The sequence below is a fragment of the Colius striatus genome, chromosome 12 (assembly GCF_028858725.1).
Source record: "Colius striatus isolate bColStr4 chromosome 12, bColStr4.1.hap1, whole genome shotgun sequence".
Classification (NCBI taxonomy): domain Eukaryota; kingdom Metazoa; phylum Chordata; class Aves; order Coliiformes; family Coliidae; genus Colius; species Colius striatus.
In genome coordinates this window covers 21,973,970-22,043,552 of record NC_084770.1, presented here as the reverse complement: position 1 = coordinate 22,043,552, position 69,583 = coordinate 21,973,970, and the positions used below count along the sequence as shown (strand labels likewise).

Here is a 69,583-nt window from a genome sequence, read left to right as displayed (position 1 = left end):
CTACCTATGTCTCCTTGAATTCAGTGGGTTTTATTTGAGATCAGGGCTGTTAAATAAAACTCTCTTTCAAACATACATCAAGGGGATAAACAAAGTGTCGTTGTAGTATCATATTTAAAAGGCTGCCACGCTAAAACCAACGTGCTACTGGCAACCACAGTCAGCCAGAACTAAGTGGAAGCACATAAACAGAGCTGGCAATAAATGTTAGTGCATTTTAATCTGCTCTACTACCTACCTGCCAATTAAATGTCACAATACATTTGCAATAACAAAATAAAACAGGGCAATAAAAGTATACAGCAGGGTTTAACCCTTAACTGTCTGGCAGGCAGGGGCGTGGGAAGAGCGTGCCCTGAGGTTTAACAGGGTTGAGTCCATGGCTGTGCAATCAGACAACAGTGCTGAATGAAACATTCCAAGCAAATAATACCATTTGAATTACCAAATTATTCTTACTGGCTGCTAAAAGCCTAAAATGGATGGAGAAAGAAAAAAATCTGCCAATTTTGCTAACTCTAGGGAGCAGCATAATGAGTGGTGCTAATTACCCAGCTCCAACACGAGCTGAGCCAGCAGGCTGGGGAGGCAAAGCTTGAGGTAAATAAAAATGGCAGTGGGATTTAATTAAAACACAAGGAACTGAGTGAAACCCCTGAACTTTATGTAGCTGCTTGTTCCTGCCAACACCATGTGTGACACAGGCTGGGAAGGTGGCAACAGCAAGAGGTTTTATCTGTCTTCTGTCCCCCTTTGCCTTAAAGGTGAGCAGCTGAAGGCTGAGAAGCGATTTCAGGTGGTGCTTGGAAAGCAGAACTGTGGGGTTTGCTCTGCCTTAAGGGGGCTGTAGATGCTCAGTTTGGGGGAGGCTGCTGATGGGAGCCCTGCAGCAGGTGCTCTCACCCAGAGCTGCTGGTACCTGGCCCCTTGGCAGGGCGAGGGGAGCAGATGCTGCTGGAGCTGCCACAGCTTCACCCACCTGCCTTTAACTGGGTTGTGCTGCAGGAAGAGGAAAGCAGCCAGTGTCTCCTCGTTTGAGGGGGGGCAACAGCAATTCAGGTGGTTTCTAGTGAAAACCATGACTGATTTCTGGGTGACTTGGTATTGCAAACTGGGATTGCCACGTGTACCTATCCCCACAGGTGTCCCTCACAGCCCTCCCCTCAACCAGGCCTGCACCACCAGCTCAGCAGTTTTAAAGGTGATTTGATGAAATATGTATGCAGATAACCTCAGGGCAAGGCCTCTGAGCTATCAATCTATGCCAGGTCAGCTTAGTGCAGCCCTTTGATTAAAGAAAAGCAAAATATCCTGCAGCCTTGCTTTGATGATCATTCCCTGGACAACAGTGTGGGGGATGAGTTTCTGTTGCCAGAGGTGCTCATGCAGTCCTAGCTGTGAGTGTACATGGTCCTGGACCCATGGTGTCTGGTCTTAGTGATGGCTCAGCAGCCCACACCTTTCTGCTGCCTTCTGCCATCCTTTCCCCCCCTCCTTTCTGCACATGAAAAGTGAAGGATGGATGGCACAGGAGGCAGAAAGGCTCTGTGGTCTGTGTGGGGGTCCATGTCCTTCAAGGTAGCCTCGAGAAACCCATCTGCTCTTTGGTGAAGAGCAGAAAGCACTGAGATGGCAAGAGGCAGTAACCACCACCCAAACACCACATTGCAGAGACAAGCAGCTCCCTGCAAAGGCCAGGTCAAAGATATGGTCTGAGAGTCCTGTAGGTGACAGACAGACCTTTTCTTTTTGCCTTTCTCTGCAGCCTTGGTGATGGGTGAGAGTGGACATGTGGAGAGGATGACAGCACCAACATTAAGACAAAAACCTACTTAACTGCAGGGATGTACTTGTTTGTGCTTCACTCTCTTAAGGAATTAGCAGAAACCTATTAAAGAAAGTCCTAATCCTGTATTGGAAAGGGGGGATTAAGTGGCCCAAAGACTGGCTGCTGCTGGGACCAGCCCTGCTGTTGCCCAAGGGGGCTGTGGGCACTGCCAGGGGCAGCCCAGGCAGCTCTGTGCCTCAGCTGCAGACACAGTGCCTTGGTTTGTGCCCCAAACCTGCCTCTCCCCACCGCTGTGGCTGCTGCCAGCCCAGGAAAGGACCTGGCTACTCCTTCACACGTAGGTCACTGTGATTTGTTGGGAGTGTTGGGTAACAGGTATTAGGTGCATGATAGATAACACCAGAATATGCAATATCTTAGCAGATCTGGTGCCAGAGAGACAGAAACAAGCCAGCACAGCCAGCACTCCAATGCAGGTGGGGGATTCAAGTTTAAAACACTTCAGCAGGGACAGTTGTCTTTGCAGTTTGGATGTGCCCATCACATACATCCCACCTTTAATCACTTCGGTAACATTAAGGCACATCTTCCCAGTTATGCTGGTTCAAAATTACCTCTCAGGTCACAGTCAGTGGTTTCAGAGATCTTACTGAACACTGAGAAATAACTTCCCAGAGTTTCAGATCCCAGGGCTGGCTCCTGCCTCAGCCAAGGACAGCCCGTCCTAAAGTGCAACTTCACACTTGCAGCTGTAGTAAAAGTCAGTGCAAAAAAACCCCTCCAATAATTTAGCTGTTGGAAAATGTGAAGTAATTTACCATGTAGTCATATGCTGGTGCAGGCAGGCAGAAGTGTGGACTGCACATGTAGAGCAGCCTGGCCTCTCCAAGGGCCATGGTGCCATAGGGAGGATGGGTGCTCACTTGCTTCCCGCTGCTCACCTGCATCCCACTGCTCCAGCTGCACAAAATCAGCTCTTGGTTGGTTATTAGCTAGAAGAGAAGACATGTTTGCAATAAATTAGAGGTGTAGAAAAGCTCCACAAACCCATCTGTGGAAGAGAAGGGTGCAAGTGGCCATCTGCCCCGGGCACAGTGATGCTCAACACTTCAGGTCCCTGACATATTCCTGTTACAAAACCAGGTTTGGTTGCTAAAACCCATAAACAAGGGGACTCTGTGGAAACTGGGGGTTAAATTTGTTCCTGTTTTGTCTGGATCAGAGCTGCAGCAGCTCAGGTATCTCAGGCTGAGGGTGCCTGTGCCCAGGGTCAGGGCAGCAACCAGATGTCCCTCACCCTTGTCCTTTCAGATGCACAGCCCAGGCTCAGCAACAAGCCCACCTTCAGGATAGAAAATAATGTAAGGGATAGTGAAAGCAGTGAGTTCAGACTGTGATTTTACTGGCAGGGGTCTGAAATGTCATTTGACTCTTTAGATAACAGGACAAAAATTTCAGCTCTCCCAGCCTTGATTTGGAGCAGCAGGAGTGAGAGGAGCATTAGCCTCCCAGAGAAGAGCTCATTGCTCTGCTCAGCTTTCAATTAATAAACGTTGTCTGTGGGACAGAGCAGAGCCATCAGACCCAAGGGGAGCAGGGGGCTTGGCTTCTGAAGTGAAGTTTCGGGCACCCAGGGTCCCAGCTGGGCTCCACATGGAAGCAGTGAGGATCCAATGGGCAGTTTAAGTCATTTCCAGACTCCAGGGAAGGTCTGGGGATTGCCACAAACAGCATCCCTGGGCAAAGGGCTGAGGATAGATCCTGATGTGAGCCAGAGGGATGCACCTGGGAAGCAGAGCCTGGCCTGGCCACCATCACCAAGGACATCACAGTTTACCATCACTTTTGATTAAAAGGGATAAATAAGCTCTTTTCTTACAGAGTTCACAGCACAGTTACCTTCCTTGGGTGTTTTTTCTGGTGCTGCCCTCCAGCAGCAGCAAGGCTTGCAGGCTGGGAAACACTGCCAGAAGGGTGAGCTCCACACGGGGTTTGCAGTGCTTTGGCTAGAACCAGTTGGTGGTATCCCTGTGCCAGTAGCTGTTCAGGTGATACTTCCCACCAGGAAGGGTGTGCATTTAGGAGGCAGACATCCTTTTTCATTGAGCACATCAGATGAATCCTAATGGTGATTTTTTTGCTGGAGGAAGGAGTCCAAAAAGGACACAAAAGCCGCGACACGTTAATGATTGAAAAGGTAGGCTGGAGCTGGCAGGACAGAAAGTATGCTGAATAATTCAAATGAGACAGGATTTCCCTTGCAAGGTCGAGGCATGTGAAAGCAAAGGCTTTGGGGAAGAGCAGCAGCACATCCTCCCGGCGCTGCGGAGACGTCTCCATCCACCCCCAGGGTTAAGGCGAGTTCACGCAGCATCTGCTCCTCCGGAGAAGGGGATTCTATTGGAAGCCATTGGCACCGTGGCTCCTTCAAAGGGACGTGGCAGCTGCTGGCAAGAGTTGAGGTGGAAGCTTGGATGCCAAATGAATTGAAAGTCTCGTTTTTCAACTGGACTGGCAAGTCCCAGGGGAATGGGGCAGCGGAAGGAGGGAGCGGAGCTGTAGGCAGCCGGCGGGTGCCCACCACTGCCTGGGATCTCACACCATGGCTTGAAAGAGGAGCCCCAGGTGGAAGATGAATGTGAGTACGCTGTGCATGGGATGCTTTGGGGCTGGGCTCTGCTTTCACACTGGCCTGTCTCCTTGTTTTGCTTCATTTTCTTTAGGCAGCTCTGCAGAAACACAGTTCAGGAGGCAGATCCTTTAATCAGTGCCCACCCTGAATGTCGGAGAGTGCGGCTGCCCCCCTGACTCAGCCCCTCAAAGGCAGCATCACAAACTATAATGCAGCAGGAAAATCAGGACTTGAGCCCTTTGGGATCATGTGGGTACACAGGGAAATTAAAAATGCCCCACTTTGAACGAGCTCAGACACAGCAGGATTTCTACAGGCACTGGGGAGAGAACTGAAAGAGAGTAAAGAACTTCAGTGGTTCCGATTTCAGAGCCCCACCTCAGCCTGGACCCACCTCTTGCAGCTTTTCAGCAGCTTGCAAAGACATTAGGGGATATGCAGCAAAATGTATGAGCTGGTGCCTTGCATCATCAAATGTGTTGCAATTCCCAGTCTGCCCTTCAGCAGCCTGAAACATTAGTGGGGGCATCTCATACTGAACTGCAATAGCAACAGCTACAATAGCAAATCTACTGGATGCCTGAGAGAGATCCTAATCCTGAGTTGATATTTTAAACCTTAACTTGATGCATTGGTTGGATTTTCATGGACTGGTTTTTTTCTTAAGGGGTATATGAAGGGCAGTTGACAGGTTTCTTGGTGTGACTTTAAGCTAGCTTGTGTGTCTGGCAGCCAGGACTGTTTAAAGGAAGTTACTCCAGCATAATTTTTAAGCTGTGGTCATTTCTGTGTGTAAGTGAGACCCTGCAAGCATCTAATTGCCTGACAGGAGCCTTTTGGGACTTGGATATCTCATTGCAACATATTCTGCTGGCACAGGCAAAAATCTACCTGTGATCCCTGAGTGCAAGGGGCTGCAGATATTGCAGTTCATTTTGGTGTTTGGCTGCGTTTGTGACTCAGCATCTTGAACCAAGCAGCTGCCTCAGTGTGCAGAGAGGAGCTGGAGGCAGGAGGTACCCCACAGCTGGGGTCTGTGGGGCTGTCCTAGTGCTGGTGGGGTGTGAAGCTCCTCGTTTCCCCTTCTGGAACAGTCATGTGCACCCTCAGGAAGCAACCTGCACATCACTTCTCTCCATGTGTGATCCCTGGAAAGCTGCACACACACAACCTTGCAGAGACACAGGGACTGCTGGGCAGTGTGTGGGCAAGGGTGAAGGCTGCAAAGCTGAGCTCTGGTCCTCAGTCTCTGCAAACACATTGTGTGCTCTGGGGAAATGGCATTTCTCAGGCTCCTGACAGCACCACTTGTCTCTGCTCCTGCTTTGTCTCTTTTCCAGAGAAAAGGGCACAGAGGAAACATTTTTCAAGCATTTCCTAGAGCAGAAGAGCTGCAGAAAGGGCTGGCTGTTGCTCCTCAGCCATGGCTAGCATCCCTCAGGGGTCTGCTGGAGGTCACCTGGGGCAGAACATCAATGCCTCTACTGAGGATGCCATACCTAGAGAGGGAGAGGATGCAATGCTTCCTCCACCTGAGCTGAGAACCAGCCCCAAGGGAGCAGGTCGCCAATTCTCAGCATGGCTCCAGCCTTCCTAGTGGATCTATAGGCAGCCCTACAGCTCTGCCTCTGACCTCCTTAAACAGCATCCTGAGGAACACAGAGTGTACAACCACACCAATAAGCTCATGCTGTTGCAATGGGGCAGCCTTGTGGCACGTGCTGCCTGGCTCTCCATCCTGCCTCAACCTTCAATGGCTGTTTCCTCCCAACCCCCAAGAGATATTTTCATTTTCTCTAACCTCCAGTATCCAAGAGCAGCACACTCATTAATTCCCATTCAATTAATAGCTCCCCTAATCTCATTCTGAGGATAATCTCTTTCCAATTGTGTTGCAACCTAAGAATTACACACTTTTTGTTTCAAGGAACATGCTAAGGGGAGGAAGCTGCCTGTGGAAGGAGCTGCAGGCAGACATATGCCTGTATGCCCAGGGCATACGTGCTCACCTACCCTCCTGCATTGGTCAAGTTCCTCTCACAAAGCCGTCAAGTGTGGGAAATGTGGGGAAAACATCTTCTGTAAGGAAATGCTTTCTTCAGCCATCCTCCCAGGGCATCCCTGTTGTCAGGGCTGGGCAGCCTGGAGCCATCATTTTCGCTGCAGCAAACGCTGGGATGTCAGAACTGCACTTCCTTGGGTGCCAGCAATATTTCCATCCCCCTCTACCCAAAGAGCTGCAAAATGCCCAAAGCAGAAGAGGGGGGAAATCTCATACAGTGTGTAACAAGCTTGAGCCCTCTTAAAAAGCACTGTGGACAAAACAGACTATTTCTAAGCATTGTGTCCCTTTAGAGACACACACACAATTTTCTCTGGCAACCCAGTGGAAAACACTGGTCTGTGCCTACTGAAGCAATTCCCTATTTAACTTAGCCAGCCTCTTTTATCTTCAGTATGTCCCTCATTACTTCTGGGTGTTCACTGTTAAATGGAAAAGCTATCAGGTGTGCTAAAACTTCTAAATGAGTTATTCAAGAAGCACAATGACAAGAGCACCCAGGGTGTGGGGAGAGTGACTGGGTGACAGCCAGGGTGGGTGCGATGGGTCCCTCTCCTTCCTGGCTGAGCTGGAGGGAGGGAGCAGAGGATGCTCCAGCTCCAGTCCCATCTCATCCTGTGCATGCCTGGGGGAAACTTCTTGCCTTTTGCCAAAAGGGAAACCACTGAAAACTACTGATTTCTGTGTTTCCAAGGAGCAAACAAGGTTTCCCTCTGGGAGCAGTGCAACTTTGACACCCCAGAAATCCCGTTCATACAAAGCAAGGTGCTCTGCAAGGCCCTGTTTGACAGAGTGACTGCAGATTAAATGTCAGCTTGGAAAAGTAGCAAGGCTTAGCTTCCAATGTAAAGGTCCTGTCAAAGCAGAAGCAATGCTTGGGCTGCATTTTCTGTGGAGGGTTTGATCCTAAGGAAGGGAAAGGGATTTGGTTTGAAGGCCGAAAGGAAAACTGAGCTCCAGCAACACCTCTGGCTCTAGGGGCAGAGGGAAGACCTCAGGGCTCCTTCCAGACCCACTGACTCCAAGGAAAAACAGCTTTGGGCTTTCAGGAGCGTGTCCCAAGCCCCTGGTTTACAGGGTGTCTGTGGTGAGCCCCAGCAGGAGCAGAGGCATTGGGGGCCAGTCCCCATCACGCTGGAGCGGCCGGAGGGCTCCATCCTCCAGCAGCCAGTGCTGATTCAGTGCTGCTGGTTTTTTTTTGCTGTGAGTTATTTTGGGCCATCTCCTTTCTGGCAGCCCAAGCAGCCATGCACTAAGCACGCTCAGCTCTCTCTCCCTGCTGTAATTAACAGCCAAGCCTCCACCGAGGCTCAGCCGCCCGCGGTAACTGGGGCGCAGCTCGGGTGCTGCAGCCAGCCCCAGCCCCACTAAGAGGATTAGGCACTTTCTGTTTCACTGACTTCCCCTTCCAATGGGAAAAGCAGTGGCATGAGGCCATTGCACATCAGCAGCAGGCTGCAGAATGAGCCACAGGGCCTTGAACACCCACAGTGCCGATGTGCAATGCTGCCCTGCCCTTTATTCAGGCTGGGTTGGACTTGGGAGTTAACTTCAGGGTTCTTTTTCTTCCATATGATGTAGGAACAGGCTTTATATTGCTGAAAGGTACTTGTGGGCCTTGGCTCTGCTGCCCAGCATCCTTGCAGAGGAATGCAAACGTTGGTCCCACGCTTTCTTGCAGCACAGGCAGAAATACCCAAGCCACCCACTTGGCAGTTGAGGAGTAGCTGAAGATGGAGTTTCTGCCTGGCAAGGGTCCTGTAAGATAAACAGATCAAGAGCTGGCTGAAATCTGCCACTCTGGACACATTTCTGTGTGACCTGATCTAGGTGGGACCTGCTTCTGCAGGGGGCTTGAACTGGATGAGCTCTAAAGGTCCCTTCCAACCCCCACCATTCCATGGTTCCATGATTTCTGAGCTCCTGCACTCAGTGTGTTGCTTATTAAGGCATTTAAATAGACACAGTGGGTTTATTCCAAATACTGCCCTGCAATGGCTGTGGGGAACTGAGTCTGCCATCTGTTTGGGAGCCAGCCTCTTCTATTAGGCACAGCACAACCCTAATGTCAATTGCTGAGCCAAAATAACAGCCCCTGCCTCTCACTTTTCAGTCTACACCTTGAAGTCTTGCTGAGAATAGGACTAGGGGAGATGCCTTCAGCAATACCATCTCTCTCCATCATACTGGGTGCTTTTCTTCTTGACTGCATCACAAAGCTCAGGTTGGGGGATGCTGGGAGCTTATGTCACTGATAATCCTCTTCATGGCTGCAGGCAGGAGATCTGCCCTCCCTCCATGGACTCAGATGAAGTTTAAGGATTATATGGCCTGTCATTGTCCCTCACACAGGAGGCAGCATGCTGCTGAGTGCACATGGCACCTGCTGGCCATGGCCTCTGCACATCTTCTCACAGCCACAGTGTTCCTGTCCCCACAATTGGAGAGGATCTGCTTTCCCATCCCAGCACAGATGAGCTCAGTGCTCACACTCACAGCCTGTGACCTGCCAGAGCTATAGCCTAAAGACCTGGAGATTATCCCTGAGCACCAATAGTCCAGCCCTCTGTCATGTAGCATGTTGCTCCCTCTGTGATAAAGTAGCTCAGTCTCATTCTGTGCTGCTGTGTCACCAGTGAATAAGCAGCCAGGAGCTGGCAATGACATTGCTTTATGCCTCAAGCTTTGCCTAAGTGGGTTACAGCCTGAGAGTAGATGGCAATGCCTCTGTTTAAGTAGTGCATGTATCAGAAATAGACCTTTTCTCTAGAGTACTAGGGTAGGGCAATTTGCTTTCTATTTTTTGCTCTCCTACCCCCACATTCATGTGCTGAGTTCAGCAGCATCCCTCTGACCTGCTGCTCCATCATGAAAGCTTCCAGGAGCACAACTGTTGGGGATTTGGTTTTCCATGGTGGGAGTATGGGGGGGGAAGTAAGTTTTTCTGTCCCTGCAAAAGGTGGGGACCTTTTTCCACAGAAGTGGCTTTGGACTGACAGCTACATGCACAGGGAGAGGTTGGGAAGATGCTCCATCCAGGCAGGGTGGCAGAGCCATGAATGGCTGGGACCTTCCAAACCCCCCTCAGCCTGCCTGTGAGAGCTTACCATTCCTTACCCTTACTCAAACTCCCTTTGGCAAGAGTTTCTGTACCCACTCTCTGCAATGGAAAGTGGTTTTACAGGACTAGAGGGTGGGGGGACTGTTGGTACCCACATCCTCTCTGGTGTCACCTGTGCTGGTCACTTCCCTGCATGCTTTCCTGTACCCTGTGGCTGCTTGTAGGCAGTGCTTTCAGCCTGTAAAATGGGCAAAGGTTTGGTATAGTTGTTCAATTCAGCCTCAGAGCCATCCTTCACTTCACCTGGCTTTTACCAGAGAGCCCTTGGTGGGGATGGAGCAGCCTCAGCCTTCCCTCCCAGCAGTGCCAGCAGTGAAGGACATCATCCCTGAGCCTTCCCCAGGGGAGCAGACAGGCTCCAGGACAGCAGCAGCTGCTCAGTCTGGCATGCACAGATGGGATTCTGGCAAGGAGTAAAACAAGCCAGGCTCTTGCCTACGAGGGTAAGGTCGCTTACTATGGCTGCTCCCGTTAATGATATGCTGCAGTAATTGTTTACTTGCTTCATCACTTCAATTTCCAGTGCTCAGATATTAAATAAGACTCCTTAGAGGACAGGAAAATAAATTCTCTTGGAGAATTATGTTCCAGGAGATCCTATAGAGAAAATCATAAATTCATCAGAGGCATTTTGGAACAGCAATTAAAACCAATTTAACTTGACACCAACAGCTTTAAATGAGATTAAGAAAAGATGAAAGAATGGGCTCACCATTTAATAAGATAACTGCATTTGGTGCCTATCCTCTACACCTTTTCTGGCTGAGATTGCAGAATATTCTTCCCACCACCTTCAGCCTGCTGGTCCCTCCACATTTCCCCAGGTGCTGTAAACTTTAGGACTCTGCTCATCACTCAGGGCTGGGGAGATGCCCTGAAGAAAGATCATGCTGTAGCTCTGGCATGCATGCAGCATAGTCACTGTGATTTGGGGGCCTGGAAAGCCACAAAACAAGGTGGTTTGCTGGAGCAGGGGCCCCAACCCTGCACTCAAAGGCAATCAGCTGAAAAGAGCAGTGAGTGATGGAACCAAAGTAAGACAAAGCACATAGAGTTGCTTTCAGGCTAATATGTAGATTTATGCAGAAAACAAATATAAAGAGCTGCATCTGTTGCAAGCACAGTATCATTCATCATCAGGGAAGAGAGCTTGTTTCCTCACAGCCACATTAGCTGTAGTTACATAGTTTGTTTTTCCTGCTTTTGCCTGTCATGTCAGGAGTTTGGGGCTTTTTTTGAAGTTCAGTTTCTTACTTTGAATGCAGATGAGTACTCAAGTACTCCCAAGTGCTGGGGGACCAGCTTTCTGATGTGGTGCATTAGAAATCTGTGGCCATGGGCTCTTTGGGATCTTTTGCAAAACCAAGTGGGCGAAAAGCTGGCAGCTTTGAATGAGTGCAGAGCTGTGAGGTGTGAGGTCAGACATTGGCCTTTCCACCCTTACAATCTCTTTAGCCCTCTGTAACCCAAGGGATGATGGAGGGAAAGCTTTCTAACCAAACTTTGCCCTCTGTTGTGCATGTATGTATACTTTGGGAAGCAATACTCCTTTGGTGCTTGAAAGCAAGCTGTGACCATGCAGCTGTGGATTCTGACACCCTTTGCTGCCTCTTTGGGCTTCCTGCTGTCATGGGGCTGCCCCAAAGGTGCAGTAATCCCAGCAAGATTTTGGGGATAACTGCAGGGAGATGCCTGGGGAGGCTGCTGGCTCTACCCTGGGCCCCAAGAAAGGGGTCAGTGGTCTTAGCCAAAGCAGAAGGAGGGAGCAAAAGGGAAGCATTCCCATGCCACCCATCATTGTGTGACCTCTAGCCACGTAAATAACAGGCAAAGCAGTGGAGAAGGCAGTGCAGGGAGCTGGGTCTCATCCCTGAAATTGAGAAGGGCAAACAAAAGCCCCAACAAACTAAGAACAGTTCATTCTTAGTCTGTTTATTGAGCTGTTTTATTAATATTGCATAGCTGGGAATGGCTGTGTTAAGCATATCATAAATCATGAGAGGAAAGCAAAGCAGCAGCATGTACTCCTGTAAACCAGAACTGCATCTAAATGGATATGGGCTCGTAAAGATGCAGGGACAAAGAAATAACAAAAGATAATTGCCCTTGGCTGGGAGCTGGGAATCAGCAACAGTTGTAGGCTCAAAATTAAATGGTGATTGAGTAGATTGATGGAACCTGCTCCTACCCTTTGAAGGGCACCTGAGGAATTCCTTCTTTCAGCTATAATTGCATCTTCCCCTCTCTCAGGGCACAGGTTGCTGCTGTGTCCCAGGTTATGGCTGCTTTAGGCTGGGCCTGTTTCTGTGTAAGCTGCACTGGCTCAAGTGAGTGGTGAAAGGATGGGAAAGCTTCTTGGTAAGCACGTTGTTTGGGAAGAGATGGCGTCACTGTGTGAGGAATAGCCTTCACTTTGCTTTTCCAAACCATTTTCTGTGACTCTCATTTAATAGGTTTGGGCAAGAAATGAGTCACCAGAAGATATTTACAGTCCTAGAAATAACAAATTGTCAGCCCTAAATGGGGTAGTGGGCTGGATGGATGGCCTGCTCTGCAACAGAGGCTGAGACATTCCTGAGTGGTGGTTCTTGCTCTAAATGTTACCAGCTTCAGCTCAGCCAGCTGAGACAAAATCTGCTCCCATCCTGATGAAGCTGAGCACTGGCCTCCTTGGCTTTATTAACAGTTCCCTTCAGCCCCCAGCTGTGATAACCAGAGGCCCAGGTATTGCTCTCCTGGTTGAAATGTAATGCTTCCTCCCACTGCTCCCCTCTGCAGGGCAGCTGCAGCAGTAATGCCCAAAGAATGGCAGGCAGGAGGGGTTTCTGCACAGAAATACTGCCTGACCTTCTCTGCACATGCTGAAATTGGGGAGTTAATGTGTTTAGAGTAACCAAGATAAATATTAAGATGCTGAGCCTGTGGCAGACTCGTGCATGTGAAATATTTCAGCTATTTCCCTCCTTGCATTCCTTGCCCACGTGCCTGCAAAACCAGTTTACAAAAGGGCATTTTTTTCCCCAGCCTTGATGATTACCCCGGATTCCAGAGGCCTTTTGACAGATAAGGAGGATCCCTATTGACCTTGCTTTTTGTTTACCCTGAGTGTTTTACTGTGCCTGCCAGAAGGGAACTGGCATAGGGACAGCAGCCCCAGCAGGATGGAGAACAGAAGGAAAGTGGAATTCACAACCTCACCCAGTGTCTACCAGCCCCAGCAATGTGTCCTTGTTGGAGAAACATGGCCCAGCAGACATACTTCTGGCTGGGTTGAGAGGAGGAGGAAGGGGGCTGATGATCAGGTTTCCCAAGCCTGAAGTGCTGAACAGAATCCCACCTCAGTGCTGTGCAGCCTCTTCACCTTCACCTGGGACAAGGTGATGCCAGAAGCCCCAGTTAGGTTGGATCAGGCTGCTAAGTCTGGCTGTATCAACCCAGCTCAGGTCTCAGTCCCCAACATGCCACGTTTCACCCCTGAGGACAGAGGGACAGCTGGGTGGTGTGGTGATGCTCATGGCCAGGATGTGCTGGAGGAGTTCAAGGAGAAAGGATAAGCAGAACTCTTCATCCAGAGAGAACTGTTGTCTGAGCAGTCCTTGGGGAATGCCACACCAGACTGCTAAGAAAGAAATTGCAACCCATATACTCCTTGGGAGGGTGTTTTTGGGTAACTGCCTTTAATGCACCTTTGTTAAAGCAATGAGGCAGTGCTCACTTCCCACTGATTTCAGCATAACTTCAGTTTCAATACCTTCAGGTGGTAATCCCTGCCTTGCCAAAGCACTGATAAACCCTCAGGTGTGTGTATCAGCACATTTCACAGGGGGAGGGAATAGATTTAGTTATCCTGACTGCCTGCTTTGGTCTCCTGAGTGACTGATCTCAAGAGATTTCAGCAGTTTTCTGTTCTACTGTATTAAAATGGTCAAGATATACTTTTAATTTCGGGTTGGTTTTTTTTTTCCTCCTTCATAATCCCCTGAGAAGCAGGAAGGTGTGGTGAGTGCTTCTCAACAGGGAGAGCTGTCTCTTCTTTCCCCACTGTTGTCTTTCAGAGTATTCCCAGGATGTCAGAATGGGAATTTGTCATTGAGTTTGGTCAGAGATGCATATAAAGAAAGTTAAATAGGATATTTAGGAGAGGTTGTTTAAAAAGCTCACCCCTTTTTATCCACTTGTTTCATTCATCCTCCATCCTCCAGCAAATTATTTAGAGGAAAACCAGTTTAGACAAGACCATCTTATTTTATTCTCCAAGTTGTACAAATGACAGGAGACAAACTTTTGAATAGATTAGATTAGATTTGATTAATTTTTGTGCCAGGTCCTGCACTTGAGTCACACCAGCCCCAGGCAATGCTCTAGGCTGGGGTAGAGGGGCTGCAAAGCTGCCCAGAGGAAAGGGATTGGGGGATGTTGATTAACAGGGGCTGATGATGGGTCAGCAGCATGCTCAGGTGTGCAAGAAAGTCAGTGGCATCCTGGCTTGTGTCAGCACTGGTGTGGCAGCAGGAGCAGGGCAGGGATTGTGCCCCTGTGCTGGGCCCTGGAGAGGCTGCAGCTCCAGGGCTGTGTTCAGTGTTGGACCCCTCACTCACTGCCACAGGGACACTGAGGGGCTGCAGCGTGGCCAGAGCCGGGCACAGAGATGGAGAAGGGGCTGGAGCACAAGGGTGCTGGGGAGGTGCTGAGGGAATATGGGTGTTGAGCCTGGAGAAGAGGCTGAGAGGAGACAGCAGCACTCTCTGACACTCCCTGACAGGAGGCTGCAGGAAGCTGGGGGTTGATTTCTTCTCCAAAATAAGGAAGGATAGCAGAAGAGGAAATGGGCTCAAGTTGCCCCAGGAGAGGATGAACTTGGAACTGAGGCAGACCTTTTTCCTTGAGAGGGTTGTCAGCCCCTGTGCCAGGCTGCCCAGGGAGCTGGGGGAGTGCCCAGCCCTGGAGGGATCCCAAAGCCATGGAGCTGAGGTGCTGAGGGCCAGGGGTCAGTGCTGGGCTGGGCAGCGTGAGGGGAGGGCTGGGACTCGATGATCTTAAAGATCTTTTCCAAACAAAGCGATTCTAGGATACCACGACCCCTCTCCACCTCTGTTACCTCCTCTGCCAGCAGAACACCTTTAACCAGAGTATAATCACTCAGCATCCCGCTGCCTCGTGCACTTTCCCTCCTCCCTTATTCCCCCCCAGCCCCCCCGCTCCATTAAGCAACGGATTAATTTGCTAAATTTAAATAGTTAAACCCGCAAATCCGAATGGCAACGAGCAAAAGCAATTCCCGGGGCGGTTTAGTTGTGTTTGTGGCCGCTTAAGCTTGCGCCTCCGGCAGTGCCGCGGGAGCTGCGGCTGCCCGGGCAGGGATGCGCCTGCCCCCGGCAGCCTGCAGCTGAGTGCCTCCCTCCGCTAAATGTTAATGAAATGGGGTTAATTTGTGCCTTTCAGGGCCGGCCTGGGTTTGGTTTATAGCTGGAGTGTCCGTTGCAGGGACACAGGGAGCAACGCAGCATCCTTGTGCTTCTCACTCCCGAAGGCAGAGCGTCAGGGTTGGGGTCTGTGATAGGGATCATCTGAGCAGGCAGGGGCTGCAGCATGTTACTGGGGGTTCTTGCAGAGGAGACAACCTTTTATGTATAAATAAGCAGTAGAAAGTCATTTAAAAATGTTGGAATGCCAGATGCTTTTCACTGCTTGAGCTTGTCAAAGCTTGTGAAGGGGTTGAGAACCACAGGGCTGGAGCTGCTGCAGTGCTCTGCACAGGCATCTGCTCTTCTGGAATATTTATCTCTCTTGAAGGGAATACAGAATTTTTTGTTCTGATCTGTAGACAGTTTTCAAGCACTTTTATCATGAGGCTCTTCATCCAGCTACTCTCAAGCCAAAGCAATCTCATTTTCTTCCTTTTCTGGTTTTATTTACTGGGTAGGAATGTATGTTCCTGGCCCTAGGGGTCATGCAGAACTTAAACAAGGCTAAAACACCCCCTGAAACAGAAGTGCTGAACAGAATCCTATCCCAGTGCTCTGGGAACGGGAGAACACTGCAGCCTCTTCATCTTCACTTAGGACAAGGTGATGCCAGAAGCCCCAGTTAGGTTGGATCGTGGCTGCTCCCAGAACAGCAGAAATCCCACAAGGTGGGCAAATCTCACAGGTGAGACCTTCAGGTCAGTATAGGAAAAGTTAGTGCAGGTAAAAAGTAAATCAGAGGATCAGTACCTGAGTACCTGAGGAGATGACAGAGGCCTGTGGCAGGCAGCACCAGAGGCAGCTGGTGGAAGGAACAGCACCTCTCATGTGGGGATATTTATAAGCACATGACAGTCATCACTTCTGTGTGAGTGCTACATTGCTTTTCTCAGCTGCAGTTGAGGTTAAATTTGACCTTTTTTCATGTTCCTGCTTACTCTGATGTCTGCAGAAAATATTTTAGAGGCACCAATCTGCCAGCTCAGTTGTGTCTGGGACTGTCAGCATCAGCTGGGAAAAACAGCTCAGTAACACCAACTGCAGCTGAACATAACAAGGAGAATATTCCAACATCCCCAAGTTGTGTCCCATCCTGTCCCAGCTGTCCCCAACCCCTCTGGTATCTGCTGGCAGGACCTTGATGCTGTTTGTCCTTGTGCTGCAAGAGGTGTGTGGGAGGGCAGACAGCTCTGGCAGGCAGCAAGCTGGGGCTGCCCTGCACAGCAGGGTGTTAAATCTCTCCAACAAAGCCTAGGAAGCATGAGCAGTTCCTCACAGGGCAAGGTGGGGGCTAGGCTGGCTGTGGGGGATTCATCAAGCCCAGGCTACTAATAGGAACCAGCGACAGACGTCAAGCCCGTGGTGCTGCTGTATATAATTTGGCCTCAAGACACAAATTCATGAGTTCCTGTTTGCTTTCGTAATGTTGGAAGGTGTCTGTCACCATGGTATCCGTGTGCTGCAGGCAGGACAGAGCCAGGCTCTTCTCCACACCAAAACCAGTGTGATTTCTTTGCCTTGGCAATGGGGTAACACCCATCCTGAGCTGTGGGAAGAAGCTGAGGGGTGTGAGGGGATGATGCTGCTGAGGGACACCCTGGATAGAATCAGCTTGTGGGCTCTCCTCCCTCCTCCTCCTCCTCTCCAGATGGTGCTGGAGCAGTAGAGCTGTGGCATGTTGGGGACAGCTGTGGTTCCTGAGTCAGGGAATATTTACCAGGGTGGAGATTTTAAAGATGCCTGAAGATGAAGGCAGTGACACGACTGAAGCCAGGGACCCTTCTGGCTCCTGCAGGCTTAGCAAGAAGAAACCACAGCTATTGCACTTGGCTTACACACTGTGCAAGAGCTGGCAGACATAGTATTTGTAATGAAAGATTAGATTACCTCCACAGTGAGCTCAGGAAACATGTGGCAGAAAACTCTTACAGAAGAAGAAGAATAGGTAAAAATAATCCCCAATCATCCTGAATGATAATGGACAGTTTAGGAGCCAGGGAATGTATCAGCCATTTGATTTTTGGAGGCCCTACATTCACTTGTGTGTGTGTGTTGGGGTCCAACACAGACTCCAGGAAGATGCTGACAGCCTTTCTCCTGCTCATGGGTGACAAAAACCAGGAGGGCTTGTAGCAAGAAAAGGAAATGTGCATTGATCTCAGTGCAGTCCTTTTCCTGTTTAAGGGTGGTGGCAAGCATTAGTTGTTTGTGTTTGGAGGAAACTATGGTTATAAGAAGTGACAGGACAAGAAGAAATGGCCTCAAGTTGTGCCAGGGGAGGTTTAGATTCAAGATTAGGAACAATTTCTTCCCCAAAAGGACTGTCCAACCCCATCCCAGGCTGCCTGGGGCCGTGGTGGAGTCCCCATCCCTGGAGGGATGCCAGGGCTGTGCAGCTGTGGTTCTGAGGGACACGGGTGGCCGTAGCAGTGCTGGGGGAACAGTTGGACTTGATGGTCTTAAAGGTCTTTTCCAGCCTCTGGGATTCTGTGATCATTTCCCTGGAAAACCAGGAACCCACCTGTACTCTGGGACAGATGGTTCAAACGGTCTTCTGCTCATACACGAACACTTGAATCAGAGAGCATGTCCTGTGCAGGGCTGCAGAGGGTTTGGGAGCTCAGGGAGGAGATGAGGCTGCTGAATGGTAGGTGAGAGGAAGCCATAGCTGGTGGAGATGTTCTCCTGCTTATGGATTTGGATGATTTCTGTGAAGGCCAGGAGAAGGAGACAGCTTAACAGTGGCTGTGACTTCCCTGCTTCCCACCCTTCCTCCTTCCCCAACCCAAAAGCTCCTGCAATGTCACATGAGAGAGCGAGCACATGAAACACGTTTTAGAATGGGGTTAGAGCAGTGCCAAAATGGTGAAATGAAATAGATTTCATAGTTTATGGCAATAAGCAAACTGGCTTTTAGAGCAGTTCTGCATCCATTCAGTGTCAGTAATAAGAACCTTATTTTTATTATAGGTTTCTGCTTCCAAATAAACTGAACATGCCTTGTTTGTACTCAAACACGTTCTTTCATCTACAAGGGTTTGTGTTCACACTCTTCACCCTTTAAAATTCATATGAGTTTCAAGTTTTTCAGTGCACTGGAGAAGAAACCTATTTGATGTAGGCTTGTAAAAGAGAGAAATTACAGATGTGTTTGGAATAACAATATCAGTGAAGGGTCGAGTGGAAATACACTCTCCATGTCTAATTAGAAATGTAAAGGGCTTACTACAAGATTAAAAACGATTGCAACTGTCTGCAGTGAAAAAAAAAAGAGTAAAAAACCAAAAAGGAGAAACTTAGGAAGTGATCAGACTCATGTATTCCTCTTAACCTCAGGAGAGAACAACTGAGTCAACTGGGCTGGGTTGAACGATGGTCACAGTGGCTGGAACAGCCTCATTCCACCCAAAACAGCTTCTTCATTTTGCTCAGCAGATATTTGCTTCTTAGGGTGGTGGCAACATTAAAATACACTCAAATCAAGAATTATACCCTGCAAAGCATGTCAAATGCCACCCCTCTTCCTAACCTTACAGGTGTGCTGCTGCTAAAAACTTCTGCCAATACAATCCATGCCCAAGGTAGAGGCTTTAATTCTTGCTCCCTCCTGCCAGTTGCTGGGTTGTCTTTATAAAGCTGCATTTTGCACAGTTGCTGGTTTTACGAGCCCCAGCCACAAGTGCTGACAGCCTGGGAGGCAAGAAGGGACTGAGCAGGGTGCAGGGATGCAGCCTTAAACACTGCTGCTCTTGGTTAACGAGAGAGTAACGTGAGTTAATCAGTGCTGGTAAGCTGGTAGAGACAAGTAACCAGGGAGGTTAATATCTTCTTGGCCAAATAAGCTGAGTTACTATTTGCCATGTGCCATAGTCCTATTTTATCCCTCCCAAAGTGTGGCTGGAAGCCAGGGCCTCCCACCCCATGGGACACACTCACATAGGAGAGAAGTCTGTGCCCTGGCTCCCAGCAAGTTCCCCCAATCCCTTTCCTTGTGGTGTTGGTTTTCTGGCACCAGTCTGAGTTCCTGGGACTGAAATCATGACCCTCTGTGGCACTCAGTCGCTGCTGCCAAAGAGATGAACTCTGCATAAGCCTTGTAAGTCAGCAGAGGAGGCACATCTTCCCCCTGCTCCTCTTAATCTCCTCAGGATGAACAACTGCATAGCAACGAGTTCACAAATCCCGGGAGTTAACCAGCTGCAGATGTTTCCTTCTTCCTTTTACCTCCTTTGCAAGAACTAAGTAGTTGTTGGGTCTCTTTCTGCCAGCCCCCAGGCCTGGGAGAAGTTTGCCACCCCCTGTATTCTACCTGACTGTATCTGCTGGGTTGGTACTGTTGGGATCTGTGGCTCGGAGGCCAGATGGACACTGCCACATCTCCCAAATGCTGCCTTGGAGGTGCTCTTCTGTGTGATTAATGCTCACCATGTCAGCCACACAACCTTAAAAGGTCTTGAACTGAATTTGGGAACAGGAACATCTCCACGTTAAACCTGGCTTCAGTGACTCAGAACATTTAAACTGGATGGGGTTTCGTAGCAGAGTTATTTATAGGCTATTCTTAAGTAGTTACTTTATATTACCACCAAAACAAAAGGGGGCTTAAAAATGAGACTGAGAAGCTGGTGAAAGGTCTAGAGAACAAGTCTGAGGGAATGGGGATGTTCAGCCTGGAGAAGAAGAGGCTGAGGGGAGACAGGAGGCTGCAGTGAGCTGGGGATTTATTTCTTCTCCAAAAAAAGGAATTATAGCAGAAGAGGAAACAGGCTCAAGTTGCCCCAGGGGAGGTTGAGATTGGAGCTGAGGCAGAACTGTTTCCCTGAAAGGGGTGTCAGCCCCTGTGCCAGGCTGCCCAGGGAGAGGGGGGAGTGCCCAGCCCTGGAGGGATCCCAAAGCCGTGGAGCTAAGGTGCTGGGGGCAGGGGGTTAGTGGTGGATTTGGCAGTGGGACGTGAGTGGTTGGGCTTAAAGGTCTTCAACTGAAATGATTCTGTGATAAGTGATGATTTGTAAACGTGTGCCGGTACCTGTCCCAGGGGTGTGCTGCCAAGGATGCTGCTCTCGTTGCAATTATCAACTAAGACCTCCCACAAACCCACCCACTCTCTGCCCGACGCACAACCTTCGGTGCCAGGCGCCCCGTGTCCCCCCCCACCCCACCCCCCCTCCCCTCCTTTCCAAAACAGCGATATTTACACAGCAAAACAACGTTCCCCACACCCTCGGTACTGCGGCTGCTCTGCCAGGCCCTGCCTGCGGGCACCGGCGCCTGAGCTGCTCCGCCGCGGCTTCCCCCGCCCCGGGCGGCCCCGGCAGCGCCGCCCCCCTTCTCCGCTCCGCTCCGCTCCCCTCCCCGCGCCGCTCCTCCGGCTCCCGCCCGCGGGGGGCGCTGCCCGCGCGCCGCCTCCCCCCCGCCCGCCCGGGGCCGCCCCGCGGCGGCAGCGGCTCCGGCAGCGGCTCCGGTGCGCGGGGGGCGGCCCCGGCGAGGCGGGCGGCCCGCCCCGGGCCCCGCGGATTCCCCGTGCCCGGCGGGCAGGGCAAGGCAGGGGCAGGGCCGGTCCCGGCTTCTCTGACGCGGCGCCTTTCGCTTCTCTCCGGCAGGACTCCCGGGAGGATGGGATGGATTTAGGGAGCGACGCCGGCAGCAGCCGCTCCAGCTCGGAGTCCAACTCCAGCAAAGCCACGCCGTGCTCCGAGGGCAAGTCCTCGCCGTCCCCCAGCAGCCTGGACCTGGCGGCGCTGGAGGACTCGGAGGAAGAGGAGGAGGAGGACGGGGGCTACCTGCCGTCCCCGCCGGCGCGCCGGGAGCCGGCTCGCTGCCCCGCCGGCGATGCCCGCTGCCGCGGCTCGCCCGCCGCCCCCGCGCCCCGCCGGCCCGCCGCCGCCCGCCCGCGGCCGCACCAGCGCCCGCCGCCGCTGCCCCCGCAGGAGCGGCGGCGCGGCGGGGCGGCGGGAGCGGGCGGGCGGCGGGCGCGGCGGGGCGGCGGAGCGCAGCCCCCGCGGGAGCCGCAGCCGCCGGCCATGGACTGGGCGGCCCTGGAGAGGCACCTGGCGGGGCTGCAGTGCCGGGAGCAGGAGCGCGGGCAGCGGGCCAACCCCGCCTCGGTGAGTCGGGCCGGGAGGGCGGAGGAGCGGCGGGCGGGAGCGGGGCGAGGGCGGCGACTCGGTGTCCGGCCGCGGAAGGGCTCGGCCGGGCAGCGGAGCGGGGGATGGCTTCCCCCTGGGGCGGCGTGGGGTCGGGCTTGGGGCGGGGGAGAGGTGTTTGTTCCTCCGAGCCCGGTGCGGCGGCGGCTCCGGGGAAGGGGGAGGCCGGCGGCGGTAACTTTGCCGGAGCATCTCGGGGCAGGCTGCCGGGGGATGGGGCCGGTGCCCGGCGGGACTGAGGTGCCTGTGCCACCGGGATGTCTTCTTGAGGTGGTTTTCCCTTGGAGGGGCTGAGGCGCGGTGGCCTTTCAGCGCCAGGCTGGTGTGGGGTGTATGTTAACCTTCCGTAAGGAGCGATGAGACCCCGCTGTCAGCCACGATGAAACCCCCAAACCGTGGACATCACAACGGAAAACCCTGTAAATGGTGAGGCGGGCGCGTTCTCCGGAGTGTTTGCGAGATTGTGCAGAACTTCTGAGCCGCGAGCCGTGGCGATGAGCAGCAGCAGCACCGCACACGCGGCCGTGGCACCGCCCCGGCTCACACGCTGCTTTGGGCTCAAAGGAACGCAGGGAACCCGCGGAAAGCGCTGCAGGGGCCCCGGGATGTGGCGGCACGCGTGATGCGCTGTGTGCCTCGCCACCCACGCCCTGCAGCCTTCCCACCGGCGCGCTGCCTTGTGTGTTTTTTGAAGGCACTCCATCCCTTTACTTCCTGTGAAGTCATCTGGCTCCGGGAGGGGGGGGATTTCCCCCTAAATCCTTGAATTACAACTAATTGGTGAGAAATCTGGGTGGGTGCTGGCTGTGATGAATAAGTGGGACAGCTGCCATGCAGGAGGCTTTTTCCAAAGCCTGAACATTGTGGCCTCAGTGCCCTGAGGAACTGACAGGTAATGTCTTTAATTATAGTCGTTTGTGCAGAAGCTCAGCTTAAAAACTAAATGGGGGGGGGAAGCTCATTTTTGTGGTTTGTGAGCTTGTTTTAAAAGCATTATCTGATAAACTCTTGCTACCTAAGCTGCTGGCAGCATTGGCAATGCTGGAAACTCTTTGCCTTGGGGTATGTGCTTAACCTGGTGAGGTGTCACCTGAGGAATTTTGCCTGTTCACCTCTGTGAGGATGTTCCTCCTCCATCCTTCCATTCCCTCCTTCCAGCACAAAGGCACTGAAGGCATTCATTCACATTCATTCACTCATGCCCTGACTTGTCCTGCCCAGAGTCAGGGTTTACAGCCTGAGCACTCCTCAGCAGCATATGGAACACACCTGAACCGTAATGGGCACCCAGGTTTGGGCATCAAGGAGCCCAGAGCCTTGAGAGCATCTCCCATGGGTAGAGCTGGCTGAGCTGCCAGTCCTCTTACACTCACAAGCAACTGGAGTTTTCCACTCTGCAAACATGAGTGTTCCACTCATGGAGGTTTTCCTGCAACCAGCAGTCCTGGAGGCTCCTGAGGAAGAAGGCTTTTGGTTTGCTTTCCCAGCCCCTTCCCCTGGGATCCCCCCTTCCTCCGGCACACAGGGAGGAGCAAAAAGAAGGAGGTATTCCAACTCTGCTCCTTCCATTTCCCACCTGGGGCAAAGAGAAAGGGCTGCAGGGACACTCAATACCTTCAAAGCTAACTAAAACCAGATTAAAGAGAAAATCCCTCATTTTATTGGGATTTTTTTTTCTTTCACTCCTGCTCTTGACATTTGCCTGCAGTTCACTATCATGCTATTTATAACAAAACCTTGCCTTGGCCTGCTGAAAGCTCAAGTGTTTGTAAACATAAAAGTCATGGCTTGAAACCTGCCAGGAAGCAACTACAGAGAAAATGGACTAGCTTGCTCCAACTGCTAGCAGAGTGGATTAGTGAAAGGGAAATTTCAGTATTATAGGCCTTGGCTGGTGTAGTGTAAAGTGATGTTGTTGCCAGGGATGTGATGTGAAAGCAGCTGTTGCTTTGAGTAGAAGCATTTCTTGGGCTGGTTTACGTTATCAGGAATCCAGTGTAGATCTTGTATTAAGGAAAATAAAATGCTGAGCAGCTCCTATGAAATGAGAGGAAAAGAGAGTTCTTTTCCACTGTCAGCACCTACAGGTAACTGCTTTTTATCATGCTCCAAGAGAAGGCAGGGCAGAGGCCACCCCGTTGGGACAGGAGTGATCCATTGTGGCTCCTTCTGGCCTCAGCATTGGTGCTGTGCTCCTCACCATTACAGCAAATGTGGTGCTGGGAGAAGAGCATTGCTTGCTCCATCCCTGCCTCCTGTCTCTGGTTTCAGGAGTGTGTGGTGATGAGCAACTTGCTGAGGGATGCTGGTTGGCTTGGAGTCATGGGAAAAGCAGATTTGGGCTTGTAAGGAGATACGTGGTTTGGGGAGGTTTGCTAGGCAAGGCAGATCTGGGCTGAAATGCACAGAGGGCTCAGGAGGACAGAAACTGGACTAAATAGAACATGAGGAGAGACCTTTGGTCACATCTGAGCATGCAGAGACCTGCCTCAAGTTGCCGGGGGAAGCTGGAGAAAGTGCATATTAATTCTGTGGGAATGGCTGTTGTTTGGCTTCCAGATGCAATAACTCAACATAAATGAGATGTGAGGGCCAAGGCTGGTTCCTCAGGTTGCAGACAGAGTAATAGATGGCTGAGAAGCTCCTACCAGGAGAATTTAGAGGAAGATGATGATTTCTGCTCAGTGTCTACAGGAGCAGCCCAGTTGGATGGTGCTGGGGTGAGTCTCTCTCGGCTGTGCCGTGTCTGTGGGCAAGTTGTTCTCAAGATGTGGGCTTGCTCTCCTGTGCTGGCTGTGGTAGGGTTCACATGGTCCAGATACCCGTGAGGAAGGTGGTATCTAGAAATGAAGGATGTTTCCTTCCTTCTCCACAAATGAGGAGGAAATGGCTGTTTCTGGAGGTGCAGCTGTGAGCCTGCTCTGATGGGCACAAGCCCAATGGGTTGCATTAGGTGGCTTTTGAGTCTTCTGGCCATCTACCTGAGAGAAGAAATGACACCTCCGCTGAAGGCAGTTGGTGCTTAGAAGGTTCATTAACAAGATGCTTGGAGCGATCTTATCACCCAGCTGTGTGAAGCCTGCCCCTCCTTTTTCCCTTTGCTCGACTTCTGGCTGTATCTGAAGTGGTAACAAATGTTCCATGAGATGATTTATGGTGCTAAGGAGCTTCAGAGGGGCTGGGGGAGCAACGATGCTCCTCTTGCCGTTTCGCTAATGGCTCTAATAAAATCCAAATCAGTGTTAATGGCTTTAATATTCTCTCCATGGCAGCTCTGAGGATGGTAATTACAATCAATAGGGTGTATTTTCTGAAAACAAAATCTGCACATTCCATAGTCAATTAAAAAAACCCCACTGACAGGAGAGGAAATGGCTCCAGCCGCCTTCCCCTTGCAGAGAGACCTGGGTGCTTGGGGCAGGCTGTAGGTGGATGGCACTACTGAAGGGATTTTGCTGTCCACAAAGCAAGGTTATTGCAGGCAGTGGTGATAAAAGCTCATCCCTTCACTCTCCAAGACTTCAGCAGAAGCCTTCTGTGTGGGTAAGAGTGTGCTGGAGTCTGTATTTTCCCTTTTCATCACTAAAATATTCCTGCATAAACTGTCAGGACAGACAGATGCCCCTTTTCCCGATGCCTTTGATCAGCCTGCACATCAGCACTGTCTGCACAGACATGTAACTTACCCTCAGCCCTGTGGGCTCCTGCATTTACAGTGTGTTTGGAAGCTAAATATACATCCTTCTTCCGACTCACTTGGTCCTTGAGGCTGTTTTGAGTTAGTGGAGGTGGGCACAGTGCTCCTGCTTCCCTTGGAGCTGTATCTGATGGGAGGGCAGCTGCCTGTGGAGCTCAGTGGGCTGCTTTGGAGGGGACACCGAAAGGCAGCAAAGAAGAGGCAGAGCCAGTGGTGGCAATCCTAAATTCACTATGGTTAGGTTGGAAAAGGTTCAGATCTGTACGTGAAAACAATTGGAAACCTCTGCAAAAGGCCTGAATGGCTAACACAGGAGATGTCAAGGGCAGGTAGGATGGAAGTTACCATGTAAATGTCTGCTGCTTCAGTCTGTGACTCTGTTGGTGTCTCCTCTCATGGCTGCTGAAAATCTGAAATGAACTCAAAAGTATTTAATCCTTACAATGCAGGATGAAATTCTCTTAATAATTGGCTGTGGGCAGTAGTCTGGTTTTGCTGGAGTGGTAGAACAGCTCTGGAGGGAGAGAGCTGGGTCAGAGCAGCTGGGAAACATGGAAGGAGAAATGTGTAGACCAGGTTGGCAAGAGGAGGAGGGGGTAGAGAAATGAAGTGAGCAACAGTGCTTCTGTGCCTGATGGGCCTTTGTTAAAGCCCTGTGAGGCTGTTGGCATAGAGGGTTGTCAGGGACGTGGGCTGGGATCACACGTGGTGCCTTCGTGTTGCATGTTGCAAAGCTTTGGTCTACCTTGGTGTGGTGTCCCTAACATTGAGGGAGCAAGTATTTGCTTGAAGATTGGCACTGAGTTTGTTCTCACTTAAAATGAGTAATAATTGCCTGACTGGCTTTGCTTAAAGTGTTAATCTTCATCCCTGGATGATGTTTGACGTTGTCTTGGCCGCAAGTGCTCAGAGCCAGGGGTTTAACGCCTGGAAGCAATTTTCCCAGACAAGAACTGTTGGTGCATTAACTTCTGACATGCTGGTCTTCAGAATCAAACTTGTAGCTTGCAGGAAATTGCTTTGCTGTCACTCCCTACAGCACAGGGGCCCAGCAAGACTTTTGCTCTCCACCTGTCGACCCTTTCCCATGCCAATTGACCATTTAACTCCTCATTGAGCAACTGTACAAAGTTAAAGGCATGATAAGAGAGGTTCTTTGAGGCGATCCATTTGCTTTAAAGCTTAGTTGGCATGAAAAGCAAACCTTTTAGCTGTGGAAAACACTGTCATTTCAGTCAGACAGAGGATTGTATCTACTCTGTAACAGCATCCCTAGGTGTGGGATGTCCCACTGCTGGTGATGTGCTGCATCGATGAATCAAAGCAACCATGTACTTTGGCCACTTTCCACCCAGCTCAAAGGTTAGATGAGGTTGGCAAGATATTAATGACTCTGCCAAAGTGTGCAATGTCATTAAGCTAAGAAAACATCTCTAGGTAGTCTGAAGTGCTTGTTGCTTGAAGAGCGTTGCTAATTACATAAGACTGGAAAGATGTACGTTTGCTGCTTCTGCTCCTGGGCCAGGCAAAGTACCCACAATTAATAACCCTGAGCAAAAAATTTACCTGCAGAGCTTTTCAGGAAAGAAAGTGCCAAATACATGGGCAGACAGTACATGGATTCTTTTCTTGATGAACAAATCTCCTTCATCTGAGTGCTGGTCTGATGTGAGTTCCTCTGTGTGATGGACCCCAGCGAGCTGGCAGCGCTTCCCAGTCGGTTGGTAAGTGAAGGGGCTGTGTAGGATGTGGAAATGGCCAAAAAAAGCTGAGAAAATTGGGTTGTTCTAACACTTCATTGCATTGCAGGCAACAGTAAACCTCCCTTTAATGTCCTTGTGTGCCATAATGAGGAGTGCTACTCAGGGTGCTGGCTGTATAAGGCCAATGAGTATATCTGTAAAGAGTATTTTTGGTGTTGGGGATAGCAGGTAGCAAATGTGAAGGTTTTCCCAAAAGGGAAGTGAGCCTTTATGCCAATCAAAGTTGTAATTGTCTCAGAACATGATTTTGGGATTGAGGGATTGTGCAGCCTGGAGCCTTGTGCCCCTCCCCTGCTGAGCCTTCACTAATACTTTCAAATTCCCACTTACCTGACTGAGTATCTGGGGTTGAATTTACAATGGGCAGCCAGAACACTCAGACAGGACAGTACTTATGTACTTAGGTATCAGTTTCTTGCATATGGGGTGTGATAACTGTGAGGATGGTGGGGTTTTAATTCTCAGGATCCACCTGTGGTGTGTAAAACCTGTTGTTTTTACTTCTGAAGGGCAGCAATTACTATGGTTGTCTCTGCCTGGCAGCAGAGTAGGATAGGGTGTGTGCAACACCTGGCACTGGAGAATAATGGTATGTGTGCAGAGAGCAGTTATAGGCAGAGAGTATTTTAAAACCATATGAAGAGAAACTGCAGCTGAAGCCACATTGTAGATCTACCAAGGAGCACTCTGAAGCCAGGCTAGTTCCATCCCAGCAGTAGTGGCCAGAGCTGCTGCTGGCAAAGCCTTTCAGGAACAAGTATTAAACTCACCAAGCCCTCAGAGTCTCACAGGCACATAGCAAAAGGTGATAAAATAAATGTAGGCAGCAGAAAGCAACAGGATTGAAGTCTAACCAGGCAGAGATGGAGCTGGAATGGCAAGTGGTGATTTGCTAAGCACAGAGCAGCCCCTGCAGCTCCTGAGCTCTGGGCAAGTGGCCCTGGGTCTGCCCTGGAGAGGTCTCTGCCCTTTTTCTGGTCCTGCATCTGATGGTCACTGTTGTTGCACAGGGACCTCAGGCATGTCTGCAGAAACTGCCTATGTAAATGTTTGAAATAATGCTCAGCATACTCTCAAAACCAGAGTGAGTGCATTTATATTGCCAGCAGAATTGGCTTAGCAGGGATGAGGACAGCAAGAATCCTTCTGATTTGTTCCCTTATTTCTCTCTGCCTGGATTGAAGGCAGTTTTGCACTAACTGGCTGCTGCTTAGGAAATCAAGAAGGCAACAATGGGTTATTTTCTCCAGTTTGTGTAAAATCTGGAAGAACAAACTGGGTTCTGGCTACATTCAGGACATCATTTGTCCTTTTCCCAACAGCCAAAATGTCAGTGAGATTAATGTCAGTGGTGTAAACCCAGGTCCCCATCTCCTGCAGAGGCAGACGGGCTCAGAGTCCCTGAGCCAGGCAATGCTCCTTCCATAACTTAGTGCTGTAAACAGCACCTAGAGAAAGATTTTCCAGGCTGATCCATTTCTGCTCCTGAGCGTGCTTTAAATAACTCCTGTGTTGTTCATGTACATCCATACGAGTTGCTCCAGAGCAGAGCTGCACTGGCAGCTCCAAATCCATCTGCTCCCAAACATGCAAAGCCCTAAGTGGCTTTACAAGGGATGCTTGAGGTTTGTTCACTCGTCTTAAAGCAGTTGGTAAATAGAAAGCCAAAGCCTGCTTGGAGTTTGTAAACACTTCCATGTGCAATGAAGCATTTACTAATATTTTGGCTAAGCTACCTTTGCAAAGGTAAAACAAACTTTGTGAACTCCAAAGCAGTTTGTGTTTGGATCCTGTGTGACTTCCCCTGCTGAAGTAATTTCCTTTCTGTGTTAGGACGCTTCTGTTTGGTAAATATTTTAACAAATAAGCTCCTACACTCAGCTGTGCAAGTTACTGTGCTTAGAGCATGGCCAGGATGCAGCAGTGCAGCCCAAAGGAGGTTTACAGCGAGCACCACTTCGTATTTGATGGGAAGACTGGACTCTGTATGATGCTTTCTGAAGGGAAAGCCTGTTGTGAGGGTGTACAGGATTCCCAAGTCACAAAAGTTTTAGGTCTGATCACCACTGGAAGGAAATTTGATTTCTGACGTTCTCCCAGTGTCTCTCTATAGGTATTTGTTCTCTAAACCAAATAGCTGTTTCAGATAATCCCATCATCTGATCAGTTCAGTGTTTTCCAAGGCTACTGTGGCTAGAGGCTGGTCCCCCACAGGCATTCCCCCACTGAGCATCACAGGGCACAGTGACCCTGCTGAGGAGCGGCTGCCACTTCTCCCACAGTGAAGTTTGCTCTATTTGGACTGTTAAATCTGCAAAGAATTCTGCTTTTGTGCTAGAAGCTCCCTTAGCTATAACTAGAAAGATTTGAAGCTACTTCTTCCAGCTTGTGCACTAACCTGGATCCGAAATCAATCCTGCTTCTGTAAGCCAAGCGCTGATGGCTTTGCTGGAAAGTGACTTTCCTGCTTGCAATTACCTGCAGTTGTTGCCTGAGATGGGAGGTGCTGCATAATCTCTCCCCTCCTCAAGGGTTTCCAGCTTATTTCATGTGCCTGTACCATTTTTAGGGTGCTTTGTCTTTCCTTGTCCTGCCTATGGAGTCGTTTGTGACTGGGCTTTCCACTTGGTGATCTGTAGATCTCCTTTAACTGAGAAAATCAAACTCTGGCCATTTATTTCAGCCTTGTTAGAATGAAATCCCAGCATTTGAGTGGGCCAGGGGAAATAGCTGCAGTTTGGAGGGGTTGGAGAGGAAAGGGAAGTGCCAGGCTGAGATTTAATCCTCTCTCAGCTGGTAGATGGCAATGCTGGAAAAAAGAGTGAGAGAGAACTATATGCAAGTGCTGAATTCTTTATGCATCCAGACCCTGCCAGTGTGTACAGTCTGGAGGGAGCTGAGATGCTTTTAGTGAGTTATTAAAAATTTAATCTAAACTTTTTATTTAATGTAATTCCTATATTGAATTTATTAAAGAGGGACTTGGGGAAATAGCAGGGTTCTGTACCTGCTATTCCTGTACCTGTGGCCAACCTCTTCCCCATCTCCTTTGCCTGACAGGAGTCTGATGCCAAACTACTCTTAGTGGTTTAAAAAAAGCCCCTGTAATCTGTGAATCATTTCTCCTTACTGAATTCTCTGTGCTGTGTGTCTGTGTTAATGCATAACATCCAACAGCTTAGCATATACCCTGGCACAATCTGTCTGGCCTTTTCTTTGGCCTCCTGCTTTCTCATCTATTATTTCTCAGGCTGGAAATCATAAAGCCAGGTTCTGGCTTTGCCTTGCAAAGATGAAACAGACCTTTTCTTAGGAGGAAGGCAGCCAGTTTGTTCCTTCTGTAGGCTGACCTGGAAGCTCACAGGAGCAGCAGGGAAACATCCTGTAGCCTTGTAAAAACATCTCCAGGACTTCTTCCACTTCTCTGCTTCTGGGAAGGGCAAAGTAGGTGAAAATGAGGGCAGGAGCCTGCAAACTAAGCCTCAGTTCAGCCTTGTCCCCTCCTCATGTAGAAGCCTTTTAAAATACATCCTCAAATGACCACACTGGGTAATATTGCCATACCTTAATCATATCTAAATTGCACACAAGTTTTGCTCAGGAGCTTGTACCCATCCTCCTCTCTTCATGACAGCTGGGTGAGCTGTACCTGCTTCCCAAGAGGTATCAATCCAAGCTGTGTGTGAGACATATGGCTGCAGATTGCCCACGTTGTACCAATGACACCGTCTGTCCCTACGTGCCAGATCGATGGATAGACACAGATATTCTGCTTGATGTAAAGATGCAGGATGAGTTTTTGTGGCCCTGGGCCATTCCCCATCCCAACTGCCCACTGGGTCTGACACCAAGCAGAAAGCTGTGTTAGCTGTGCTGCTGTTTTGGGGTCATGCTGAATTCCCACCTTCTGCAGCACTGCCTTTGCAGACCCTCGTGCCGTATCTGCACGCTCGCCTGCCCGTGGAGCGGTTTGGATGTAGACTGAGCTGAAGGTTAATGTCATTGAAATTGCTGAGGCTAAGAATAGATGCTGGAGAGCTTCTGCAGCATCCACAAAACTCTTCCAAGGGCTTCAGCAGCCAGGCAGGGCTGAGCCTTTAGGAAACCACACACCGAGGCTGGAGCTGCCAGATAGAGTGTAAGAACACAGAATATTCTGTAGCTCCCGTGTGTAGAATGTAACCCTCTGCTTAAAGCACACCTCTTCTTTGTTTCTGTGTTTTGCACTGGGCCAAACCAAACCAGAATGGAGGCTGGAGCAGTCTGATGTCTGGATCTGACCCTTTCAACGTTCCCGCCTTGATCCCCAAGGGACAGCATTTCATCCCAGAGACAGAGGCAGCTTCTTGATGTAGTAACTGTAGCTTTACTTAAAAGATTTTTGCTTTAAAGTAATGTATTTGGAGGAAAAGGAGTAAACATGTAACATAGCACATGTCTGGCAGAGAAATAACAGCTCCTGCTAAAATAAACTTCCCACAGTGGAGGCCATCAGAAGTATCTCTGTCTTGGATGTGTTGCTGCTGTTGCCAGTGTGATGATGAGTGTTCCTTGGAGTAACACCCACTGCAGCAAAGCAAACCACTCCTCTGCTCCCCAGAGCAGGGCAGAGAGTCAGGGCAATTGGTTTGGTAACTTTAGGCTGTAATTGCTTTGCCATAGCAGCATCTCCTCTGCCTCCCCTAGCTCGGATATTTGGTATCCCACATTCCCTTTCTTCCTTATCCCTTGAAAATCAAGCTGTGCCATGATGGGCTTCAGGCCAGCCCCAGGCTCTGCTCCCTGGATGAGGTGTGGATGGAAGCTCCAGCACAGCCAGTGCCACCTCAGATGAGTTCCCACAGAGCCTGTGTGTGATGTGGAGAAGTGTGGCCCCAAGCAAGGACAAACTAACTGTCAAGTAATTGCCTTTATTAGACTGAGCTTTACTTTGCACTCTCTGAGTTGCTGGATCAATGGCTCTAGCAAACAGCAGCCCATCAGGTGCCAAAGCCAACTTGTCTGGAGCAGTCAGTCATCATGAAGAGCAAGGATAGACCACACAGCTCTCTGTGACCTCCAGCAGTAGTTCTTTGAGCCAAAAGGCATTTTGCCTATGTTTAGTAGAGACCTATTTGAGAGGAGAACCACAGCCAAGCCTGGGGAAGGCACAGGGAGGCTGTGCAGGTGTACAGGCTGCTTCCTGCAGGGATGTTCCTCGGTGTGGAGGTGCCAGTGGAGAGCTGAGCACCATTCCTTCATGTATAGGCCAGGGCTTCTGCCTCACTGTTGGCTCCACTTCCATGTTAAATGACATTTCTTATCCTTCTGTGGGCTCCCAGCTCCTGGCAGAGGCGATGGAGAGAGCTGTGTAGCAGAAAGCAAACACCTTCTCTGAGCATTTTCCTTCTGTGAGAAGCTTTTCCCCATCCCCTTTTGCACTCAGAGCTGGGTAAAATCCCAAAAGTATAACCTGTAATTTCTCTGTAGAGGGAGTCTGAGGCCCAGAAACAGCTTCTGATTAATGGTTTATCAAGTGGTTGTGCTGGTATCTGATTAGTGGGCAGTTCCTGAAGCTCTGCAAAAACATCACTGGGCATGTTTGTGAAAGATGGGGCTAATTCTAGAGGCACCTCAGCCTGACCCAGCAATGCAGAGCTGTAATGATGGGTTTAATATCACTGATGTTAAATGCAGAAGTCCAAAATGCCATTCAACACAGAAACTGTGACAGGGCACGGGATGGGGTGAGGGTTTCAGTTCCCCCAGCCAACTGCACGGGCTGACATCAGGCCAGGGCAGAGGTTTTGTTTGCAGTGCTGCTCTCTTTTCTTCATTGTATTTGACTTCTCATTTGTCTTCACAAGTGGGGAAGTACTGAAGCTTTCTTTCACTGCTTAATTGCGCTTATTGCATTTAAACTTGAGAGTCACATCGGAGTGGTGCGTGGAGCCCGAATGCATTGTGTGTGCATTAGTGCTGCTGGAGACATGAAAGCTGCTTCAGATGAATGTGATGCTTAGAGAAGCTCAGAAGACAGCCCCTGTCCTGAGAACAAATGGTAATTCTCTGCCTTTTGGCCTCGGGAACAAGGAGTCAGTGTGTGCAAATGCAGCCCCGCTGTGCAGGGCTGACTGCTGCTCCCACTCCCAGGTATTGGGATAGGCCAGTGGCATCCTGGCTGGGATCAGCACTGGGATGACACCAGGAGCAGGGCAGGGATTGTGCTTCTGTGCTGGGTCCTAGGGAGTCTGCAGCTCCAGGGCTGTGTTCAGTGCTGGGCCCCTCACTCACTGCCAGAGGGACACTGAGGGGCTGCAGCATGGCCAGAGCCAGGCACAGAGCTGGGGAAGGGGCTGGAGCACAAGGGTGCTGGGAAGGGGCTGAAGGAATGAGGGTGTTCAGCCTGGAGAAGAGGCTGAGGGGAGACAGGAGCCCTCTCTGACACTCCCTGACAGGAGGCTACAGGGAGCTGGAGGTCAAGGAAATGGCCCCAGGGGAGGTTTAGCTTGGAGCTGAATCATTGAAGCTGAGGCAGAACTGTTTCCCTGAGAGGGGTGTCAACCCCTGTGCCAGGCTGCCCAGGGAGCTGGGGGAGTGCCCAGCCCTGGAGGGATCCCAAAGCTGTGGAGCTGAGGTGCAGAGGGCCGTGGGTTAGTGCTAGGCTGGACAGGGGGAGGGCTTGCATTTGATGATCTTAAAGGTCTTTTCCTACCAAAATGATTCTATGGTTTTGAGCCCTCCCAGGCATTTTCCTGTTAGAGGTGCTGGGAAGCTGCAGGTGGTGGCTTTGCAGGGCTGAGGTGTCTAGGCAGATAACATGCAACAGCATGACTTGGGGTGAGGTGGCCCTTGGATGTACCCTCAGCACCCACCCAGCAGCCTCCAGCAGAGCCCAGGCACAATCTACTGGGCCAAGGGACTGGATGATATCACTTGTGTCCCCTTGGAAAGGCTCTGCTTGTCTTGGCAGTGGCAGGACTGATGTGATGCTGTGATGACAACACCATGGGACAAGGTGGGGGAAGGGGACTGGTGAGGCCGAGTGCGGCTGGAGCAGCCTTGGAGGGGATTCCCACCAGGATAAGCTGTGTTTGGTTATTGATCCCTCTGTTGCCTCCATCCCAACACTACACATTGCACCTTTCTGCTCATCCACATTAATCCTCCAGCTGTTGCTGGGCCCTCCTGCCATCAGAGGCTCAATCATGAGTCATCTCAAAGGCTCAATTTTGACACAAAGATGGTGTAAAAAAACCCAAAATGAAAGGAAACATCTCAGAACCAACCCAATAACACAACACACCCCTGCCACAACACAACACACCCCTGCCACAACACACCCATGCCACGGCTGGCTCAGCACTGCTCCTGTTCCAGCAGACACCCGAGAATGAATCACGCAGGATCTTCATGCTGGTTAAAGACTCACAGGCAACAATACAGCATATTATCAGGAGAAGCTGGAGGCTGTCAGAGCAAGTCAGCTCAGAGGAAAAGAGTGCCTGAGGCAGAACAGGAGAGGAGGGGAAGATCTGATGGAAGAGACAAGAGTGGTTCTGTTGCTCTTATTTGGTGCTGCCGTGCCGCCCCGCAGCAGCCCCATGCACTCGCTCCGTGACTGAGGCAGCTCAGCCCTGACCCACCCTTTGCTTATCCTGTTATTTTTAGCATTTTCCAGCCTCATGCTCAGTGTGCCTACTCTACCCAGGGCTAGAACTGCACGTTTAAACAGGGGGCTTGCAGCCTGGCAGCCTGCTGTGGAAGGCAGGGCTGTGATTGCCCATCGTGACAGGTTTGGAGCTGGTCAGTGATAACCATTGCTAGATGCACTGTGCAATCAGCTTCCTGACCTACAGGCTGCTGCAGCACAAGAGGGTTAGCATTTTGTCCTTTCTCAAGTCACAGTGTGGATGGGACTCAAACTCAGAAAGTCTTCTTTCCATCCATTTCCTTCAAGGCTCCAAATGTAAAACCTAAAGCAAGAAGCACCTCTGTGGGGGGTTGGACCTCTCTGAAGGCTTATTGGAGAGTTGTGCATGTAATGGAAGTAAACCTCTCCCAAAAAAGGAGTGGATTTCTGCCAGGCTGTGTCAGTAAACTTGGAGCTACAGCCATCAGGTTTCAGAGCTGTGTGAAAAAAATCCCCTTCTGACTAATTTTATCCCAACCCATGACTCGGGAGGAGGTTTGTCTCTGAAAGCTCACACGTCTATTGTGGGAGCCTGTAAAGGACACTGCTGTTACCTGTTTGAATTAGTTGATTTCTATTTATTGTGTTTGGCTCTGTTTGGAAAAGAACCTTGGAGTTTCAGAGGGAGCTGGCAGTGTGGTTTGTTTACGTGTTCAGCCTCCCAGTCCCAGAGCTGTGCTTTTACCATCCATTTTGCAATTAAAATGAGTTGCAATCTACAGCCAGCCCATAAATAAGCCCTCTCAGCCACTGCCTGCTGGAAAGCAGGAAGAAAAGGGAAAGGAAGAGATAGGCTGGTGGTAGGATAATCCCATCCCCATCCAAAGATGTTCCCTCTGAGTCCCATGGGGTCAGTGGCTTCATTTGTACTCAATAACTCAGCACCTGAGCTTTGTTCTGGGCTGAACATGGGTGCAACACCATCCTAAAAGCAGCTTAATTAACCTGCATTGAAAGGCAGGTTACACTCCTGTCTGCCTGCCTGCAGGGCCAGACTGCAGCTTCAGGGATTTAGCCACAATTAGAAGGACTTAATATTTCATCCAGAAATGGCTTTTGGCCCTAGACCAGTAGCTTAATGGTTGCTGAGTGGTGAGCATGGCACGTGGGGTTTCACTACGTCCTTCCAACTCAGTGACATTGCCATCCAACTCCTGGTGTGCCCAGTCTGAGGAAGCTGAAGGCTGAAGCTGAAGGCCACCCTGTCCTTCATCCTCTGGGGAAAAAAAAAATCCCTCTCCCTCTTTTTGTGCCTTTTTTTTCCTCTTTCTCTTTTCATTGCCAGCAGATCCATTTATTCCTCTCCCTGCCCACTGTTAAAGTGTGAAGGGGAGTGATAGGGACCCAATGCAACTTGGTTTTGTTTTCCAACTATAAGAAATTAGGGTTGAAAAGTTAAAATTACCCCAAAACAAAAAAAAAAGGAGGAGGAGGAGGAGGAAGGGTAGGAAGGTGCACATAGCAATCCTGGATGTGCCACGCAGCGAGGCGAGTTTGGAAATGCATAACTGGGTTATTAGCTCCTGTTAAACTTCTATCAAACTTGGTACCAAAAAAAGATCTACCAAGATGTTCCTGGGAGCTCACACATCAGAAGAAATAGCTGCAATGGTTTTGAGGTCCTCTGGATCAAGATTTATTCAGCTGTAGCTTTGGGAATCTTTTTTTCTAGATGTTTTGGGGAGCTGCTGGGTGCTCCCACCGGTCATCCCTCACCCAAGCACGGCTCAGAGCAGAAAATGGGCTTTTAAAGAGATGAAAGGGGGCTGTTGGTGGATCCTCCCTGTGTTTCTGTGCGTGGCTGCCCCAGCTGCTGGTGCCTGGCTGCTCCTGGCAAAGGCAGGAGGATGAGGTCGGGCACAGCTGGTCCGGGCAGCGCTGGCAGAGGCACGTCTTGGTCCAGGGGACACGTCCCTGTCCATCACCCAGCTGGGGATGCTGCTGGGGCTCAGCTCCTGGGGCTGTGGGGAGAGCTGGTGGGTGAGGTTGGATTTTGGGTGATGTGTGAAGAAGAGGCTGTGACTGAGTGCCCTGTGGTTTGTGCCAGCAAACCCAGCCCCTCTGCTTTCCCTGAACCGTCGCCGTGTGCAGACACAAAGTGCTGAAAATCGGTTGTAGCTGATGGGATTTGCTACAAATCCTCTTCCAGATGGGACAAGACCAGTGCTGCAGAGCGAGGGGGTTTGTAACCTTTTCCTTTATTGATGCTTATACAAAAGCTCACCTTGTCGTGCTGACAGGCTCCTGCTCTCCATAGCCTTTTGTACAGCACCACTACTGCATTCCAAAAGAACAGCTTCTTCTTAAGAAGACAAATAAAATGGCAAGGAGGCAGCTGTAGCTTTTCTGTTACTGTCTCCTCATGCTCCTTGGGAGCTGGTAGCTGAAATGCTTTTCCATTCCTTAGCAGGGGGTACTTGGTGGGCTATCATAGCTGCTCCTCACCACACCCCTTGTGAATTCTCTAACAGCACGTGGAATCCACCTCAGAAATGATGCAGTTGGAAATTCAACCCATGCAATGGGATCAGAGAATCTCTCTAGATAGATTCCATGGCAAAATCAGGTTGTTTACCATATGCTTTGTCACTTTTCTCTCACCAGCAAGTTATAAATACTTGGGTGACTTAAATGATTCACTCCCAGTTCCCAGCAAAAAGCAGTTGACATCCTGTGCATCAGAGGTATCAGAATGTGAAATCCCTGTACCCTTCTGTTCTGTGTTTCTGTGAGGGAAGGGAGAAGAGTGGTGGGGTTATGTAACTGCAGGGATGCTGGCTGTGGGACGTGGAGAGAAGTGACATTTTGGGATGAGGCTCTTACCACTACAAGTGGAGCATGAGGCTGTTAGAAGTGCAAGATATGCACTTCTGCATCACGAGAGAAATGCAACAGGCACCCTTCCTGGTGCTCCTTAATTCCTCAGTCACATAAGTGTTCCAAAGTAACAGTAACTCAGTGTAGAGTGGGATTTGCCCCTGCATTTCCCCATTTGAAGTCATATTTGGCCCTCGGAGGAGCAAGAAGAGTTTTACTGTAACATTTCACAGGTTTGTGCTGAAGAAACAGCTCATTTGGTTACCCCTGTGCTTCAGGAGAGGGTTGGAGAGTTGCTGCTTGTAAAGGACTCCAGAGAGCTCTGTGGAAGTAAGAGGGGCATAGAAAAGGGAAGGGCACTGTTTGGATATTGAAACCACCAGAGGATTATTCTCTTCTAGAACAAGAGTAACATATCCAAAATGATGGCAAACACCTCAGCATCACCCTCCTTAACTAAAAAAGCAATGTCTGAAGCATTCTGTGTGTGAATGTAACCCAAACACTCCCCTTTCCAAGCAGATGGCTGCTATTAACTGAGTGAAAAACATAGAACCTGTTATCTCTTTTTTCCTTGCTAGATTTAAAGCCTGGAAAAGCTTTAGCTTGGCTAAAAGAGGAGCTAAATCCATCCCTCCCAGTAAAGCACTGGCAAATCAAGTTGTGGTGCTGTGTAATTCCTGGTTCCCTGCAGGCTCTCAGTGCTTGGGGAAGCTCCTGGGCTCAGGGCAGCAGGAGTATGGTGGAGGGTCCAGTGGGGACAAGCCCCTACCTCTCCCTCTGCTCCTGATGCCAGTGTTCAACTCCTCCTTCATTTCTTTTTACCTGCTACAAGATCCAGCCACTTCTTTACTTTGAGGTTTGAAGGAAAAGCCTGTTGATTTAGACCAGCTTTTTATTTGTAGCAACCAAATGGGTCAGCCAATAGCAACCTGAAAAAGAAACTCCAAGTGCTGGACCTGGTAAGGCCCTTGGAGGAATGATTGTGGGTGGGGAACAGTCTTTGGTGTTTTCATTGGAGATAAGGAACCTGTTGCTCTCTTGCTGTGTTAAACCAACCCTGCTCCTGGCCTTTGCTTTCCCCTTCCCTAGCTTTTGGGCTGAAGGGCTGTCTAAGTCCTGGGAGGTTCAGGCAACACAAACCTGGGACACGTGTCTGTGTGGGACAGTGAGAAATGGCAAACACATAAGGAAAAGGGCAAGTCTGTGGCTTTCATGTGAGTAATACGTCTGGGCTCCTTCCCTCCCCTCCCACAGCAGTGAGAACATGTCCTGCTCAGCTGCCCTCTGCTCCCAGGCACTGTAAGGGGAGGAGCTGGCTTTGCTGCACAGCTTTCTTTAAGGAGTGTTCTCCCCGAGAAGGAATGATGATGGGAGAGTTGATAACCTCTGTGTATTAACCCCTCTCCTCTGTTAATGATTTCTTTGGTACTAGGGCAGAGGCAGAGCAGCCAGGAAAAGCACAGAAAGTCTCTATTTCCCTCCCAAAATTGGGAATACCAGGTGTTTTCTCCTTCTGTAGATGGTAATTAATGAAATCCTGCTGTTTCACTACTAGAATTGGAGGCTCTTTGGTGAAGCTGTGTCTTTGGGATCAGCTGCCCCAGGGCCATGTCTGCAGGGAGTAAGTGGAAGAATGCTGCTGCCTTTGCTGTGGGATTGAATTTCTTGTGTGCTCACCCCTATAGCCCTGCAAGCATCCAGGGCAGCAGGAATGCTTTATTCTTGTGAGCCTGCCTTAACCACTGCTAGGGCCAGGCTAGGGGACTGCTCAGCCAAGACTGACCCTGCCCCTGAGCATCCTCCCAGACCCTCTGGAGAAGACCTGGAAAGGTGGCTTTTGAAGGGCAGTGTTTCATGCTAGTGTCCCCAGCTTGGTGTCAGACCCCTTGGAGATCTTCTCCAGGGCTTTGTGAACCACATGTTTCTAGTTCAGAGCTGGTTTTGGGGAAGGCTTCAGGAAAACTTGTCCTGATCGTCTCATAAATGGCATAGGATGTCCTAAATTAGATGATGCCTCAATAAGAAAGATGACAGGAGGCAGTGCAGGTACTCCCCAGCTTTCTCTTCCCAGCTGAGAGGGGCTCTTAGGGGTCCTGGGGGTTTTTTCTGGGGCTTTCTGCTGGGTTCTGCCTCTATGGAGAGCAGCAGCGCTTCTTCACTGCCGTCATCCAGGAGCATGGTTTCCCATTGACCCACCTGGATGACTGCCAGTAGCCTTTCACTCAATTTAATCACTCATTGCTGTAATTATTACCTGCCTGCCTGTCTCATTTCTGAATGGGTAGTCACAAATGGATATAGAACAGAGGAGCAAATCCAGAGGTTGAGGACAGTGCCTGACCCTTTGCAGCTGCTCTGCAGCTCACATGGAGCTTCTTGCCCTGGGGGCAAAGGCCTTAGAGAATCTCATTTTGGTTGGAAAAAACCTTTAAGATCATCGAGTCCCAGCCCTCCCCTCACCCTGCCCAGCCCAGCACTACCCCATGGCTCTCAGCACCTCAGCTCCACGGCTGTGGGATCCTTCCAGGGCTGGGCACTCCCCCAGCTCCCTGGGCAGCCTGGCACAGGGGCTGACACCCCTCTCAGGGAAACAGTTCTGCCTCAGCTCCAAGCTAAACCTCCCCTGGGGCAACTTGAGCCCATTTCCTCTTGTCCTGTTACTGGGGAGCAGAGACCAACCCCCAGCTCCCTGCAGCCTCCTGTCAGGGAGTGTCAGAGAGTGCTCCTGTCTCTCCTCAGCCTCCTGTTCTCCAGGCTCAACATCCCCATTCCCTCAGCCCCTCCCCGGTACCTTTGTGCTCCAGCAGCTTCCCCAGCTCTGTGCCCAGCTCTGGCCACGCTGCAGCCCCTCAGTGTCCCTCTGGCAGTGAGTGAGGGGCCCAGCACTGAACACAACTCTCGAGCTGCAGCCTCCCCAGGGCTCAGCACAGGGGCACAATCCCTGCCTTGCTCCTGCTAGACACATTGACACAAGCCAGGATGCCTTTGTCCTTCTTGGCCACCTGCACACACTGCTGCAGCCTGTGTCACACTATAGCCCTGGACAGCTCACTCTCAGCTCATTTTGCAGAAGGAATAAGCTGTGAACTAGGTTTGGGGGGAGTCTCCCCATGGCACAGCAGAGCCAGGGCTGGGCTGCACAGGCAGCACTGAGTCACTGCTGTTATAGATAGAGCTGCACGTGGGAAGTTGGGGGCAACTTCAGGAGTTTTCCTTGTGATGCACAGAATAAATGGCATCAGGCATTACGTAATATGTGGAGCTGCTTTTAGCTTGCCACTGATACTTTCCCAAAACGAGCCCAAGGTCTGTGCAGTGTACTGAAAAGTGGGGAGTTTTGGTTTGATGCTTGGGAATAGCTACTCCAGTTGAATGGGATTCTTTGTAGCTGCAGTAAAAACAGGCACCACTTCACCCCCTCTTAAATCTTATGTGGGTTTGGGGGGCTTTTCTTTTGTTTAATGAAAGTTCTATGGCTTTGGGGTTTTTTTTTTCAAGCTCTACTCCTGGAGGAGAGGGGGCACTGGGGAGGAGGGTTTCTCTCCATCCCTGCTGCCCAGCTGCACAGGGACTCCATCCACCCACAGCTGCTCCAGCCTGTTTGTGCTGGTGAGAAGCTGGGAAAGCTGGGACACAGCAGTGTCTTTTTCCTGGAGACACATCTGGTGCAGGGAATCAAATCTGAGACACCCTGTGAACAAGTGTTTCTGAGTTTCACAGCCAAGTGCATTTCTGAACTCGGCCACAGCTGGCTGTGAGTAGGAGCAGAATAAAGCCCTATTTGGCTGCTGAGGGAAGGTGAGGCAGGGAGTTTCCTTTAGCTGCAAGCCATCACACTATTGCCTGCCTGTGCAGTGACCAGTGCACGGTGCAAACACAGCCCATGGCAGTGCCATCATTCTCTGGGCATTTTGGTGCCTCTCAGATGAGCCACATGCATCTGAAATGTGAGACTTGCTGGCACTGGGGCCAGCCTGGCTCTAAACTTGCAAATTAAGCTATTGGGGTATGTGTTACTCCTGGAAAATAAGTCAGAGCTAAGCTGAGCACCCAACACTAGGCAGGTTGCAAAGGCAGAGAATTGTCAACTATCTGCTTGTCCCCCCGCTTCTTTCTAGCCTCTCCTGTTAGGGGCTGAAATGTTGCCAACCTCCTGATGCTTATTTTGGAGTAGCAATGGAGTATTCTGCAAAGGACAGTGGAATGTAGGGGCTTCACAGTGCCCAGGGAGAGGGGTTCAGCCCACTCAGCCACCATCCTGCAGAAAACATCCACAGAGACAGTGCTGGGTGTTTGCTTAATCTTCACTGGCTTTTTCTTTGGAGAAATCTGGAGGGCACGGGAGCAAGTGTGGCCATGGCCCCCATCCAGCCCGTGTGTCCAAAACCAGGTCAGGTCTGAGGTGGAAGCCCAGCGCAGGCAGGTGCTGTGGCAGAGGGCTCCTTGCTCAGCCTCGCTGCAGGGTGCAGGTATAAATAGCTGGAAATGTAGGACACAGCCTTTTCCAGAAACCATTGCGCTATGTTTCTGCGGCACAGGGTAAAAAGAAAGGTATCAGTTAGCTCCTGTTTAACGCCTCCTTGTCTCGCAGCGGTTCGGGGAGGAGGCAGCGAGGGTTCGGAGCCGCCACCATCCATCCATCCATTCATCCCTCCCTCCCTCCCCCCCCCCGCCGGAGCCGGTGCAGCGGCTGCCGCAGCCGGGGGGGAGCTGGAACTGCGGCTGCCGCTGTCTGACGGCGTTGGGGAGCGGGGCGGGGGAGGTTCCCAGCCATAGAGCGGCGTCGGGGAGGGGTATTTGGGTTCTTTTCCCTTCCCCACGGAGGAGCACGGCTGCCAGCAAGCCCCCCTGCTCTTTGTGCAGCTGCCGGCGGGGGCGGGACCGGCTCCCCCCGCAACGGGCTCCGCCGGGGCCGCCGCTGCGCAGGCGGAGCAGCGCGGCAGCATCCATCTTACCGGCGGCCCGGGCTCCCATCCTCCTCCTCTTTCCCATCCTCCTCCTCCTCTTTCCCATCCCCATCCTCCTCCCCCGCCGGGGCGGCTGCGAGCGCTGCCGGTTGCGCGGCAGCGGCGGATGATGCACGGAGATGGTTCACCAGGAAAACTGCTCCTACCAGGTAAGGGGCGAGCGCGGCCTGGCCCCCCGAAGCCAGCCGCATTCCTTCCCTCCCCGAGCCTCCTTCTTTCCTTGCCGAGGGAGCCGAGCCGGCCCCGGGGCGTACGGACGGCCCGGGTCCTCCAGCTCGGGTTTAACCGCTGGGCTTCCGCCCCCGAGGCATCCCGGGGCTGGCAGCACAGCGGCTTCGAAGCATCTAGGGTGGGGAGAAGCCTGCGGGGCTTTTGTGCTCGCCATGTGATGCTGTGAGGCGCAGCGGGCGCGGGGATGCGCAGCCCGCTCCCTGCTGCATCCCTCCCTCCCTCCCTGCCCGCCTGAAGCTGCTCCGTGTCTCTGAGCCAGCTGCGGCTTTGCGCTGCTGGGCTTGTCGTGGGAGAGTGGTATAAACGTGGGCACATTTCTCTGCTCTTTGCAGCTGTATCGAGGCGTGAGAGCTGGCTGAGCCGCGGGATTATTTTCGGGTGCAGTCTCGTCGTGGTTCGTGTTGTTCTGCGAAATAAGCCACGCAAGAGCTGGTGATGGGGTTGGGAGGCAGCGATTCCCTCACTGAGCATCCGTCACGGGGGGGGCTCAGGGGCCTGGCAGCATCGCTTACAAGCTAAGCAACAGCAGCGTTGTTTTAGCGAGGCGGCGGAGAGCTTGGGGTGGGCTGTTCTGCAGCTTCGTTGCGCTCTGTGGGTGTGGGTGCCGTTGGGTGCACCTGCACGGGCAACGGCATGTTTAGGGCTCGATGGCACATGCGGATTGTTAAAGGCACGGGTGCCCATCCGTCTGTGCCCAGAACTGCATTTGCTTACGTGTTGTGGAGGATGTCTTGCAAAACTGCCAACGGGCATTCCCAGCAGCAGAGCTGCACCCTGGGGGGATGGATGGGGCTATGCCTCATCCTCGTTTTCCACCACCACCGATCGCATTTCATTCACTTTCAATTAGTGTTTTAAGACGAAACGTCTCGTCTTGAAAAACATATAATGAAGGGAAAAGGCACCAAAACGTGTATGCACAGAGAGCTGAAAAGATTTTTCACTGGATACTCGATCTAGGAAATGCTTCTGCACATGAATTTCCATGTGTTTGCAAAAAAACCCCCACAAATCCCAGATTGTCTGAGGGGTTTTTTTCTCTGGTTTTAGGGAATCTGGGTTGTTTTTTTCCCTGCAGCTCCGAGCCTGTTGCTCTCAGCTCCCTCCATAAATGGTGCCATTGTGTGGGCAGAGCGGATGTTTTGCCAGCATACCGGTAGGAACGCAAGGGTTAAAGGCTGCGCATTGTTTGCCGGGTGTTTGCCGGTCCGTGGGGTGGGTGAGCAGCGCAGGCCTGGCCGCATCCCTGCATCTTAATGCGCTGCCCTTGCTGCGATGGCAGCCCTGCAGCCCTTTATCTGCTTTTGCATCCACCGGCTTGTTTATGAATTGGTTCCTCTCCTCCAAACCAATAAACGTCAGAGTGAAAACAACCAGAAAGCGTTCAAATCATAGAGAAAATAGCCCGGAGAAATGTGTTTCTTTTCGAATGAAATCTGTTTCAAAACCTTCCTGTGACACTGGAAGATGAGGAGCAACCCCAGCCCCCTCCCAGCCTCATTAACCTAAAGGCCAAGTTTTCATTCTGCCGTGGCTGGTGATCCCGGCTTTGGGGTGAGGCTGGAAGCCAGGGATGATCGGATTTTGTTGGCTGCCCGGGGTGCCCCGGGGGGAGGAGGAACTCTGCTCCCCTCCCTCCGGTTTTTTCAAGGCTGGGAAACAAACTAAAAATAAACCAAATAGAGGAACGAGCCAAGACGTGGGGAAGGCTTGAAAAGGCGTTTGTTTGGGAGAAGCTCAGCAGCAAATCTCTGCTGTGACCATATCACGGGTAGGACAGAAGCTGTGTGTGAGGGAGGGGGCTGGGCTCGGGGCACAGCACAGGCAGTGCTGAGGAAGAGGAAGGTGTTTATGTCATATGCCATGCCTTGCCTCCAAAGTCCCATTTCACACCAGAAATGAGCTGTCACTGCTACTCTCTGAAGTGCAGGTGGTTGCAGGTCCTCCTGGGGTTTTGGATGTGGCTAGGCTAGGTCCATCACATTGAATTTGGGCCAGGTCCTCTATGCTCGGGACGTGCCAGCGTCTGACATCGTCCCCATGGCTGCATCCTGGAGTCCTGCAGGCTGCTACTGCTCTCTGTGCCATCTGTTTTTCACTTCATTGTGTCTCTTTCCCTGTTTTATACTGATTTCTTTTCCTACCCCAAACATTCTGGTTAGAACTCTGTCATTTCTCCTGCAGTTTGACAGGAAAAAGTCATGCACATTTGAGTAGTGTTTAGGGAGGTCCTGAGCTGGCACAGAATAGAAGGCCAGCGTGCAAATCCAGGCCTTAGCACAGAAATAAAGCTTTGATTCTAATGTGTGCATTAGCTGTGCTTTACTGGCCTTGCAGCCCTAGCCACTGTCTCAGTTTGCTTTGTGAATGGGTGTTTTCAGCCTTGCATGAAGCAAATGGGGACTGCAGGCTGTCGCCGGCCCTGACTGCAGGCTGTGTTTGCCACTGCTGTGCAAGTGGATGATAGTTCTAGGCTTACATGGTCTCCTTGGGTTGATTTCTCGTCTGTTTTTAAAAGCAGAGAACCCCTCCCAGCACCCAGAGCCCCTGCCCAAGGCCAGAGTCCCCAGACAGGCACAGGTTGCCCATGGGAACAGAATTTGGCTCTGTGTGCTGGCATCAGTCAAGGGCTGAGCTATCTGCTGGCAGGAGAGTAGCTCTGGAGATGTTACCATGCAAATAGAATTAAAAGGGGGGGGGGGGGAACCCACCCCAACCCTAAACTGCTTTGAAAAATGAGATTGTATTTGCTTAGAAAGAGTTTCTTGGGTGGGTCAGGGCATGCAGCTCACCCAGCTTGGCCTCACGTCTTCCCCTGGGAAGTGCATCAGGCCTGACTCTGCTGCTGCCAGGTTTGTGCCTGTTTCTTGAGGTGGGGGGGAGTCTGTGAGAAAGCCCCTGGAGCAGGGAGTTACTGATGTTGCTGTAGGTTGGGAAGGTGATGGCGTTGCCGCAGGTCAGGCTGGCTGCCCTGGGGATGGAGCAGGCAAGGCTGGCACCTGCCCCTCCCAGGGTCTTGCCAAGCACCAGACTATGAAAATCACAAGTTTAGAATTCAAAATGCTCATTAAAAATTGAAAAAATACATATTAATTGTATTAGCTTTCTTTTGTTTGGAATCCTTAGGGGTTTGTAGGCTTATGTGGCATCTGGAAACACCAGGCTGTCCTCATCTTTTTCATTCAAATGAATACAAATCCTCATGGCAGAATCTAACCCTCCAGAGACAGGTCTCAGATAAAACCTCAAATGCCATGAAACCCAGCCTGGAATGCTGGCAGAGCTGGAGAGCTGCTGGCCTGGCCCCTGGCTGCTGTGCTGAAGGGATGCTGCAGCCTCAGCTCGTGTGGCCATGCACATTGACCCTGCATCCCAAACCACTGCAATAAAACCAAAACCTGTGTTATAAAGAGCTGAGGCTGAAGGCCTTCTTGTTTAGACAGAGATCCAAAAAGCATCTGCAAGGTAGATGGAAAGCACTTGGTGTGCTAAAGCTCAGGGGAATATCTTTAGAGGGAGGACGTGGTTCATCTCATCACTAAATCTGCAGGAGCTTGTTTTAAGTGCCTTGTCCTGGCAGGAAGGATGCTGTGCTGTGATGGGGCTCTTCAGGAGAGATTTGTTGCAACCTTTACAGTGAAGTAAATGTTTTGTGAAGCAGTTCTGTCAACCTGAGTTTTCTACAAAGCTGAAAGTCGCCTCTATACCCTGACCTGAGCACCCCATGGCCAGGCCCAGCAGCTTGGTGCTCAGAGTGCTTTCTTTGACCTTTGCTGGGAATCTGGGATTTTTATCTACCAACTCAGTAACTGATAGTGTGTGGGAGCTGATCCCCAACAGAAAGGGGAGTTAGTTTCCTCCTAAGGGGGTTTTTCATCGACTGAGGCAGGCATTAGGGGTGCACAGTAATTAAGTCCATTTGCTTGCTTGTCCATAAGCACTCAGCATGTGTTTAAAACACATAAAACTCAATGTGTCCTATTTCCTCACCTTGCCCTGAGTGCTGTCAGCCCTGGCCCCTGTGTTCCCCACAGCACAGGGTCTGTGGCCATGTCCTCCCATCACAGGGACACCCCCAGACCTGCTCCAGATACTCCTCTTCTGGGCTTTCCCTTCATGCTAGAACAAGAAAACCAGGCTGGAATGGCCATGACCTCCTCTTTCCCCTGCTAGCGTTGCCATGGGCTGCTGGAGGAGCCTCCAGCAATGGTTACAGGGATGTGCAGGGCTCCCAGCCACATTTCTTAACCAGGTTTGGTTTTCTGCTGTTGCTTTGGATGAGGTGGCTGCAGGACATGGAGTTCTCAGTGGAGCCTGAGACCGCCTGGGTGGGATCCACTCAGGGAATGCCCCTCTGTGAGGCCTGGCCTGGAGCATCCCAGCTCAGAGGGCAGAGCAGAGGTGAGCTGGCCTGAAACCTGGAGTTGGGAAGAAAACATTCTTTAAAAGGTGGGTGGGAAAAAATGCTACACCTATTCCTGCTAGGCTGTGTTGCTTCCTACCCTTAGGGGTGGCTTTGATGCCAGTTTGCAGAGGGATGGGAGTGTGTGTGTGTGCACAAGCAGCATCCTCCCTGCTGCCCAGTGGGTACCTCAGGGTGATGGGAGGACTTTTCCCAAAGAGGAAGCGTGTGAGTGACTTGCAGACTCAGCCCCCAGCCTGGTGCTCCTGGTCACCACATCCTTCCTGTCAGGCTATGGGATTTCTGAACCTTTTTTTCACATGTATTGTGTCAGGATGTGTCCCCATGGCCGGGGAGGAAGCGCATTTAGCAATGGCAGGAAAGGACACAATGAGTCAGCGGTGCAGGGGAACTAAAAATAATGAAATATCCAGACAAGGGCTTTGTTTCCTTTGGGAATTAAAGTCTCAAAGCATCCTGGGACAAGAATGGCATTAAACAATCCTGTTTATTAGTGCTGGTTTCTCCTGCAGCTTCAGAGTTGGTGATATTTGTGTGTTGTTGGAGCTGGCAATCCAACTAGAATATGCATTTGAGGTGAGGTGATGTCAGCATGGCTTGGATACACCCCTGCAACGTGTGAACTTTGTAGGGCCATTAAAGGGATTGGTTTGTGCAGCATAGTTGTGTTGCAGCAGAAATGGGGGCTTTGCTTGCTGAGGTGTTACGTTTTGAGGGTCACTGAGAAATTGTGGCATATATCCACCCTTCCAAGGATTCCCTACAGAAATTCCCCCTCCTGATCTCTGCCTCTCGCCCCCCACCCACAGCTGAACCAAAGCAGACATTGCACATCACAGTGAGTGTGACACTGGTGGGATCCCAGCAAGGACTGAGCAGGATTTGTGCAGGGTCAAGGGGACAGTGGCTGTGTTGTGAAGCCTGGATCTCCAGGCAGCACTGTTGGAGGCGTGAGCTGGAGCTGGATTTTGTCCAGGTTTGGGAGCTACAGAGCCTCCCAGGGCTGGGGTACCTGGCCATCCTTGAGCAGGGACCAGGCAGCATGGGGGTTCCTGGGCTCTATGAGCCCCTAGGATGGTTGGCAGGTGAATATGAACCCCCAGGATGGTTGGCAGGTAAATATGAACCTCCAGAATGGTTGGCAGGTTAATGTGAGCCCCAGGATGGTTGGCAGGTAAATATGAACCTCCAGAATGGTTGGCAGGTTAATGTGAGCCCCAGGATGGTTGGCAGGTGAATATGAGCCCCAGGATGGTTGGCAGGTTAAGGCTGGATGCCTTTTGGAGCTCTGGTTAATTCCTAGAAACTTTTAGGGGTTTCTTTGCACCTGAAAAAGCTGATTTAGCCAAGAAATAGCCCCCTGAGGGTCCCTTCTGGTGCATTTCAGCCTTTAACAGCCATGTGAGGACTGAGGACCGCCCGGGCTGTGCTCAGGTTCACTGCCCTAGCCGTGGGATTCCCTTGGGATAACTGCTGCGTTGAAAGCCCCAGCAGAAAGCCCCTTCCTCCTGCCCCCCTGGAGCTGTCACTGTGCCGCAGGGCTGGCATTTTGACACCAGACACCGGGTTTTTTCCTGCCCTTGTGTAGCCGCCGAGGGCTCGGGGCTATTTTTATCCGGCTCTGGCAGTGGCTGGAGGAGGACGCGGCTTCCCTGGCCCGGCACAGCCCTCGCCTCTCCTGTCTCTCATCAGCTGGCCGGGGCTCTGGCGCTGCCGTTGCCTTTATTAGGGCAAAGCAAAGGTGCCGCGGAGCTGCGGGAGGCCAGAGGGGCCGGGGGCAGCCGTGGGTCTGGGCTGTGGGGCGGGTGAGGGCAGGGGGCCGGCGGCCGGCGCTTGGTCCCACGCTGAGGCTGGAAGAGCAGAGCGAGAAGTGAGATGCCCGGTGGGGCGAGGCCGCAGGAGCGAAGGACATGAGTCGGGAGGGTGATGGCATGGGTGATGTCATCAGGAAGGCAGCAGCGCCGGCCCCGGAGCACAGCTATAAAAAGGTAAGGGGTGAAAAGGAGCTTTTTGGCTGGCAGCGAGAGGGACTGGCCCAAACACCCTCCCAGGGCGCTGAGTTTGATGGGGCAGAGCAGGGAAGCGCTGGGTGGGCTTTAAACCTTCTTCCCTCTGCGCTGCCACATCGCTGCGTGAGAAACAAGGTGTAAAAGCATCTGTAGCTCCAGTAGCACTGGCCCAGGCTGCCCAGGGAGGGTGTGGAGGCTCCTTCCTTGGAGCTCTTCAGAACCCACCTGGACACGTTCCTGTGTGACATGATCTAGGTGGGAGCTGCTTCTGCAGGGGGGTTGGGCTGGATGGTCTCTAAAGGTCCCTTCCAACCCCCACCATGCTGTGATTCAGTGATTCATGCTGTGATTAAAGAGATGTTTCCAAAGGTATTCCTGGAGCCCCCAGGGTGTGAGGGCAGCTTGCCACGTGCCTGCAGGTACATGTTTGACTTGCTTTTGCAAACCCACCCTGGAGGAGATAAAAGCCAGTGTACTGTGGTTGAGATTTCTGTTGGTAAATCCAAGAACAGGCCTTGTACTTTACAGAGATAAAATAAGACACTGCCTATGGGTCTGGAGCTTTAAATATAGTAATTGTCCATGGCTGGTAATGACAGACCATGGCAAAAATAGCCTCGGTGGCCTCACTGTGTCCTGGCTGGGGCCAAGAGTGGGCTGTGCATCCTGTTTGGTGCTGGTAGGTGTCCCCAGCATCCAGCCTGGCTATGCTGGAACCCCTCACATCATCATGGTGGCATGACTGGGACAGGGTCCTGCTGAAGTGTTGCTGGCACCTATAAATCTGTAATTCACTGTGTAATGAGACTTTTCTCTCTCCAAAGCATGCCTGGTATTCAGTCAGGGTTTGTTACCGATGGGTGCAACTCCAGAAGTGCTGTCACCAGCTGTTATTAGGAGCTGGCTGCTCTACCCAAGCTGTTGGGGGGAGGGTCTCATAGCACAACGAGAAGCCTGACAAATTGCTGCTGTACCTCAACAGCAAAGAAATCTTCCATGTGCAATTCTATGTGCTGTTTTGGGTGAAGTCTGTGGTGAGTCAAGGCCACTAGTACAGCTGCCTTCATGCTAAATACATGAGACTGCCTCAAGTTGCACTAGGGGAGGTTTAGATTGGAGATGAGGAAGAATTTTTTCCCTGAGAGGGTTGTCAGCCTCTGTGCCAGGCTTCCCAGGGAGCTGGGGGAGTGCCCAGCCCTAGAGCTCTTGCAAAGATATGTAGGTGAGGTGCTGAGGGTTAGTGGTGGGTTTGGCAGGGTGAGGGGAGGGCTTGGACTCAGTCATTATAGAATGACAGAATGGTGAGGGTTGGAAGGGACCTCTAGGGATCATCCAGCCCAAGCCCCTGCTAAAGCAGGTTCCTCTCAATCAGGGGCACAGGAATGTGTCCCAGGTGGGTTTGGAAACCTCCATATGATCTTAAACATCTTTTTCCAACCCAGACAATTCTGTGATTCTGTTCTATGATTCTGTAGTGAAAGGAGCAGTCCAACTACTACTTCTTCAGTGGCATAAATAACACAGTGTGGGCTTTGTTCCCTTTCCCAGAGAGCTGTAGAAATCTTGTGCCCACTGCTGTGGGCATTTGCCCTCCATCCAGCATCAGGCACCTCGGCACTGCAGCATCTCCATGCGCCCCAGTGATGGGCTGGGATGGGAAGAAGACATTCATTGCAGTGATGGGCTGGGATGGGAAGAAGACATTCATTGGATAAATTCAGGCTTTAAATAAAAAATGTGGGGGGTTTTCCTTGGTGTTGAGGTGCAACAATGTGTCAGGAACAGGCTGGGTGCCAGCACATGTCGGAGGCAGCTGGTGAATAGCACAAGTGCTTGTGTGTAACCTGCAAACACTAGAGAGGTGATTGCAGCAAACAGCACTAATGAGAGTGGGCCATGGGGCTGGGAAACGGTGCTGAGGGCATTGTGGGGAGAGGCCAAACCTCCCCTGGTAATTGACCTGTCCATGTTTTGAGGCAGGGAGGGCTATCGGCTGACGTTGGGGTTTTATTGGTGTACTCCAACAAAGGCACCTCCTGACCCGTCCCATTGGGAGGTCAGTGGTCAGAAGGAGAACATCCACCCCAAACTGTCTCACTCCAAAATAAAAGGCAGCTTTTTTGTTTCAAATAATTGTCTGGACCAGGCTCCAGCTCTACCCCAGCCCCCTCTTGCAGATACACATTCCATTTGGTTTTGGTTCAGTGTCAGAGTACACGTTCACATAGCACAGCTCAATGTTTTCCCTGCTGTAGCACCTTTGCATTTGGAGTATTAGATCCAGTAGTTTTTATACACCAAGTAAGTATATTTGATAGTCAAAAAACCCCACTTGCAGTTTTCCTGCTCAATTTATGGGTTTCAATACCCAGCTCAGAATGTATGCTGCAGCTGGTGGGTAATTTATCTAAAGCCTCAAGTCCAGATCCCTTAGGTATATTCTATTGCTTAGTAACTGTTCCCTATTTTCTAATAACAAGTAGGACTCTTGATTTCTTTATGGTCATTAGCCTGTGCCTGGTTTTATAAGATGGGGTGTTCCAGGCTGGGTCCTGGGAGCTGTGTTATTCACTATCCTCAGCAATGACCTGGTGGAGAAAACCAATTGCACATTGACTGAACGTGCAGATGTCAGAGTGGGAGCAGTTGTGTCTTGGTGGGAAATGAATCAGAAGTAAAGAACGATCTGGTGAGGCAGCCCCATCTGAAAGGGGGAAATCTGGGAAAGCGTGCCTGTGTGTGTTTTCATGGGAAGAAGAGTGGGTTTGAGTAGGGGGATGTGCTGCTGGGGCAGGGAGCAGTCCCAGCTGGCTTGGAGACTGGGCAGGAGGAGGTAGAGATGTGCTTTGAGCTCCTGCTTTCTGTCAGAACACGGGGAAGATCATAATTAGATGGGAAGATGATGAATCATGTGAGTTGGAAATACAGGGAGACTGAGTATCCACGAGTTCATGAAGTATTGATGCCCTGAGAGATGCAGATGGCACTGGCAGGGGAGGCACCCACATGCAGCAGGAGGAACCAGCATGGGCAACCCTATCTGTGCTTTCAACCCCTTACAAAAATATCCCTCACTCCTTTCTACTTACTTATTTCACTGACAGGGCTGTCTGTTTTCCTTCTGAACCTGACTGTCTCCATGTGATCGAGGCATTCAGTACTGAAACCTGACAAAGCAAAGTAAAAAGCCACAGTCTGGGCAGAACTTTGGAAACTAGGAGCTGAACCCAACAACTTGGTACTTACCTGATGCCATGGGGGTTATTTTTAATGTTTGAAATAAAAGGACTTGAGTTACAAATGGGTTTTGGTGAGGGATTCACAGTATAATGGGCAGTGGCATCATGTAGTATGTAGTCAGCACTGGAGCTGGAATTAAATGTTTAGCTCTTTGAAGTGAATCGTTTGCATCTTGTTATATCTCACTTGCCTGTATCAGAAAAGGTGCTTTCTTTTTATTTAGGTGAAATATGGGAAGCACAGTTAGATTCATGAGCACCATGGAAGCAGCCCCTACTTGCCTGCTGTGTTCTGTTTTGTTGTGTATTCCTGACCAGATGCTGTGCAGCATTTTAACATGCAGTGTTTTGAGGGCTTCAAAATGTTCCTTCTGACGATAACTTGTCTCCTTGTGTGAATGTGCTGTCAGCATTGGCACATAATGCACTAGTGACAGACACCAGGGTAGCACTGGCACTAATCTGGGAGCGGGTTTCAGTTGTTGCACATCGATTGCACAGTCATCTCCATAGTCATTGATGGGGGATTCATTTCAAGTCACTTTGTGGTTCAAAAACAAAATACAGCTGTGAACCCACATCTTTAAAAGTGGATCATTTGATGGCAATGCTTAAGAGTGCACCTCTGAGCACGTGGGCAGAGTCGGGATCGTGTGGGTTTGGAGGCTGCTCAGGGAAGTGGAGGATGCCCACGGTGCAAGCGTGGCCTCAGTGGTTGGATATGGATGTAGGTATGTATAGAGAGTATATACATGAGGCATATATCAAATGTGTGTGTATGTACAGACATGTGATGATCAGTGTGTGGAGAGAGAGATGCAGATGAGCCTCCCTGTTGGGATGGGCTGTGTGCTCCACCCAGGCATGCAGACAACTTGGGGGATTGTACAATCAGTTCAGTTGGAAAAGCCCTTGAAGCTCCTGGAGTCTCAGCCCTCCCCTCACCCTGCCCAGCCCAGCACTAACCCCTGGCCCTCAGCACCTCAGCTCCATGGCTTTGGGATCCCTCTAGGGCTGGGGACTCCCCCAGCTCCCTGGGCAGCCTGGCACAGGGTGAAGAAGTTCTTCCTAATCTCCAATCTAAACCTCCCCTGGTGCAACTTGAGGCTGTTTCCTCTTGTCCTATCATTCATTATGGAAGAGAAGAGACCAACTCTCACCTCTTTACCACCTCTTTTGAGGTAGTTGTAGGGAGTACTCATGTCTCCTCTCATTCTTCTCTGCTCCAGGACTGCTGGGCATCACGAGCAGGGCAGTGGGGCTGGTGGGACAACTCTCCTTCCTGTGCATTGGTGTGACCAGCACCTTCATCCTTTCATGTTGCCCTTCCCTTTCAGGCCCAGAAGAATGAGCGGGAGTCCATCAGGCAGAAGTTGGCTCTGGGTAGTTTCTTCGACGATGGCCCGGGTCTGTACACCAGCTGCAGCAAGAGCGGCAAGCCCAGCCTCTCCTCCCGGTAAGCACGGTGGCCTCACAGCCACCACCTCTTTACAGGCTGAAGACTGTGAGATACCTCCAGCAAAGCATCCTGCCACCTGCTCTTCAGAGCATCCATCCATTTTTGCTTACAGCCATGTATTCTCTGATGTTCTTGTCTTAGAACAACGCTCCAGATGCACTGGTTGTATGTTGTGTAAGGGATTGTAAATAATCTGCTCAGATAGTGGGTCACTGAAACTCTATGGAAGAGATATTTGGATGCTCAGGGGATAAAGCAAATGAGCTGAAGTTTCCTGAGTTAGGTTTCAACTAGTTTTGCATGTAGGATCTCTGCCCTGAACTGGGCATTGCCTTTGGACTTGGGCAGACTGAGAATGGTGGTGAAAGCATCGTGAAGGCACAGAGTTAGTGTCAGCATAAGTTTCTTTTCCTAAGCTGTTTTTTATCTTGAGTTGTAAAATACTGAGGATTTTAATGTCTGATTGCCTGGCTGAATGTCAGACATGCAAGTCTGAAGCAGGGCAGGGCTCGAGGATGGCCCCCATAGTCCCACCAGTCCTGGGTCAGGCAGCGTGGTGATGGCTGGCGAAAAAGCATGAGCTTGTGAAAGTGGCTCAGAGGTGACAGCCTGTTGGGAACACATCTGGTGCTGATAGCTAGTCCTGGTGACAGCAGGGCAGTGCAGAGCAATTAATCTCGTGCACAGAAAGCATCAGAGAATGGGGAAAAAAGGAGCTTTAAGGTGGCTCCCTGGCTCCCCTCCATGTCCACAGGCTCTTCTCGCTGCACACAGCTCATCCTTGGGGCTGGCATGTGGCATAGCATGGATACCTCGTTCTCATTTCTACATCAAATATACTCCAGAAAGGTTTATTTCCATGCAGCTGCCAGGGAGTAACCATGGCATTTGGAAAGCATCAAACACCTCCCACATGAGAGTGAACCTGTGACCTGTGTCCATGGGGTGGGAGAAAAGTCTCAGGTGTAAAGCCAGAGGGAATACTGTTGTTGCATGAGAGGTGCAAGTGTGAAAGGAAATTAAACTGCAAAGGGGAAAAGAAAAGGTGTTGCTCTGTGTAGTTCCAGCTAAAGCAGGAGCCTCTGTCTCATAATTACAGCACTGGTGTAATTAAAGCAGCACGGCAGGGTTTGGCAGCTGTGCCACCAGCACTCACCAGCTGCACCCCAGGGCTTTGGTGGTTCATGAATATTTATAGCCCAGGCAGAGCATGAGTGGCACATGCTGCCTGTGACAGGACCTGCAGGAACCTTTGCAGGGCTCGTGGCTTAAAAGCTCAGGCAGAATGATAGAATGGAATCCCAAAATGGCTTGGGTTGGAAGGGACCTTGCAAAGTCATATAGTCCTCCTCCCTGCAATGGTGGAGACATCTTCAACTAGAGCAGGTTGCTCAGAGCCCTGTCCTGGCCTTGAATGTTGCCAGGGCTGAGGCATCCACCACCTCTCTGGGCAACCTATGCCAGTGTTTCACCACCCTCAACGTAAACCATTTCACTTATTAATGCTATGGCAATAGTGACTCAGAAATTCCCCTAAAATCCATTGACAAGAGTTTGCTGTCTTCTAAGTACTCACATAAGCCCCCACCCGTTGGGAATGGGGAATAACAAGGAGCAGAACGTGGTGGGGAGTGGGGGGTTGGCCCTTCAGCGGGCAGTGATGGAGTGTAGTGCACTGAGAAGGACGATGCAGTTGGCTGGGGTTAATTTTTAATGGATCTGGAAGAAGTGCAAAGCTTGAGCAGATTTGTTAGGCAGGAAATGAGCCTGGCCCTGATGTCAAGTGAGTAAATTGTCCTGGCTGGGCTGGGCTGGTGGCTGCAGAGTTGCTCCCCAGCGTGAGCATCAGTAGGGGCCTTCACAGACACCCTCTTGCCCTAAAGTCTGTTTCCTTGTTTGCTCTCTGAGGCTGCTCTGAGCACAGGGAGCTGTGGGGTTCACCTGGAGCTCAGCCCCAGTGAAACCTGGGTTGCCTTGATGACCTGCTCAGCAGTGGCTTTGGGGGATAATTGCTGTGTGAGCAGCAGCCAGGATGCTCTCAGCTCTAGAGGTGCTTTTCCCATCCCTCAGCCTGCACTGGGATGCCCTTGCCCTGAGCCACCACATCTGGAGTAAACCAGTCCCTGGGAGGTGAATTTAGGTGCTCTCAAGCTGTCCAAATTGGGTGGTGGTGCGGGGGGTCCAGAAAATACAAGTCAGTCATCATCTGTTGTGGTTCATTTGTGCCTCTTGGCATCAGACAGGTTTGTCACCCTTGTGAACAGCTAGTTTCAATGGGTAACACGTTATTCTGTATAATGCAGTCAGATTTCAGTGTCATTTTTATATTGTTTATGAAAGCATAGTAAAGTTGGAAGGGACCTCACATACCACCTCGTTCCAACCCCCTGCCATGGGCAGGGACACCTTTCTGTGGATGTACTTGACACGTAGTGTTTTGTTTCATGCAATAATGCAGCCCCCTGTGCTGACACAAGCTCTTCAGCAGCTCGGTGATTCCCAAGCCGATCAGTAGGTGGTGGTAGAAGCGTTGCTGTTACCGTGATGCTCTTTCCAGCCCGGGCTGCCGCTGCTGCTCAGGGATGGCAGCACTGAGCAGCCGCCGGACTTTGCCCAGGGGTGGGTGGGTGGTCCTGGCTCTGGTTTTGGGTCGGGGAAGTGACTATCTTCTTGAAAGCGAAGTGGAAATGGTAGTATTTTCCCGAGGCTGATATGAAGGCAGGGCAAGGGCATCCTTTCAGGAGGAGGAGGAGGAGTCCTCGGGGCGCTGGGGAGAGCTGGGGGTGCTGGTGTGAGGGGGCTGTGGTGTCACCTCTCCTTTTGCCCCACCTTCACAGGTTACAAAGTGGGATGAATCTGCAGATTTGCTTCGTGAACGACAGTGGCAGTGACAAGGACAGTGACGCTGATGACAGCAAGACAGAAACCAGCCTGGACACGCCGTTGTCGCCCATGGTAGGTCTGGGAACCCATCCCACGTGGAAGCCATAGGGCATCTCTAGTGGAAGCTGATAAAGACCTGCTCCTATTAAAACAGCATTGCTAAATCCCAGGGCATCTTCAGCCATCCATAAAAGGAATGTAAGATGCTGAGGGACAGCTGGCAAATCACCCCTGGCTAGCAGGGAGCTGTTGTAGAGCAGATGCCTTCAGGGGAAGGTGTTCCTTCCTCCTTCCTTCCTCCCTTTCTATTTGGCTCTGATAATTATCAGGCAGTAATGGATACAGTGCTATCAGCTCCCACCAGCTTTCCTCTCTTTTCCTTTGTGAATATACCACCACAGCCCCAGATGTTTTCCTCCAGCTTAACCAATCTGTCCCTTCAACACCCATTGATGTGATTCCTCTTCCCATTTAGAGTGCTCAAGTTGCTATTGATAGTCAAGAGGACCTGTCTGGCAACTACTCTGATGTTTAAAGATAATCTTGTGGTTGAAAATGCAAAAAGATCTGTATTCTTCTATAGAAATGATAATGCTTGTAAGTGCACAGAAAGGCATTAAGCCAACAGCAAACCTCATTCAGTGGTGATGGGCCTGTAAGAGCTGTGTGTCTGCTTCCCCAGAGCAAGCAGAGCTCGTCCTACTCTGACAGAGACACGACAGAGGAAGAGTCAGAGTCCCTCGACGACATGGATTTCCTCACCAGGCAAAAGAAACTCCAAGCTGAAGCCAAAATGGCCTTGGCTATGGCAAAGCCCATGGCCAAAATGCAGGTTGAGGTGGAAAAGCAGAACAGGAAGAAATCGCCAGTAGCGGATCTTGTAAGTGGGGGCCATGGGGCAGCCTGGGGGGGGTAACAGCAGCCCTTTTGCTCTTGGCTTTTGCTTGTTGAGATGTGTACAGAAGCCAGAAGTGCCTGTGCACATTACTTGTAGCTGTGCAGAGGAGCCGTGGAGATAGGGACTCCCTGAAGAGAGCTGAAGGGTTGGTCATTCTGGGGGGCATTAAGAAGAGTGTGGGCAGCAGGTCAAGGGAGGTTCTCCCCCTGCTCCACTCTGCCCTGCTGAGGACTCATCTGGAGTCCTGTGTCCAGTTCTGGGCTTTCCAGCTCAAGAGGGACAGGGAACTGCTGGAGAGAGGCCAGTGCAGGGCTAACGAGATGCTGAGGGGACTGGAGCATCTTCCTTATGAGGAAAGGCTGTGGGACCTGGGGCTGCTCAGTCTGGAGAAGAACACTTCCAAGTACCTAAAAGGTGGATGGCAGGAGGTTGGGGTGACATGTTTTTCTGTGGTGCCCAGTGACAGGACATGAGGTAATGGCATAAGCTGGGACACAAGTTCCACTTAAACACAAGGAGAAACCTCTTTCCTGTAAAGGTGAGGGAGCCCTGGCCCATGCTGCCCAAGGAGGTTCCCAAACCCACCTGAACACGTCCCCTCACCTCCCCTTGCATCAATCCAGCACTGGTGCTGGTAACTCTGAAGACTTGGGTCAAACATGTAGACACTTCAGCTCATTTTGTTACTCTCAGTGCAGTCCTTGGTGCAGCCTTGTGAGAGGGGGATGGCTGCAGTGCAAAGTGCTGCTGTTCAGGGGTACGAGTGATGCAAAGAAAACTGTAAAACATTGAAAACAAATGTCTTTTCAGTTGCCACATATGCCTCATATAAGTGAATGCCTGATGAAGAGAAGTTTAAAACCTACTGACCTAAGAGACATGACTATTGGGCAGCTACAAGTGATAGTCAATGATCTCCACTCACAGATAGAAAGTAAGTGGTAACTCATTTGATTACTCTGTGGTATGTCCTGTTTAACTGAGGACAGTTCTCCAGGGCACACATAGAAATGTGTGCAATAGCAGGAGTTTACTGAAGAGGTGCACCACAGTAACTGGAGTTCTCTCCAGCTTTGGCTTCTTTGGCTTTTTTCTTCCCCTTTTTCAGTTTCTCCTGAAGTGCTTAGTTGGCCTCATAAGAGAAGGAGGGTTGTAGCACTGTGCCAGCACCTAATGCCCCACTTGTAACACAAAACCTGGTTGGGTAAAATTAGTCTTGGGAAGTCTGCCTGACCTGGAAGTACCTGCCATTCCTGGCTTTATAGCTGTGTCTTCCTCTGACCACCCATAAGTGGAGAAGCCTCCAGCTGAGCAGGCACCTTGGGCTGAATCCACTCTTGCAGTGCTTCAACACATTTTGTGGGTCCTTGTGTTTGTCCACAGACACAATGCCCCCTGCGTCCTCTAAAACATCCAGGGTTTCCTTTCCCTAAGGGATCACCATCTTCCAGTCAGTTAATTAACAGTTTTGGGAGTAGACTTCTCTGTAGGGCAATAAAAGAAAGGTTGGTTGGGGGCTGCTGTGCTGCTCCTTCCCTACCCATGTTGGTTACTTGGCATCCTTCTGGAAGCAGCCCTGTTCAGGATACTGTTGAGTTATGACTTGTTCTTTTGTGCTGCAAAGGTCCCCCCAAAAAATTGGTCATTGATTAGTCTTACTTTAGAAAGCACCCAGGAATGGGAGCATGAGCTTTAACATCATTTACATTGAGCTTGCTTCCCAAACTGAAGAGGTGTTAAACCCCTTTCTGCAGCCCGTTCCTCGCTCAGGGTTGTTGCCCACAAGTGAGGAAAAGCTGAACCAGCAGGACTCTGAGCACTGAGAAATTCAGCTTTAATTTGGCTGCTGCACTGAGGTATTTTCAGAGAGGGGCTGCTTGCATGCAGTGGTGAGGTGGTTGTGGTTTGTCCTAGAAAGCACAAAGGTCTCTCTGTCTCTCCCCAGCATCATGTTCATCCTCTGGGAAGGTCCCTCCTGGTTCTCCCTTCATGCCAGCTTCCATGTAACGTGGTGGGAAGGATGATGTAGTGGGTCCTAAAATGGGGTTCCTTGGGATGTCACAAGCTCATCCCCTTTCTCCTTGGCCTCAGGCTTGAACGAGGAGCTGGTGCAGCTGCTGCTCATTCGGGATGAGCTGCACACGGAGCAGGACGCGATGCTGGTGGACATCGAGGATCTGACCAGGTGAAGGCAGCTCCTGGGGCTATTTCTTTCTCCTCACAGATTCCAGCTTGCTCTCAGCAGTATGTACAGGTCTTCTTTTAGCAGAATTTCAGTACTAAAGCTCTTGCCATGCAAGGTAAGGGCAGAGCAGGGCACTGCTGTCTCCTCCAAAACAAGAAATTAAGGCACTCAGGTTTCTGGAGACTCTCAGCAGCTTTCAAGAGCTCCCCAAATGCAGGTGTTGGTGCATATTCTTGAGTTGGTGTTTCCCTTTCCAAAGCCTCAAAAGAGCCTGGGAAGGAGTGGTGCTGCAAGGCTGAAGAGGCATTTTCCTTTGACATAACTAGTGATGAGCTGCAGAAGCATTAAAAAGCCTTGAAAGGTTGGGGGGAAAACGCAGCTGAAAAAGAAGATGCATTGGCAATTGTCGGCACAGCAGCAGTTGGGTTTTGAAACTGAAGCATTAAGCTTGCAAAAAATCCTTGTTTCCATTTTAAAACCTGGTGGTGCTGCATGGCAGCTGGCTGAGATCTGAGGGTGCTCAGCAGGGGCTGGTTTGGGGAGCAGTTCTTGGGGGACAGTGGCCTCAGGGACAAGCAGGCAGGTTGTCACAGCTGAGTCTTGCGAGACACCATCGCTGCTTCCCTTAGGAAAGCACAAGTGATGAAAGGGGAGGTTGGGATTTGGGGTGGAGCTGGATCAGTGTGCAGACACCAAGGCCACCTCACATCCCTTTAGTCCCTTCTGTGCTTTGGGAAACACTTTGGCTTCCCAAATGCAATTAATGGCAGTTTAGTAAATGGAATTGATTAGGAAGCTGGTGGGGATGGTGGAGGCTTTGGTGCTTGGTGGGGGCACCTCCCCTCCCCACCCCTGCACCATGCCAGCAGAAGGGGAGGACAAGAGGACAAGGCCTCAGGTTGTCCCAGGGGAGGTTGAGATTGGAGCTGAGAAAGAAGCTTTTCCTGAGAGGGGTGTCAGCCCCCGTGCCAGGCTGTCCAGGGAGCTGGAGTGCCCAGCCCTGGAGAGATCCCAAAGCCGTGCAGCTGAGGTGCTGAGGGCCAGGGGTTAGTGGTGGCTGTGGCAGGGTGAGGGGAGGGTTGGGACTCAATGATCTTAAAGGTTTTTAAGGGCCATGGGGTAGTGATGGGCTTGGCAGCTTCAGCTTCCACCAGCCCTCGACACAAGGACTAACAGAGCTTCTGTGCCTCCCCCAGACACGCCGAAAGCCAGCAGAAGCACATGGCAGAGAAGATGCCAGCAAAATGAACCCCGGGACAGAGCTCGAGCCAGACTTCATTTTGCTTGTGTGTGTGTGTGTGTCCAAGCGCTGACGTCCACGGTGACGCACAAGACAACCAGTGTTAGTCATTGACCATGTCTGAAGCTTTATGTCCAGTGGTTGGCCTCTGCTTCTTAATTTATTTTCCTTTTTTTACTCGTGCCACTAAATATCAGGCATTTTAATAATCCTATGACAAAGAAGATGTACAGTACTTAGAACATTATAAACCATGGCCGAGAAGAGAGGGTCGTTTTAACTTTATTTTTCTTCCTTTAGAGATGCTCAGTTGGGTGATATTTTACCATTGACTACTTTTTTTATTCCTCACTGTAGTTTTGAAACAGAGGGACTGTACTTGACGGTGCTATTCAAGTCAAACACCAACACAACCCCCCACAGGAGACTCCATGCCTGCCTCGTAGTGTAGTTGTAGCTTTCAGTAACATTTTCGGTTCAGTTCTCAACATTTTGTGAATGTTGACTACCTGACGTTCATTTTTAGGTGTGCTATTAACATTGGGTTGGATTCAGAGAGTTTGACCTGGAAAGTTTTATGTATAAATATGTAAAATAAAACTCTAAAAAACTTGTTTCCTATGACATGTGGGTTTTTTTTGTTGCCCAGGGGGTGACTCTGGGGCCACACCAGCAACGTGTTCCTTGGGCTCAGCGTGCAGTTCCTAACCTGTCATCACCAGAAAGAGCCTTTGGGTGGGGTTGGGTTTTACCTTGGTGGCATGGAATGGCAGAGAGAAGCCAGGATTGTTTGGTAGGGTGATTTATCTGTGAGTTCATAATGATGTGGGCTTAGGATTCTTCTGTAACTCTGGTCTTCTACGAGCCCTAATATTGTGACTCCTGTTAGAATCAGCAAGCACATACCATAGCTGGGCAGGGGATTTTTGATATATTCTATTGTCTGGGCTAAATATTTCAATGACCTACTCTAGGTGGTCCTGCTCTGGCAGGGGAGTTGGACTGGATGGTCTTTCAAGGTCCCTTCCAGCCCTTGGGATTCTGACTTGGCCCAGTCAGAAATAAAAGGTATGTTACAGATCTAAGCAGAGTCTGAAATGTGTTCTCTGTGGTAATTGCTCACCTCTCTGCCTTTGGGCTGGGCTCCCCCTCAGTGGCTGTGCTCATCAGCCAAGGGCTTTACTTGCCTTCCTCTGCATCTACAGGAGGAAGGACACAGGGGGACTGAACAGCTCTGCCCCCAGCCCTCCTTTATTTGATGTAATGCTGAAACAGCTCAGCCACCCCCTTCCTGAGGCTGCCAGCAGCAGACACACGTCCTGCACACCAGCAAGCACACCCTCAAGGGCAAGTTCACCTCAGTGCAAGGTCTGGCTGATGACTGACTGATTCAAGGTGTTTGAAGAAGGGCAGGAGCTGTCTTTGCACAGAAAGTGCAGGTTTTGGAAGCCCCAGCCCTCAGCAGGGCTTGGTGGGGCTTGAGGGGAGTGTCATTTTAACTTGGGGTTGTTTTTCCTTTCCAGGAGTAGTTCTGAGGGGTTTCCAGGGCACAGTCCCTGTTCTGCAGCCCCTGGGGAAGGGGCTGTGTCCCATGTCCCAGGCAGTGGGACAGGCAGTGTCTCTTAGCAAGGAGCTGTGCCTGCCTCTACCTTTTACAGAGGGATGCTGGGATGAGGTTAGGCTGGGAACCTGCAGACTCTTACTTTGCTTTAGTTTAGAATCTATGCAGAAAATGAATGTCTATATTGGGAGTGTTAGTTTCCCTGTAGCTCGTGCTGGGCTTGATGCTGCTGCCAGCACGTGGGGAGAGCCTCTGGCCTTTGTATCTCTGCTCTGTAATAAAGGCTTGTGTTTGCAATGCCCTGTGGCCAAAATGGGCCAAAAAATGGAGCTGATGCCTCCAGCAGAAGCAGCTGTTCAGGTAGTGGTGAGGAAGGGCTTGCTGCTGGATTTAAACCATGAACAGCAAAAGCCCCAAATACAAACAGTCTGAGCTCAACTTTAAAAATACATAAAAAGGGAGGAAAAAAAGCAAACAAGCCCCTGGCTGCTCTCAGGGAACTGCCTGTCCTTCCCAGCCACCCCTGGCATCACCCCTGCCAGGATCCTGGGATGAGGCAGTTTGGGTAGGCTGGAGTTGTGTCCCTTGCTAAGTGCCTTAAACTTGCTGAAGAGAACTAGTTATCCTGGGGTAAAAAGCTTTAAGGGGGGCTTCCCCCTCTTTCCATCCTTAGGGGACTGGGTTTCCAAGCATGTCTCTGGGTAACTCCTTGGCTCTGTGGCCCGAGGTGCTGGGCTGGCCTGTGTGAAGGCAATGCTGTGCAATTCCTGCATTAAAGGACTTTTGTAAAGAGAGAAGGGTGTTGTGTCGTTTCTGTTGCCTTGATGAGGGCAATATATGGTTTGTCACCTCTTTCTGGGTGTCAGGCTCACTTTTTTGAGTCTCCTGTATCCTGGCTGGGTTTTCAGCTCCTCCTCCCCTTGTCCCAACCCCTGAACACAAACCATCTCACACAGGGTGCCGGACTCTGCAGTGTTTGCCTCCTGCAGCCTGCCCTCAGCTCGCTGTCAGCAGGCAGAAAAGCACCTCCTGAGATCAGAAACCACCAAAAATACCTGCTGTAGTCAGTGAAAACACCTTCCTGCCCCCCACATAAAGGGGGTGATGGGGCTGGGGGCGTTCCCACAACCTCCCACCACCCTCCATGCACTCACCACCCATGTCAGGAGTTGATTGTGTGTATCCACAAGGAATAGCTGTGTGGGGTTTTGGGGACTCCCATCCTCAGGGACAATGTGGAGGGGTTCTTCTTTTCATTCTTTCTCTTTCTTTCTTGCCTTTCCCCACATTTTTCTTCCATGAATGGGATGTTGAAGCAGTTCCACTCAGTATCTCCCAGTATCAGAACTGTAACCCTGGAGATGAATTCCCCAAGGGAAGCTCAAAGGGCTCACAGTCAGAAGGTTGCTTTCAGGGGGATGAGCTCAGCAGAGACAGTAATAAAGCAGCTTCTGTTATGACAGTGGCCACTGCTTCACCCCAGGCACCAAGATTTGGTGTCCAACCATCAGGTGCTTAAAGCAGCTCCCATGCCCTGCTACTCCTTGAACAAAATTAGAAGGGGGAAAAAAAACCCAGTGTGTTCTTTTGGAGAGGAACCTTGAAATGACTAAAAGAGCCCAGGAAAGTGTGGAGGATGTTGGCTGGGCCAGGCCAATGACCATGGCATTGGCTCACGTGTCTGTGTCAGCAGCGCACTGCCATGCCTTCCCAAACACTGGGGCAAGGACACACAGCTTTGTGCAGCTGGGAAATCATCCTGGAGCTTGGTTTTTAGCTGCTGCAACTATTTTTCTTTCCCATGCTGGCTGAGTAGGTAGGTAGGAAAGGAGCTGATGTGTCCTGGCCTGATTGCATTCCCCTCCACTACCCCTTTCCTCAGCCCAACCACATCTAATTCTTCTTGCATTCCCTTACCTGCCTTCAGCTGGGCTCCCAACAATGTTCATTAATTGCTCAAGTCTGTCCCTCCACTCACCTGTGCTTGAAAAGCATGAAATGTTGCATTAAGCAGGGCCAGGAAACTTCTAGAGAGAATCCAGCTGAGGGCTACTGAGATAATGAGGGGAGTGGAACATCTTGATGAAGAGAGGCTGCAGGACCTGGGGCTGTTCTGTGTGGAGAAGAGAAGGCTGAGGAGGGATCTCATCAACACTTGTAAGTACCTAAAAGGTGGGTGTCAGGAGGATGGGGGGAGACACTTTTATGTTCCTGCCTCCAGGAACAGGACAAAGGGTAATGGGCACAAGCTGGAACACAAAAAGTTCCCCTTAAATACAAGGAGAAACTTCTTTACTGTAAGGGAGAGGGAGCCTTGGCCCAGGCTGCCCAGGCAGGGTGTGGAGGCTCCTTCCAAACCCACCTGGACACATCCCTGTGCCCCCTGATGGAGGGGAACCTGCTTTAGCAGGGGTTGGGCTGGAGCAGCTCTGCAGGAACAGCAAACAGAAAACAAACCAAATCATTCTGATGTCTGAGACAACATCCTGCTGACATTAAACGGCCCTTGGGGACAGAGATGTGCTTTATGAGCCAGGTGTTTCCTCTCACCCAAACTTTGCAGCTTGGGTTCCTCTTTCATTTTTTTCCTCCTCTCTGCTTCTGAAAAGCCCCCCAGCAGCTCCTCACTGTGTGTGGAGTGGGCTGCACGTCCTCTTGCTGGCCACTGCCATCAGTGGGCACAGAAAGCCACAGCAGAGCACACACACAGCCTTTCTTTTTCTTATTTAGCCCTTTAAAGGACAGGCATTATGAGCTGAGGAGAGCTAAGTCATGTGTGGATTGAGATGAGAAGGGTTGGGGTGATGGGACACAACCCCATGTGTTCTCCCTGCTGCTGCACACTGTGCTGGGGGAGGTGATAGGTGCCAAGGAGATGGGGTTTTTTACCTCTTTAAAGCAAAACCCCATCCTTGAGCAGCTGTGAGGGAGACTCAGCCTTGCACAGGGCATCCCCAAGGAAAAGCCATTGGGGGGGTTACGGTCCAGCCTCGCTTCCCTGCACAAGCCCACGGCCGCTCCCAGGGAGTTTCTCTTCCTTCTTATTGTAAAGCAAAGCGAAACCTGTGTGTGGGGGACACTTTGTCCTTCACCCACTGCCCCAGAGGTGATTGAGGGCACCCTGCATGCCAGGCAGGGCCACTGGCAGCTAAGCCACTGGTTGCTTTGCCAGCAAGTACCCAGCCTTGGGCTAAAGCAGCTTTCCTCAGTCCTACTCGGCAGGATCAGCCCTTCCCTCTTCACTCAGCTCAAGCCTCAGCTCCTCCTCAGTGCTAAAATATCATTCACAGTTTCTCAAGTCTCTTGATTGTGGGAGGTGAAGGAAAAAGGATCTGTGTAAAATAAATGATCCCAGTTCTTGGTGATGCAAAAGGCCATCACAGCCTCTTCTAGCTCACGGGTTTCACTGTTTGATGCTCTTTCCAGGCAGCTGCCTCAGCACTCCTCTGCTGCCCTTCACAGAAACTGCCCACAGAGCTGGGGGAGGAGGAGGAGGAACTTTCTCAGGTGTTGGCCTCAGCCCCTCAGTGAAGGTAGAGCTGAGAGCCCTGGGTGGCAAAACTCCCATCAAATTCTCAGGGAGTTTTACCAGAGCAACCAGCACCAATGTCTGCAGGGGACTGATCCCCCCAAAGCAAGGGAAAAAGCTGGCATAGGGGCTCTGCAGAGCTCTGTGGCTCCAAAAGCCACCTGGGAATGTATTTTTGGGAGTGGGGAAGGGATCCACATCATTCTGTCAGACCACTCATCCTGCACCTTCCTGCTGCCTTGGAACACGAGGTATGGGGAGAAAAGGGCCACCAGCCTCTACATCTGTGTGCAGGTCAAGATATGGTTGGGGTTGGCAGATGTGTTTAGGGCTTGTGCAATCATATTGGGGTGCCTTTAAGTTCAATGTCATGCCATCAGCCTGCAGCTTAGCACAGCCCACTTGGAAATGGTTTGAGTCTCCTGCAAAGCCCTTGCAGGGCCAGCAATCGGACTGAGACATGGACAATGAAGCCTCAGGGCCCTGGGTGCCTTCACCAAGGGAAGGACAGTGTCTGGGGGGGGCTTCAGGCCCCATCCACACCACAAACACAGGGTTTCTTCTTCCCCAGGTGTGAATTGCTGCTTGGAACGATCACCCATCACGGAGAAGCAAGATGAACTTCATCACAGTTCACAGTGCCCAACACCCATCCTTTCAAGGACTCTCATTTAACTTTCTGTAGTCTGTATAAAAACCCAATATTGCAAACTTTTTCTTGATCAAAACCATGAGCAGGTACCTGGGGACAGTTAAAGGCTCATTTATAGTGCTACCATACCCAGAGCATCATTTCTCCCAAGCACCTAGTAAGTGTCCATACATCAGATGGCTGCTCTTTCTCTCCTCAAGTAAATTGGACAAAAAAAGCCTCTGTTTTCTGGTACCTGTTACCAGCAGGGCCTGCCCTTATCTGCCCTGCTGGGGATTAGCCTCTGAGATCACCTAAAATGTGCGTGATCTTTGGTCTAATGAGGATAATGCATATTCAATGTGTGTGTGGTACTGAAAGCTGGAACTTGGGTGGTGGTTGTTCACACGTGTAACCTGTACTTATGCACGTAACCCTTACTCCTGAAAGCCTGTGGGCTGCTCTGGTCCATCCTAGTGACCATTGCAGGGGCTGGGCCATCCCTCCAGAGCATGCTGCCGGAGCCTGGCAGGCAAAGCCCTGCCCTGTGCTGCCAGGAATGCTGGGCTTCACCACAGAGACATCTCATCTTCTTCTAATAATTGCTTTTGAGTGGAAAGGACTGGTCCCTTTCCCATCTTTCCCACCAAGCCTTAGGGGCTATGAGCTCTTCATTTCTCTCAGACTGCATTTTAATGGGTTTTTTTGTGTTCATCAAGGTATTAAAAAACCAATTAAACATGTTCTTTTACAGAAACAATCTGTCAGGAGGGTGCTGGACTGAGAGGACAAGCCGGGTGGCCATCTAGGGGTGTGCTCCCTCCCAGCCATGCAGCACATCCCTTGCAGCAAACCCTGGGCAGAGCATGCCCTTGGGGTGATGGGTGCTGAATAACTCCTACAAACAGGTGGTCTTGGGGCTGGAGCTGGCTTTTCTCTCTCAGCACGGAATGCTCCAGCCATGAGTCGTGCCAACATGCTAGCTGGGTATCCCCCAGCACTCTGAGACTCTGACCCATGCATCTCTGTAAGTATTTTGGGGTATTAAATCGTCAGCTGGCTCAGTGCCAAAAAGCCTGAGCACTTTCCCCATCCTGCTGCTTCAGGGTGAAGGGTTGAACCCATCCTTAATGGGATTCAACCACACTGGATCAAAGAAATGCAAAGAAACACCCCAACCCAGCTGAGGCATCTCCTGGTCAACAAATCCCAGCAATCCTTCTTCTCCCCTAGATGCAGGACCACTGCCAGGTGAAACTGCAAATACAGGAGTGGCAAGAAGACTGGAGCAAAACTCCAGTCACCCCTTTGCTCCATCCCAGCTGGCCTCCTGCCTGCCTGCCAGGGCAGAGCCTCAGAGCTTTTGTACTCAGAGGATGGAGTTAAAAGGATGACCATTGAAAAAGCACCCAAAGATGAGAAACGCTGTGGTGGGTGGAAACAGAAAGTGAGAGCGAAAGAGGGACCATTGAAAGTGCCCAAGCTCAGCAGAGGCTGATGCTCCTTCCCCACACACGAAAACACGGGCACCCCTGGCACTGGGCACATAACTCACACGGCTGTTTTCAAGGGTAGGGGGATGGAGAAGGCAAAGAGACAGAAGAGGATCTCACAGGGGTCCTGAGGTCCCAGGAGCACAACAGGCACAACCTCTCTGTGCTTGGAGGGAGCAGAGGACCCACCCCTCCTCACCATCCAGCACCACCAAAGTCTTCATAGGAGCTTTTTATCTCTGTTACATCATCAAACTGTAAAACAAACCCCATGGGGCTGATGGAAAGTTTTACCCATGTAAGGGTTCCTGGAGCTTGTCCACATCTCTCTTCCTGTAAAGCATCATGAGCCAAGTGTGGCAACCCCTTAGTGACAGCACTGGGATTGGTGTCAACGTGCCTTTAACAGAAAGCTTTGCAGGTAACCTTGCAGAAAATGCAGCCAGACAATGATGATGATGGGGGGGAGGGAAATCAGCTCCTAGATCCAGTTGAAAGAGCAGCTGAAAAAAAGTTGGGGATAAAAAGATCTTAACCCCTGGTTTATCTCAGGCATATACTGAGTCAGGAAAAAGGCCTTCCTTTGCTCCTGTGTTCTAGGATGGTCTTCAAGCCATCCTCCCATTTCAGTGTGAGCAATCACCTGGCCAAAATGTAGCCATTTGAAGTGCCTGTGTGCTTTCTGGGGAGCCACAGCACCTATCCAGTCACCATGCAAATAACATCCCTAGAGAATGTGGGGGTCCCAGTCTCCAGCTGGCCAGTTGAGGATGCAAAGCTGTCAGCCAACAGCCAGAAACTCACAGTGAAGAGCTGAAAAACCACACAAATCCCAGTGCTGGCTGGAAGAAAGAAGAGGCAGGAGGTGCAGGTGATTAACACCCAGGATCTTTTGAGTCTCAGTGCTCTGACTGCAGGCACAGGAAAGACATTTTGACTCAGAAATGCCACTTCATTATGAGATTAATAATAATTTAATTATTATTTCAAACCACTGACACATAGCACACGCTGGGGGTTATTGTATTGCAGGGGATTCCTCAGTGAATAAGCACCAACAGCCAAAAAAACCACCACGTAAGTGTCTTTGGAGCTTTTGCTTTTCAGAGCAAATCAGTTCCCAACAGAAATGAGAATCACAGAATAGCAGGGGTTGGGACCTCTGGAGATCATCTAGTCCAACCCCTCCTGCAACTTCAAGAAGGTTCCCCTCTACCAGGGGGCACAGGAATGTGTCCAGGTGGGTTTGGAAACCTCCTGAGAAGGAGCCTCCACACCCTGCCTGGGCAGCCTGGGCCAGGGCTCCCTCACCTCAGCACCAAACAAGCAAGTGGAACTTCTGAGTTCCAGCTTTTGTCCATCACCCCATGTCCTGTCACTGGACACTACAGAAAAAAGTGCTGTCCCATCCTCTTGACACTCACCTTTCAAACACTTGTGAGTATTAATGAGGTTCCCCTCTCAGTCTCCTCCAGCCTGAACAGCCCCAGGTCCCACAGTCTTTCCTCATAAGGAAGATGCTCCAGTCCCCTCAGCATCTTGGTGGCCCTGTGCTGGCCTCTCTCCAGCAGTTCCCTGTCCATCTGGTGCTGGGGAGCCCAGAACTGGACACAGGACTCCAGATGGGGCCTCAGCAGGGCAGAGTAGAAGCAACACTTCTGTCAGTGAGGC

The 69,583-nt window shown here is 50.9% G+C and overlaps 2 protein-coding genes across 4 annotated transcripts; both read left to right on the top strand.

Annotated features, from left to right (window-relative positions):
- Positions 1-20,493: 20,493 nt before the first annotated feature.
- On the top strand, positions 20,494-20,927 carry LOC133626402 (schwannomin-interacting protein 1-like; the record flags this gene model as incomplete). The annotated part of the gene is made up of 2 exons (XM_062005296.1): positions 20,494-20,530; positions 20,670-20,927. A coding segment is annotated over exon 2 (240 nt), but the record flags the coding sequence as incomplete, so codon positions are not given.
- Positions 20,928-21,040: 113 nt separating this feature from the next.
- Positions 21,041-63,056, top strand: LOC104562183 (schwannomin-interacting protein 1). 3 transcript variants are annotated; one of them, XM_062005739.1, is made up of 7 exons: positions 21,041-21,173; positions 53,371-53,489; positions 56,330-56,447; positions 57,058-57,255; positions 58,084-58,207; positions 59,365-59,458; positions 60,655-63,056. In XM_062005739.1, exons 1-7 carry the CDS (start codon positions 21,090-21,092, stop codon positions 60,704-60,706), a joined length of 789 nt encoding a protein of 262 aa, XP_061861723.1. In that variant the 5' UTR covers positions 21,041-21,089; the 3' UTR covers positions 60,707-63,056. The 3 variants fall into 3 exon arrangements, with proteins under 3 accessions (XP_061861723.1, XP_061861724.1, XP_061861725.1); XM_062005740.1 differs by lacking the exon at positions 21,041-21,173 and adding an exon at positions 42,029-42,280; XM_062005741.1 differs by lacking the exon at positions 21,041-21,173 and adding an exon at positions 48,681-48,773.
- The last annotated feature ends 6,527 nt before the right edge of the window (positions 63,057-69,583 follow it).

What these genes read in the sequence shown, in the direction of transcription:
- LOC104562183 (XM_062005739.1), top strand. Translation starts at nt 21,090, where the DNA reads ATGGACTGGGCGGCCCTGGAGAGGCACCTGGCGGGGCTGCAGTGCCGG. An exon ending in TCTCCACTCACAGATAGAAA is followed by an intron (nt 58,208 to 59,364) that starts GTAAGTGGTAAC and finishes CCTTGGCCTCAG; the next exon opens with GCTTGAACGAGGAGCTGGTG. An exon ending in GACATCGAGGATCTGACCAG is followed by an intron (nt 59,459 to 60,654) that starts GTGAAGGCAGCT and finishes TGCCTCCCCCAG; the next exon opens with ACACGCCGAAAGCCAGCAGA.